Source organism: Desmodus rotundus, chromosome 4, assembly GCF_022682495.2.
Source record: "Desmodus rotundus isolate HL8 chromosome 4, HLdesRot8A.1, whole genome shotgun sequence".
In the NCBI taxonomy this organism is placed as follows: Eukaryota; Metazoa; Chordata; class Mammalia; order Chiroptera; family Phyllostomidae; genus Desmodus; species Desmodus rotundus.
The window spans coordinates 126,297,672-126,360,926 of record NC_071390.1 but is presented as its reverse complement, the minus strand read 5'-3'; the positions used below and the strand labels follow the sequence as shown (position 1 = coordinate 126,360,926).

Below are 63,255 nucleotides of genomic sequence, written 5' to 3'. Positions count from 1 at the left end.
ATGCTAGTGCTCAATGGTTAGCTATATAACAAGAAATAAGTATTATTTATCTGTTGCTACAAAACGATGTGCCTCATCACTTGTTCTACACAATATATTGGAGGTCCTAGCAAGGAAAGTAAATAAAAGACTGGAATGAAAGAAAGAAAGGAAATTCTCATGGTTTCCAGACATGTGTTACATGTAAAAAATTTAGACAAATATACAGGAAAATGATCACAATTACTAAGAGAATATAGCAATATCATTATATAAACAGTTAATAAAACCAATTGTATTTCTATATATTAGCAACAAAGAATATAAAATTTTAAAATAATTGTCATTTACAATAACATAAAATACTTATTAAATTTAATGATATGTTCAAGCTCTGCATGGAAAACTATAAAAGCTTATTGTATTAGTTATTCTGCCATAACAAATTTCCATAAATTTAGTGACTTAAAAACACAAATTTATTTTATTACAGTTCTTAAAGTCAGAAATCTGATATGAGTCTCACAAAACATAAGCCAAGGTGTAAGTAGACTTTCTTTCTTTCTTGAAGTCTCTGGGGGAACCTCTGTTTCTTGATCATTTGGGTTGTTGGCAAAATTTAGTTCCTTGTGATTGTAGGACTGATAGGCCCATTTTCTTTTGGCTTATAAGCTTAGAACTATTGCTAACTTTTTCAGGCTGCTACATTTATTATTTTTTTTAATTCTCACCAGAGGACATGTTTATTGATTTTAGAGAGGAAGGGAGAGAGAGAGACAGAGAGAGGGGGAGACAGGGAGGCAGAGGCAGGGGGAAGAGAGAGGAAGAGACGTATGTGAGACAGAAACATTGATCGGTTAGTTGCCTTGTGAACACATTGTAACTGGGGATCAGACCTGCAGCCTAGGTATATGTCCTGACTGGAATCCAATGTGCAAACTTTTGGTGTATGGAATGATGCTTCAGCCAACTAAGCTATCCAGCTAGGGCAATTTTTTTTTTTTTTTTAATTATTTGAGGAATGTAGGGGAAAGGGCAAGCAAAGGAACAGAACAGAGGACTCAGGAGCACAGACAATGGGTGGGACTGACTGTGGGAGTCGGGGGAATGGGAAAGGGGTGAAAAATAGGGAAAAAGTGGGACAACTGTAACTGAACACCAATAAAAAATAATAATTTAAATTCGATCTCTTTCACATTTTTAAATTGTTTTTCATGAAATTAATGGTCATAGCACTTGAAACTTAGTTGTCATATTCCTGACCATGCCTCTCTTCCAGACTCTAGCATTTGAGTGAAGGAGAAAATAAAAGCTTGTAAATCACTCCTAATAATATTACATCTATTGAGGATTTCAGCAAAAGATTTTATGGGTGACCACTAAGCACTTTGTAAGGGTTGAGTGATTTATACTTTTCCTGGCACGGTGTGTTACATATGGAGTAAGCACACAAATGACCCATTCATTTTCCTTGCAATATTTGACTAAGGGAAAAATTGTCATATTTTTGTACTTTGAATATTCAACTTTTGTAAACTGGAGAACCTCAATCCCTGAGGCTTTGTCATTGTGTGTATGTGTGTTTGAACAGATGTGAGACTGTAGCTTTGATTCTGGAGGAAACTGGCCACGCATGTCAAGAGCCTCAATCAACTCCTTGATTGTTGCTGTGAGTCTTTTAGTAGTTGTGGTTCTCTGTAGCCTGTCTGTGCCCAGAATTTGCCCAACAGGGATGATCTTAAGTTAGCAATACATTTGGGCACATAAATTTAATGCTAACTCTATGGGCCCTATGATTCCAAAGAGTCACTTTGGGGTCATCTGGATTGAAACACCGTGGCTTAGTTATTCTCTGGGCCCAATGACTAGGCCACAAATTTGGATGTTCCAGTGTTATCCTGAAGAAGACATTCTTGATCAGTGTTAGACTATGGAGCATTTGGAGAATCAGATGAAATTATGAACTTTGCCTGCAGTTAAGCTTGGGTACTCAAACTCACATTAAATTTGCCTTGGAATTTTAAGGTTTTAAAGATCCCTAAGGCATATCCACAGACTCTTCTTAAGTTAGGAGACACAGTTGCATTCAATTGGCTTTATTGTATAAAAGTGAAAAAATTAAATGTTGCATGAAAGTACAATATAAGGGAAGGAGACAGAACTGAATCTGTGAAAATCACATTTCTCTCTTGACTGAAGGCAGACAAGTGGCCAAAGGGGAGCTTGATTTGGTTTCAGCAAGATCCATAAAAAATGAGGACAGTTCATTATCTGTTAATAGCTTTCATGACTTGTCTCTTTATATACAAGGAGTTTATCAAATTAAATATTTAAACTTAAATATTTAAATGAAACATAGTGAACCAAAAATAATTTTCACCTAATATTTACATAAAGATACTGTCTTTAACATGTTTATTTATAAGTGATATTTTAGAATGGTTTTAACTTAGAAATCTAGATTTGTGGGTTTTGAACAAATATAACTATAGAAATCATGGTTATACCATTAAAATCATAATCATAAAATAATATATTTTATATTAATAAAATATATTACATACTAAATTACTTGCTTTCATATTGTCTCTGTTAATTTTCTAATTTTGTTTTCTAAATTTTACAACATTGAAAATTTATCATTACATTCTTTTTCTCTACTAGATGTTCTATTAAATATCAATTAAATAATACAATTTATACATCTGCTGATCTAAGTAAATAAGTGTTTTTGTTGTTGTTTTCTTCAAATTAGTGGATATGGAAATAGATGCATAGTAATTAAGCCTTACTATCTAAAATCAATAAGGATGTGAGGTATTGGCTATAAGTAAATCTTAATATTTATTACTTTTACTTTTTCTTTTCTAATGCATTACATTTTACAGGTTGATCAATTTTTACAATTCTTTTATAATATGCAGTCTCGCTTATATCTCATAGTAACCAAAATTCTGAGAAAATGAAATTTTAGAGAGACTAATGACTTGCCTAAGGTCACACAAGTGGAAGAAACATTCTTCTCTATCTAACTCTATTATCATTATGTCACATAACAGTGTTGTATTTTAGATCATAAAGCACGTAGACATAGTATAATGCACTGAAAATATTTGTCACAAAGATTCAGAATTTGTAACTTTCTCCCCACATTATTTTACTCTCTTTGGTCTTTTTCTACTTTATTAATCTTTCTTTTTATTTTAACTACTTCCCATAAATTTCCACTTATTTTAGACTCTGCCATTATTCATGGTCTCAAGTAATAAATAGAGACATTTTGCATCACATTTAAGGTTCTGAAAGTATCCTTATGTGTATATGCTTTTCAAGCTAAGAATTAGATTTTTTCCATGGGTTTATCTTAAAATAAAAGAAATTTGTGGTGCTTAATGACATGGATTCTTTCACAAATGATGTCTGAAATAAAGGAATGTATGGAAAACATATTTACTTTCACTTTATTCACACAAAAATTAGAGTGCAAGAATAACTGTTGAATGATTAATATGTATTTAAACTCATATTCTGTATAAATCTAAGAAAATTTATTTCTGAAATAAGAAAAATCATGAGTTCAACATTATATTTTACTCTATTATGTGTGAATAGTAATAAAATGAAATGCATAGATCTGGTAGTGTTCCAACTGTCAAAAAAAATTGATAATAAAATCTCCAAGTTTTCTTCATTTTGTAAAAAATTATTTTTCATTTTTTGTCGGAACAGAATCTAGTGTATCAATGTCATGACACCATCAAATTGAAATTGTAATCAAGTAATTTTTCCTGTTTTCATAACAGATTTAATTTATCCATTTATATTATTTATTTTTTATTCTTTTTTAATTTAATTTTTTTAATTAAACATTTTTTTATTGTTGTTCAATTACAGTTGTCTGCATTTTCTCCCCACCCCTCCACCCCACCCCAGCCAAACCCACCTCCCTCCCCTGCCTGTACCCCTCCCCCTTGGTTTTGTCCCTGTGTCCTTTATATTAGTTCCTGAAAACCCCTCTCCCCACTATCCCCTCCCCACTCCATTTATACTATTTAAAGTTTATAATTGTATTGATAAAACCATAAATCTTGTTTTCATTTTTTTCTTTTGCTCATTTACCTTTGTTGTCTTCTTTGATGCCTCCATAGAGCTTTTAGAACGCAGGTGAAGTAAATGTGACTGTGGTAGCCTCAGGTGTGCTTGTGATGAATTCTGAGGAAGCTTCTGGAATAACTACAATTGTTGGTTGAATGTTAGGAGTAGGTGTAGGTTCAACAGCAGCAATGGTGTTGACAGTAGGGATGACTGTTTTGTCCTGAATTTTCTTTGGGGGAATGGCAATAAATCATGGATGCGGGTATGGGTGCCCTACCCCAATGGGAGGGTAGATAATTGGCAGGACTTGCCATTGAGGAATTTGGGAACGTGATCTGACACTTGTTTTGCATAGTATGGGTGAGGCACATATTGGTTATTAATTGGTACAGCTGGTCTATTCTGGTAGTAATTGAGTTCAAAGTGAGGATAGCTCTTCAGAACATAATGAATTGGAATATATTTGACTGTCTTTTGATTGAACAGTCTTCTCATTTTCATGACACTGCAAAGAATAAATCACATGGAGTTGTATTACTATATGGTAGAATGTAGTGATATCTTAAATCAGATTTTTTCGAAATAACATTGTATTATTTAACATTGAATAAGTACAATATTAAAAGTAGTAAACCCAACAACCATATTATTTTACAAGGTATGATTTGTACACATTCCTTCCACTTAATTTTCAACAAATTTTACAAATAATATTAGTTTCAGACAAATTAGATGAGTTAATTCATAATATAAACCACATTGGCAAGAGCTTGGCATATAAGAAGAGTGCTCAGTAAATGTCAAGCATTATGATAAGTACAGCAGCTACAAAAATCTCCTAGAGAGCTGTGACAAACTATACACAAACATCCACACACAGAGAAAAATACACGTTTTTATGTAGGTATATGTATGTGTATATATGTAGTCTCACCACATATTCATAGTTGTTTAAAATTTTATTTAATCTAGAGATTAGGCTGAGGGGACCTTTGTTCTTTTCTAAACTAATTGTAGCAGAATAATAAAATATGTTGTGGGAGAATTCCTGGATTTATACTTTACATTTTTTCAGTTTACTTTTATCCATTAAACATCATTTAGGGAGTTTTCTATTTGTATTGGTCTCTGTTCTACTAATTATGTGTAGTTATCAAATACGTCTTAGGTTTTTCCATATAAATGGAAACAAATCATCAAAATTACACTGCAAGCAGGCATTTCTCATAAAGAGAAACATTTACATATATTCATTTAAACATATTTGGGAAACAAAAGGAAGAAGTAGATAAAAGTGCCGGAAAATATTCAAGTGTTCTCAGAGCATAATATTTACCAAAGTCTTAAAAAAAAATAGGCTGGGGAGACATTATATTCTGCTTTTGTTTTCATTTTTCCCTCAATATTGAATTCTGAGACAGTTTTCTTATGTTGCTCAGTATACCTGAAAATGAAAACCGTATGAGTTAGGCTATAAAATAGAATTAAGATTTACAGGTGAACATTGAGGTTGATTCATATGATGGTTTGCTGGAGTTTTAACAATAATTACTAGATTACTTATGGAGTTTAAATATTTATTTAGTTTTTAGACAGAGGCATTTTAATATTATTGAACTTTGCAGAATATTATACTTGGAAGTTCATGTCTCTACCAAAAATAATTAAAGTAAACTTACTGTTAGTTGTTCCTGGTTTTGCACTCTGCATTCTGGTGAGGTTCAAAGAAATAATAAGAAATAAGTTTTTTGAAAAGTAGGACAGGGTCTAGATTTTTTTTGTGCTTTTAAAAACTTTAATAATAAAGGCAAAATATGTTTCCTTTTTATTATGACATTATGAAATATTATAAAACATTTTTTATGGTTATTTAGTCTATAAGGTCTGTGAACCACTCAAAAAGTAACAGTAATTTACTAATTAAAATAGTAATAATGTACCTCATGGTTAAATTGTCTTAAAAAATCATTGCCTAGGGAGAAATATTCAAGGTTGAAAATAATATGATGATCTGACTTTTGTGCCAACAAACTTACTTGATATTTGTTTAAGTTAAAAATATGGAAAACATACAAGGAGAAACCTCATAAAACCAGGAATTTATTTATAAAAATTATGTATTTGTTCTTACATGTTTAAACTTCAGTCACCTTCGAAGCACTCTTCATTTGATGCAATATCTATGGAGACATGTTTTCAATTCCCCAGTTTTTGAACTTGTCAATTTTGATGCTTTTTAGTGTTTCTGCCATTTTTTTGTTTCACCAATTTCACATTGGCAAAACATTTCCCTTTGAGGACTTTTTTTATTCAGAAAAACATTGGGTGCAAGATTGGGTGAAGAGAAAGGATGGGGCACGGTGGTCATGCCATTTTGGGTCAGAACCACTGAACACTCAGCACGGTGTCAGCAGGTACGCTCATAAATTACCTATCACGAAATGGGCAAATGTGTTGAAAGAGTCTTAAAAAAAAAATTCACTGAAGCTGAATGCAGCCTCTCATAACACCACCAGCTGGTGCACTGATACAGATGGTTTTCTAGAACACTCACCTAGTGGTGGAAGCCTGTACTACAAGGGGCCCAACCTCCTGAAGATAATTCCAGTATTTTGGGTCTCCTTTTGTATTCAGTTTGTATTAAATGTATATTTTTATAAATAAGAGGAACATTGAATATCTTTCCTTTTTCTGTTCTAGGATGATTTATAAGATTTATGTAGATTTAAAACAATTGCCTCTAGCATAACATCAGTGTGTAAATGTTATACACATACTAGTATTTTTTTTAAAATCAAATTTTATTTGTTTTTATGGTACTTTTCTTAATGTGGTTTGCAATATGCATGGAAAATGAAGAGTGAGAAAATGATTTCCATAGATGCTTACACGAGTACATATATAGCTTTAAAAACTCGCAAAAGTTTTATAAACTTTTGAGATGAGGTCATAATATAATTTTTTTTAAATAACAGTTTTAGTTCAGGATTTGCCACACATATCCCTTGGATTAAAAAAAGATTCCATAAACCTTTTGAAAGTTGTAGGTATAGAAAATTAGAAATTTGATAAAAATAACAAAATTCAGGTTGTATTGAGACAGAGACTTGTTTTCCTCTAAATACATAAAATTGCTAGTTTAAAGTTTAAATAGTAATACAAATATTATAGAATCTTCTATACTTTGAAGTTATGATCATCTGAACATCTTAATAAACTATCAATGTATATCTCATACTTCCTGTATATGTTTATTTAGTATCCTGTATCTTTTTTGGAAGTATAATCTCATAATATTTTTCAATATTTCTCCTACTTCTCATACTTATATGTTTATGGTTGAAAAATAAATGATCAATGATTATGTCATGAAATGTTTTTAACTCTTACCAGTAGTCTTCTTTCAATAAAGTTTTATTATAAATAAGGAGGTAACATTTGTGTACTAGTGGTTTTTTAAAATACTTTTTATTAATTCCTTAAGATAGTTTTAAAAAAATATAACTTTTGGGTGGGGGGTTGGAAACAAAAATTCTTTGATAGGAATTATCAAATTGTTGAACAGAAATGTGACAACTTATAATGCCACCAATAGGATATGAAATTGTGCAGTTCATGTCATAATTGTTAGTATAAATATTATTTGAACTATTTTTATTTTGGAGAGAAGGAATACATGAGCACATAAAAGATGCTATCAAATTGCTCTTTTAATTTGTATAATCTTGACTACTCATAAGACTGAATGATAAAATCTATCCATTTTTCATTTTTCTTTTGAATTATTTGTTAAAGTCCATAGGACTTGAAACTTTTGTGAAAATGGGAGTGTCCGGGGTTAGAGCAGCCTCTAGTAGCTCAGCAAGAAGTTGCTACTGGGCAGGCAGTTGTAGATCATTTCCTAATTTAACTTTAATTTCTGTCACTTAAAAATAAAAGCAAAGGTCCAAATGTGCAGGTATCCACAATAAAATGAAATTTCAAGGAATAAGTGAATGAAAATAAATGAGTCATAATAATTCAAATATTTAAAAAGTTTGGCTCCAAGAATTTATCTAATAGAATAGTTTGAGATGTGAACTTAATGGCAAGTGTAAGTTTAATAACGAATGATGAAACAAGGAGTAGTGCCCTCCCAAATTCTATGATCCCAGAGGCGACCATATTACATCTTTTATGTTTGCCCATCTATTCTTGCTGTTGGCAAATAACTGCCTGGAATGCCCAAATGAACATGAAAGCAAAGCAGAACAATAGTCAAAACAACAATAAAAGTTAGTTAAAAAATTAAAACTTTCTCTTGGTCTTTTAGTTTTAATACACAGCACTTAATCAAGAAAATGAAAACCATGAAGTTCTCATGATTTCTGATACATGATACAGGGATTATGATCCCTGGGAAGAAATCAGTCAGTTGCCATGAAGGGAAGAGTATAATAAAAGATCCCATAATGTCTGAATGTTAAAGGTAAATGTGTCAAGGTCTTTGAAACTGGTGGGGAAGCTTGAATTAGCTTTTAATCTTTAAGGATTTAATGCCTGAAGAGATTGGAGTCTGTGTGAGATAGGAATTTAATTTTAAAATTTGTGATCTTGGACTGTGATTTCTGTATTCTTCTTAATAAATTATTTTTAGAGCATTTTATAATTAAAAATTTTTCAGTGTAGTTTTTCCCCTTAGAATGTATTTTCTCTATAACATCAGGATTTTAAAGATTTTCTGTACATGATAAAGAATGGTTTCTTAATTCCTGGGAACTAAAAGGATATTCAGAAATACATGACTTTAATTTTATAATAGAAATAAATATAAATTACTTTAAAGAAATATATCTTGTATGCAGATATTTAATTCTATACAGTATAAGTGTATTGAGAAATTTACATAATTAGAGCCATTAAATAAATTCATTTGATGAAAATAACTCACCAAAAATGGCAGGGTTAATGCCAGGATATTCACAACTAGAAAAAAATTCTTCATCATTGCACCTAAGAATAGAAATGAAAAGTATTAAATTAAAAGGATCTGCTATTAATAATTTAGGAGTGATATGGAACATGCTTTCTTTTTTAAGGAAATAAAAACAGATTGATGGGTAGATTTAGCCAATATGGAAATGTATTTTATCAAAAACTTTAGAATAACAAAACTTGGAGTATAAAATTTATAATTTTAATTTTTGACTATATTACTGAAAATGTCATTACAAGGTTAATCATCTATTTATTTACTTACCACCCACCAAGAACCTACTAGGAAAAAGGCAGTGTGTCAAGAGTTGAGTTTATCAGGCTGATTTGGTCTTGTCGACTTGTCAGGTAGCATCAATTTTAGGAGGAGAACTGTACTATACACAAATTACTGTGAGAGGTGAGAAAGTAAAAATGCCTCAAAAGTGTTTTTCTGCAGATAAGTTTTCCACTGAGAAATCCACAAATTCTTTGTGTAGGAGATAGTATACGTGTAGGGCTTGCCCATGCTGATATTAATATAATAGGGAGAGAAATTTTTCAAGCAGAACTAAAAATCTTGGGAATATCCATGCACATTGTGAGTAAAGTGTTTTATGAGAAGAGCAAGATAAAGTTGGGAAGAAAGTTTAGGGCAGAAAAGGGATAGGCCTTATTTGCCAGGTTAAAGAGTTAGGCATGGCTTTATAAACAACAAAAACCAGTTGAATGGTTTTGAATTCCAGAATGATGTGACTATACATTCTTTTAGAGGACTGAGTCCTATCTGAATCTCTATCTCTAGTTGTATAGCTTTGGCAAGTAAGTAATTTTTTTTATCTGAGCCTCATCTTTCTTGTTTATAAAATGAAGGTTTAAACTAAGTGATTTCTAAAATTCTGTAATTTCATGATTGATAAACCAGGAATATTTAAGGTAAAGGGGAGGGTATTGTGAAAAAGTTTTTTTAAATAATTTGCTTTTCCAGTATTCATAAATAATATGATTAACTTTATTGTTTTAATGAGAAATATAGATTTGACAATTGTGTATTTGACTGAAATATTGAAAGAAATAAGTTAGTCTTACCTTTCTAATCAAGTATTGGGTTGTCACAACTGCCTATATGATCCTTTTTTAATAAATTGTCTTCATAGAGATACGTGAAACACCTCAAACTTTTAATATTTAAGTGCATATTGTATTTGTGAAGTAAACACTAACCATATTTAACTATATTTTTTGCAGCCATCAATATGCCATACTTGTACAGACTTGAGTCCTATGAAGTGAGTTTTACAAAGAAGGGGCACAGAGGAACACAGCAGTCTACTCTTGTCTCAGATTCTCAGGTAATGATGACTAGGAAGGCTGTCTACTCAACTGACTTCAGAACCACTGATAGGATATCATTGAATGGAAAAGAACTCATGTGAAATTAAATTTGAAAAACCTATATCACACTCAAGTTTCACTGACAGGGATGGAGTTCCTTATTAATTCCTCACTTGCCAGTTAACTTTTTTTTCAATGAAAATATATTTGACATATAACACTGTATAAATTTAAGATGTACAATATGTTGATTTGATATATGATTGTCATAGTGGTAATTAGCACCTTTATCACATCACATAATTATAATTTTTGTGGTTGGAATAATTAAGATCTAATATTTTAGCAAGTTTGATGATTTTAATATAGTAAAATAGACAGCAATATTGTATTATAATCGCTAGTTAACTTTTTTATGTTTGTTCTTATTTATTTGTTACTTTTGTAAAATCTAATTATTTTTTCAAAGTTAAATTTGTCATTTATTCTGTGAGGCAACACTACAGTAAAGTGTAAAGACTTTTCATCTTTCAAGAAACATAGAACTTGAACTTTAAAAAAGTCAATGTATTGCAAAAAAGCAAGTAAAAAACAACTATTTAAGATTATAGACTAAGTTATAACATTTTCCATGATGAATCACAGACTTCTTTTCAATTCACACAAACATTCTGTAAAATGATAGTAATTCCTTCCTTTTTAGCATAAACAGAAATCATAGAGATAGAATGATATTTAAGTTATTACCCAGTTAAACCTATGAGTATTTAAGTTTGCCTTATTGTGAAACAGTAGAATTATTCAGCTTTGTGATCATGGTATCTCCCCTGCCAGGTAAGTATGGATTATTCAGCTTTAATGAGGATATGAAAGGCATGTTTTAAAACAACAGTTATAGCAAATGAAATTATGACACTTGGATTGAAATAAAATTTGAAATTAATTAAGGGATTCATGTGGATTGTTATAACACACCCATCTTTGTGGCAAGTTAGTTCTTATCTTTATCTGTAGAGATAGGTTCATTATCTTGAACACCTTTTTCTTTAAAATTTTCATTGTCTTCAGTAGTTTAGCCAGTATCAAACCTTGACTTTGACCCAAAGTGGAATTAAAAATAAATTAGATCATAATATCATACAAAATCTAAGGTTTAGGCTAGAAACTAATCTCAAAATGATGTCAATATGTATTCAAGCTTAACAATTTAAAGTTCAAAAAAATAAAATGTGACTTTTATTTTTGGTGCTGTTATCACTAACTAGTGTGAAAAGGAATCATTCTATCTCTTGATATTTCAATATAATTACCTTTCCTTGTGTCTGTGGGTCTTGCTCGGCAGTAGGTTGGTTTGGCCTCCTAACTGCAGAGAAGACTCAAGGTAAAGAACTGAAGACTAAGGGGTATTACTGTCCTGTGTCATGTAATTTATTTTCCTCCTATGTTTACCCAATAGGAAAATGACAAAAAGGAAAGATTTGATGACAGCAGAGTTATCTTTGGGTCAATCTTAATTAATGAAATGGAGAGGGGGGAAATAGAGTTGCTATTCATGAAGGTTGAAAAGAGACTATTGACACTTTTTAAAGAATTTTTATTTTTATAAAGAGATATAAAGGCATTTTAAAAATATTAATTGTATTCTTAATCAACTAATCCCACCTATTTGAATAGCTATTGTTAAAATGAAAAGCAACTAGCCAAAACAGTTTCATATTTTAAATGCCCCCTTTTTAAAAAAACCATATATCAGGCAACCCTACATATATTATGAGCTGTGGTTGGACTTTTTCCTTCCAGAATTATAACTATTGTATTTAAAAATTAGAAAAGTTGCCATCTCTTACACACACAAGTGCAATTTCTTATAAGGTAAATCCAAATAAATTTTATATAAACTTATTTGGATTTGAGCTGTGACATGGTATATGCATTCAATAAATAAACAATCAACTTGTTGATTATTAATCTGTTACAAATCAAAGTTCTTTTCAGATTTTTAAGTTTCAATAACATGTGAATCATTTTGGATGTCTAAAATTAATTATTGGAATGGGAATAGTTTTTCCATTTTAAGGACAGCTATTTCTGTCTTACATCATATATATCATAAAACCACCAATATGGGGGATATTTTTGTAAAATGCAACTTACCAAGCAATTTGCCTAGATAACTTAGAAATGAATATTTTCTTTTGCTTGCATTTCTTTGGGAAAAGTGTTAACTGTGACTTAACTTTAGCTGTGAAGACCTCGCTAATGCGTGTGTTTACAGGACCAGTGTAGGACTGCCAGAATACAAACAAGAGATAATATCAGCATTGTGGTTATTTTTACATTCCTGTGTTTTTCTTAGAAATATTTCTTGTCTTAGAAAGTTAGGAACAATGTTCAGAACCCTAGAATGTTTACCCACTTTGTATAGATTTTCTATTTCTCAGAATAGTTTGCTTCTGCAGTTCTGAGAAAGATGGCAGAGTTTCAAAACTGCTCAAACAAGCTGTTAAAGTAATCAGATGGGCCATTCTATTTGGACTGTTCAGTCACACTGTTTTCCTTTGGTTGTGATGATCAGGTGACAGTTGGAAGAATATGGTCTGGTCAGTTTCCAAATTATGGAGGTGTTCTATTCCATGTGGTAATTTCTCAGTCATTGATGTGAAGCCATAGAATGATACTGATGTCAGTTGAGTCTTCACTTAATTCACAGATACCAGAGACTCAGAACAACTTTAAAACATTGTTTTATCAGCAAAGCATATTTTACCTGGGAATGCTAGGAAACTTTCCCCCTACCAAAAGAAAACCATTTCTATAGCAGGGTCACCCATTTACTTCAAACAAGAATCTGCTTTCTTAGGAGCTTTGCAGGGCTGGGTATTCTTTGTGCACTTAAATTATTTCAGGTACTGTTCCAGGCATTAGGGATAAATTAATAACCATAGCAGGCAAAGATCCTGGCTCTGTGGAACTGAAGTCTAATTTACTTGATTACTAGTGATATATCTATATCTATATCTATATCTAATCTATATCTATATCATCTATATCTATATATATATATAAATACAATATAAGAGAGCAAAAGCATTTTCAGTGACAGTTGTAGATGAACTGGGTGAATTCTATACTGGAGCTATTCAGATACCCTGCTGTTTTCCAAAGAAAAACAACAGTGAAATCACAAGTCCCATGATAGGACATCGCAGGATGTTGGGATGGTGCTGAACAGTCTCAAAACTTAGAGTGTTTGTAGCCTGGAACTGATGCACCAACCTTGATCTAGTCACGTATTTGTCTTAAGTGTCATAGCCTACTCCTGAAGCATCCCTGGGGTCTGGGAAGAAGGCCAGCAGGGATTCTCGGTCAAGGTACAGCTTGTTTTTGTTTAGGTCCTGATAATCAGTGTCTATTTACATAACTACTCATGTAGTGAAGCTGGGTAAGAGGCTGTTGTGGGTTCATACATTCACATTTCAAACACTATGAAGTAAACATTGTGTAATATGTGAAATGATTGAATCAATATACATTCTTTTATCTGTAGCAACTTTTTATTATTCTGTCAGCATTTCTTACATCTGATATGTACTTTGTGTCTGCTTTCTCATCTTTTGGTGGTATTCGTGTGCATGTGTGTTTATTTTTTTCCATCTTCTTTCATTTCCCAGCTACTTCTTTAGTGCCAGGCTGGTCTCAATACTCTATCGTGGGCTTGAGGCACAACAATGCTCATGACAGTAGTTCTGAGGTAAGTGGCTAACATGCATTTCTGTATAATTAATTCTTCAGGCATCATAAAATTCATATTTTGGTGCAGAAATTTGTATAATTTGGAAACCATGGCTATATGTAAAAATCATAGAAAAATAGCGTAAGATGCTCTTCCACTTTTTAACCCTAGAAAAATGGAGTATCATGTTTTTGCTCTCCTGTAAATAATTCGGTTAAATAAACAATGTACACACTTATAAAATACGTAGAACTTTGAAAAATGGTAGACAGTCACAGTCTCTGCTTGCAGGGAACTTGTAAAGAGGTAATGCTTTCTGTTGGACTTTGATAGGGAGACCCATTTGAGGTTGTGAGGAGACATTTCATGTCATCTGGAGCCCAGAATAAGTGTCACTGTGAATTTAGCATTACTCAACATGTAAATTCATACTTCAGTAACTTTTAGGATCCTAGAGTATCTAGGTTCATCATAAGAACACAGATCTAAAAGTACAAGTAATCAAGAAAACTTTTGATTTGTGCAAAGCATTATTTATCTGTTATGATTCTAAGGCCATTAGAAGCTGTCTTATAGTCACCCTAACAGGTGTTTAGTTCATCTCACATCATTTGAAATAGATAGTCAGGGCAACTGTGACATTCATGTGCCCAATCCAATGCTGCCATTTACTTCTTTAGTCAATCTCAGCAGCCTTTGACATGGCGATTAGGCTTTCTCACTTGTAATGATTTCTTCTTGTTTTTTCCTCTCAGATTGTTGGCTGCTCTTAATTTTTCTTTGGTTCCTCTTATATTCCTCAAACTCTCAGTTTGGGAAAACTTCAAGGAGTCTTTCTGAGTTTATTGCCCTTCTACCGTTTTTCCCTCTCTATTTTGAGTATCATTATAATTGACCTACTCCATTTGTATATCCTTAAATATCATCTACATTCTGTTAACTTCACTGGAGATTCAGGTATCAAATAGTTCTTTTAACTCAATTTGTATGGAAATAGACACAACAAATGTGTCATGAACAAGGTAGAATATTTGATTTACAAACATATTCCTTTTTTAAACCATGTTCTCCTCTAGTCTTTTCCTCTGTAGTAAATGACACCGTGATACTCCCAGGGACTTAAGAAAATATCCTATGGGTTTTCTTTTATCATCTTTTGTCTCCTCCTTCCCAATAATCTATTAGAAAAATGATACACACTATCTTAACAAAATACCCTAAATCTGCCATCACTTTCTAGTCTTATCTTTATTGCCTTGATCAGTCCCATCTAGTGACATCTCACACCTCATCATCCTAATAGGTCCCTTCCTTGTATCATTAATTTCACTCTGTTACCTTATAATTACTCCTCACACAGTTGTAGAAATGTTATTTTTGGGATATATTACTCATATGATTATTCTCTTACTTAAAACCTTCCGAAGCACTTAGAGTAAATTCCAAATATTTTATCAGGGCCTATTGGTGTGTATATAACTTAGTCTCCTCCATCCCTCTTACCTGTTTTCTATGCATTTTCTCTCACTATGTGCAGGTTTGATAGCCTTTCTTTTCCTTTCCCAGATTAAGAACTTTTCACTTCTGTTCATAGTCTGTGAAATGTTCTTACCCCGATTATTCTCAGTAGTGTCTCATTGGTATTATTCAGGTTTCAGCTTGAATGTTTTCTTCTTAGAGGCACTTTCTCTGGCACCTTTTCAAAACAGTAATTTTTTTCCTTCATCATTTTTAATTTTTCATAACATATTATAATAGGCAATGATTTTTAAAATTTGCATATGTTCATTTACTATTCTTTTTCTTCTTCCACTAGAAGATAAGTTTCTCAGTGCATACATCTAAGTCTGACACATTAGAAATACATTTTTTGCACAAATGTTTAATTATCTGAACTATTTGTTTAAGTTGAAAATTCTTGCCTCACCCTACATTATTAAGTCCAAATCTTCAGGGAAGGGATATTCCTAGAAATCTTCATTGTTAATAAGCACCTAATAAATAATTGTTTACATGGAAGAAAGTTTGGAAATCATTACTTTCTTCTGGATGCAGTCAGAACCCAGTCATGAAGAACTAAGGTGGATGGCATATTATCTCTTTCTCCTAAAATTCTAATTTATTTCACTGAAAGCTGATATTATAGATAAGAGATGGGTTGTCTGGAATTGATTTTCCTGTGGGAGCATTAGAACTAACTTCCCCTCAACTGTTGAGGAAGCTGTGCTCTAGCTGACTGAAGCTAGAGTTCAGTGTGGTGCTCTGGTTTTACTTTATTCCCTTCTGAAAGTCTTGGGTAGTTGAAATTAGAAGCTTTTTTTAGCTACTGGGAGGAGGAACACATCAACTGTCAATGCCTCACATTGTTCTGTTGCTGTTAACTACCTTCAGCTACCTTGGATTGACCCAACTTTTCCCAGAAGTTTCAATTCTGCCTGGATATTATTGAACTGACAAGGAATTTTGGGAAACTACTCTCTCCCATATCTTACCCATTTACAAATAAATATCAGCTCATCAGATGGTATTTGTTCTCTGAATCTCTGTAAAAAGTGAACAGAAATGTATGTACTGAACAAAGGTGTTACTAAGATGTTTATGACTTTCCCTTTGTTTCTAATGTCAGAAGTTACTCCTAAGGTTAAAAGACCTTCTTATATTCATTAGAAATAGATTTTAAATAATTTAATTCCCATAGTTTGCTCAATTAACTTTGCCCATTGAAGCTAAATGTCATTAAAAAGGGGGAAGGGTTGTCAGGAACATGTATAAAGGACACATGGACAAAGCCAAAGGTGGGTAGGATCAAGGGTGGGAGGTGGGGATGGCTGGGTTGAGGGGGAGTGGTGGGGGGAAAACGGAGACAACTGTGCTTGAACAACAATACAACATGTGAAGAAAAAAATTTCTATTTGAGTACGGAGCTTCCTACCAGTAAACACTAGTTGAACCACTAGTCTGTGCTTATCTAATTGTCAGTAGCATATTTGCCCATTAAGATTCAGCTCAAAGTCACCTGTGGGGCCTTTTCTAATTTGTGTAGGCAGAGATTGTTTCCCCTCTGGTTTAAAAACAAACAACCCTGTAACTGCTTTATTGGAGCACTTATTTATTTAAATCATATGCATGTTTATCTCCCCTCACTAGATTGTAAGATTTTTAAAGGCAAAAAAAAAAAAAATCCTTTCTCCAAATCCTTAGGTTTTAGCACAATGCTTGGCCCAAAATAAGTATTTATTTTTTTAGAGAATGAATAAAATCTGAAAGATTATATGGAAGACATGTGAATCTTCTCCCTAAGGAACTAACGGAATAGTAGAGATGAATTTAGCTTTCTGTTTACTTTTCCATAAAAACCTTTGTCAATAATTGGTGGTGCTTAGTGTCTTTATAACTGATTATATTTTAAAATAGCATAGAGTGTTCCAGTACACACTGATTTTATCAGCTGTTTTATATGGGGATCATTCTACTGTCAGTCTAGTTTGGGAAGTGTAGTTAAGCAAAATGATCTGTTAAACTGGTATTCTCAAGATGTTTTCATATGTATGTATACCGGAAATTTCCAATGGCTATTTTGAGGATGAATATTTATTTTGGGGATTATCTGGTAAAAATAATGCTTCAAGAAGCACACTTTGGGAAGCAGTGCTTTTGTGTGGATCTTATCCTCATAAACCATTAGATTACAAAAGAAAATGGAGCTTTGGTTGGAAAATGGCTTGTTGAGAAACTGTCCCACCAATCACAATAACCAAAGGAATGATGTTGCCCAAATCCAGTGGGAGAATAACAGATTCATTTTAATAGAATATATTTGCTCCACAAATCTAGTAGTTAAAAAGTTATTGACAGTGTATTTTTTTTCTCATAAAGGTACAACGACATAATTTGAGGTGAATAAAAGTTCTAATATGTGAGTTAAAGACATATATCAAAGACTTACACACACACACACACACAAAGAGGAAAGATAGTAAATTACAGAGCTGGTCCTCCCAGAGTTCTGAGCTGCCAAGGTTTGCCTTTGGCCACCCTTCACGTTCTGATTTCCTACCTTCTTGTTACCCCTTCGTCTAGGTTTCCCATTACTGCCTTTCCTCAGTCATGCAATGGCCTCTAATCTGTCAGCTGTAAGGTTGGGAAATGTTCCCTGTAAAATCAGTTTACCAAATTATATTGAGGACAGTTTGATCCTCTCACTGTCCCTCCCCTAGTTCTAACTGGGATCACTGACTTTAATACCAAAGAATGGATACTGATTGTGTGAGGAACATTCAATCCCTGGAAATGGCCAAGGGAGATGGCAGTTTCCCTGCTCAAACTGGGCCAAAGGCTCATTAGGCTGGTCTTGGTTCACAGCCATCTTATGCGTCAGGGCAGAAGTTCCCTCACTGACACTAAGGGTTTCAGCTCTCAACAATTTAAACTTGGGCGGAGAAATGTAATCTTTGTTCAAAGAGAATTTTTATAACTTCCTGATCGTTTATCTGTAGGGACAAAGGTTGCCATTGTGACACAAAGGCAGGCTCATCCCGAGATCTCGCTGGGTGGCTTTTGTCATGTACCACAAGAGAGTTTATTTTCATCACTGCCTGCCACCTTTTCCTCCTCCAGAGTTTGTCTCTAGAGTGTTTATCATGGGATTTATGGGAACTAAGGAGCAGAACAAATTGTCCCTCGATAAAATTCACAAAGCTTCTGCTATGTGCACTTCCTTTATATGAAAGAGAAAATATAGTTGTTAAAGTAAAAGCCTATAAACTTTTCTCTTTTCTCAAAGCTGGCACAAATGTTAAATCCTTAAAACATAGACATGTATATATCTTGTGATGCTTACATTGTCTTTGAAAAAATAATTTTATTTATTCACAACTTGACATTTATGGGCCCTACAATTTCAATAGCAGAGTATGGATGTTAATATTGTAACTGAGTAAGAAAGAACTGTTACCATTTAAATATTGGCTTTAAGAAGTTTTTGTTTTTTCTCACAAAAAATCTTTTGATAACATATGTTGATATATGTCAATGATATGAAACTATATTTTTTAACATTTTATTATATATTTTATTTATCAAACATTCACTGGATACTTTCTGCTCTGCTAAGTACTGGGGAATAGTTACATTATTGTGATATTCCAGGAACTTATAATCTCCTCAGGAAGGATATAGAAATATAAGTGAATTATTTATTGGAAGGTAAAACTAAGATTCAGACGTAAGTGAAAGCAAACTGCTGCGGGATAGGGTGAAAGGGTGAAAGTGATTCATTGTGTTTGGAGAGAGAGGAGAAAGTTTCTCATGGAAGTCATAATATTGGATGTGGGCTTTGAAAGATAAATTGGATTTACACACTAGAACACAGGAATGGACATTCAGGGAAGAGAGCATAGCATAAGCAAAGGCACAGTGTGTGGGAGTGAAGGCCAAGTGTGGGGAATGGCAATAGCCTGGTGTGACAGCAGGGGTGTTAGGGAGGCTGGTCTGGTGGCAGGGGAATTTGAAGAGTACTTCAAGATTAGTATGTAGAAGGCCTTGAATGCCATGCAGAGGAAAACAGATTTTATATTGCAAGCAGTAAGAAGCCTTCCAAGGCATTGGAGCAAGTCAGAGTATAAGTCAATACATGTTTTGAAAAATCACACAGGTGGCAGTGTGGTGGATCGACAGAGGAGGCAATGGGTGGCTGTTTCCTATCTTAGCGTGGTTTTGATTTTTCCTCCTGAAATAAAATGAAAACATCAACTTAACTGGTTTTTGGCACAGCCATCACGCAGGCCTGGACTCAGAGTCTGTTTGCTAGATCAGCAGCTGAAACAGAGGCATAGGAGTTGGAATATCCCAGTGGTGTGTTTCTTTTCTGCCACATACTAGACTTATGACTGGGCAGGTCCACAGGACTTTCATGATCTTCAGTTTCCCCATGTTGAAATGTAACTACTATACAGACATTAAGTAAAGGTTTAATGATATAATGACTTAAAGAAAGGACTCTGGCTCTCTCCTCCTGCTAACTAAGATAATGAAGGGAAGGAAGTCTAAGGCAGAAGAAGGTGGCACTGGCCCTTGCTGTCATAAAGAGGCAGGAGGCCAAGAAGGTGTTATATTCCCTGTTTGAGAAAAAGCCCAAGAGTTTTGGCATTGGACAGGATGTTCAGCCCAAAAGGGACCTCACCCACTTTGTCAAATGGCCCCACTATATTATGGCTGCAGTGGCCAAGGGCTATGTCTATAAGTGTCTGAAAGTGCCTCTTGCCACTAACCAGTTCACTCAGGCCTTGGACACCAAAGAGCTACACAGCTCCTCAAGCTGGCCCACAAGTGCTAACCAGAGACAAAGCAAGAGAAGAAGTGGAGATGGCTGGCCAGTCTGAGAAAAAAGATGCTGGTGAAGGGGATGTCCCCACCAAGATGCCACCTGTCCTTCTAGCAGGGGTTCACACTGTCACCACCCTGGTGGAGAACAAGAAGGCCCAGCTAGTAGTGATTGCACATGATGTGGAGCTCATCGAGGTGGTTGTCTTCCTGCCTGCCCTGTGCCAGAAGATGGGTTTCCCTCCTGCATCTCTAAGGGGAAGGCCAGGCTGCAGCGTTCAGTCCACAGGAACACTGCACCATTGCCTTCACACAGGTTAACTCAGAAGACAAGGGAGTGCTGGCTAAGCTGGTGGAAGTTATCCGGGCCAATTACAGTGAGAGAGATGATGAGATTCACTGCCACTGGGAGGAAACGTCTTGGGCCCAAAGTTGTGGCTCACAGTGCCAAGCTGGAAAAGGCCAAGGCTAAGGAAATGGCCACCAAACTGGGCTAAGTGTACACTGTTGAGTTTTCTGTATGTAAAAGTAATAAACACTATCCTTTGAAAACAAAGCAAAACAAACAAACAAAAAAATAAAAAGAGAAAGGACTTTGTAACCTACCAAGATGATAAACATGCTGTTTTAGTATCTCACCCATTATCAGTTTTTCGAAGTTAGAGGTAGTACTTGAGTGGTTTTGAGATTCTTTACCAATGCATCAAGCTTAATAGCCTACTGTGAATAAACTACAGATTTAATTGAACAATTGAGACTCCATTACTCATACTTTTTTGAATTAAATTAAATCAACCTCTGGCTCTATTGATGCATTCAGTGCAAATACAGAGCATAAGCTGCTGAATAGATTTTCATTCAAGGTATTTCCAAGGCTGATTGACTTTGGTTACCTCCACTCCCTATACTTTCTCTAGACTGTTTATTTATCAAGAAGAGTATATTAAAACTTGTTAAAATATATTTTGTATTACTACTGGTAACACACATTTAGAAAATAGAAAATCATAATCTTTATGTTAACAAAAGATGACCACTAAAGAAATTGATAAGAGAATACTGTATGTAACTTTAATTAGATTTATTTTTCGTTTATTAACAGGATTATTAATTCTTCAAAGAAGTGGCTTGCATTCCATTTTAGTGACCTGAAAAAAATAACAGGCATACAGTTATCAATCTTAATGGGTCATTTGCTTGTGAACTTGCAAGGTTTTTGCTTTTTAATTACTAGATGATCTCAAAAGTACATCTAGTTTAAGAATTGGGAAACTTTCTGCTCAAGGAGACAGTAAATGCAAGAAAGAAGACAGAGGTCTTCTTTCAGTGGTAGGTGTTAGCTGAATTTTTTCTTGAAACTAGGAAACAAAATAGTCCTCTGGGTCTTAATGTAATCTTTAATATACTTTTAATATAGTCTACTTTCCCTCAATTCATCTTGTAATTAACATGTAATGATGGTAATTAACAGACCATCAACTTTGTTTCTGGCATGGAAAGATGACAGGGACCTCTACTATAAGTGGAACATTCAGCCTTTAGGATTTTTCTAATAATGTGACAATCATAGGTTGGTTTGGGTTTTTAATATTAAGTAGAAAAGTACATGATTTTCTAAGGAGTAGGCCGAAATCAAGTTTAGATCCTACATCCACAAGTTCATCTATGATGATCTCCACTTTGGTTAAAGTTTTGCCTTCTTTAGCCTTCTGATTGAGCCCCAAAATACACATATGGTGATCATAGTAGAAAAATGTTAAAAACTTTTTGTAAGAAAGTATTTGTTTCTATTATATCGCAGAAAAGGAGGGTTTCAAACTGCGATGTTGATAAGATCATGGAGGGCACATGCATGTATCTCTGAGTAGAGACCCCGACAATCTTTATTGGAGAAAAAGGTTGATACAAATTGTAAATGAGTGTGGCTAAGTGAAAATATTGTGACATCTTTTTTTCATGGAATGACGCATTGCAATCCGCAGACAACAAACGTAAAAAGTGCATGCCTTGTCCTCTGTATACTTACCACCCGTTGCATCTGACATTGCACCAGGACTCTTGTTTACTGTCCACTGACAGATGTGGGGTCAGGCGCAGATATTGGAAGAGGAAAGAAACAATATCTAAACCATGGGTATCGTTGATTGGGGAATGGCGGATATGGGCCGAATGGTGGATATTGGTAAGGAGGCACATAAAACTGCGAAGGTGATTCATAGCTTCCACTGAGCTGTTGGGGAAAAAAAAGAAATTAAAAAGGCTGTTTTACCCTTTTAAAGGAAAGATATAAAATAATCTTTTAACATGTGTGTCTTCATTTTTAAGTAAAAGGCTTTAGAAACTCTAAAATCATTTACCTTTTCTATGTGTACCAAGAACAGGGATTTGATTAATTTACATCATTTTAGGAAATTACTAAGATAACTATGTTCTTGTACCTTTCTACTCATAGCCAAATTTTTCAGATAATTACTTCTACAATTATAAGGCCAAAGGGGAGGGTGTGGGTGAGGGGATGTTAAGTGTCTCCCTTTGCATTTATACAAGGTCTTTACCCAAATCATATGTTAGACACAGTCTCCTCTTCATCTCTTCTCTCTCCCCTCTTTCCCTCTCCATCTATTCATATCCTTATCAAGTTCTGTATCCTTAACACTATGGTTTTAGCCTCCAAGCCGTGCTTCCTTTCAGATAAAAAGATTTTTGAGCCCAGACTGGTGTGGCTCAGTTGGTCAGGCGTCATGGTCTGATTCTCAGTCAGGGCAGATAGATACCTGGGTTCCAGGGTGGGGCATGCATGGGAGGCAGCCAATGGCTGCTTCTCTCTTCCATTGATATTTGCCTCTCTTTCTTCACCCTTCCCCCTCTCTCTAATAAATACATATTTTTAAAAAGATTTTTATGAGTATAAAGAAATTCCCAAACAAAACTCCTTCTTTTCAAATTGTCTTTCCTTTTCTAAAAACATTTTTTTGATTAACTGTTTAGCCTTAAATGTTCCATTACTGAATTTACCTCTGGTGGGATTATCAACGCTTGCACACATTTCCTAATTCTCAAGTTTTAATTATCATTATTTTTACTTTCTCTGGAATGGACTTTGTAGAGTTAAAACAGAGTGGAGGCATTAGAAATTGTGAACCTTTATTAAATAAGGCTTGATAATTTTAGAAAAAGATATCATAACTCAATTTATCACAGGATAAATGCAAAGGGTTTTCAATTTGTATACATTTCAATTTGGGTCCCATTGTTACATGAGATGCTCACATTATTCCCTTTATGTGAGCAGAGATCAAATCCCTAAAGTCTACACTGTTGAGTGCTAATAAATAAACTCTAAAGATTTCTCTAGAGTTTGAGAAGTTTGGATAAAGGAGTATCTTTAACCACATATATCCACAGATATTTCTCATGGAAATCTTATATGTTAAGAGGAAATGTAACTTACACTTCGTGGTTCTCTTTCCTGGTCTTGAGTGACCTGAAACTCAAACAGTGAAGTTAATTCAAGTCATGCTGGTGAAGCACACAAACTGAGAGACTTGTACACATTGTATGAAGGAAAGAATTTGACTACTCACTACCTGATATTTTCTCATAGCATTCATTTCTTTAAATATCTAGCATTTGAGTGTCCATAATATATTGTAGGAACCATTTTCTGACAAGTCTTAACATGTATTTTAAATGACACTAATTCCCCTATACCAAGGCTATGTGGAATTGAACTATGCAGTGAACAATACATCATTTACAATGTTTTCTAGAATATAATATTAAAAGAGCAGGTGTTAGACATGTTTATAAAGTAGAATACAGTGTGTGTGAAGGGAAAACATTTGGATTCCTGATTAGAATAAAATAATACTAATTACTCTGGAGTGTAGAACTGGATACTTACCGGGAAACCAACTGTTGTTGCCAAGATGGCTGCGATCAGAAGAAGCAGCTTCATCTTATGCTGAAATAGCCTAGAAGTCAGCAGAAAGACTAAACGTTAACATAAATTTAAAAAAATCCAGGTATAGTGTATATTAAGTTACCAATAGCTCTTTGATGTTGGGCAAGTCACTTAACAAATTCAGGAGACACTTTTAGAGAAGACAGAATTCAAGCTGAGCATTTGCAATAGGAAGATATTAAAGAGTTCAAGGGCTATTCAAAACCACACTCAGTAAAGAGTAAATAACACCATCGCAGACTTCCAGATTATGTCTTGTAGTCAGGACATACCTAATTACAATTTCCACATTTTATTTGTTTAAGCTGCACCACCCACAGCAGTATATGGATGTATGTCTCTGAAAGATGCATTGTTCTGGAGCATCAATTTTATTCAAGAATTCATAAGAAAACACAAGCAATTCTATATTAAAACCAGCATGACATAGAGTATAACATAACCAGCAAAATTTAAAGGTCAAACAGGCTACAAATGAAGTGGCAATTGTTCGTACTTTAGAGAGTATTGGGTATTGCATGTTCCCTTTGTTTCCTGACTCAAGACCCATAAAAATCAAAATGATGAGCCTCACCTTGTAACCGTCTCAGTGTGCCACCCAGCCTGCCCTCCACCCCCACCAAGATTTATTTATGGCCATTCTAAAATACGCACTCACTATGTATGGCTGGGTGGAGATTTTAAGAAAAGTTTACCCCAAATGATTGTTTAATTACTTAGCTTACAAATTACCAAGGAACCATTACATGAAATTCTCAATGATTTTACTTTTGACAGTTTACAGGATATGTGTGTGTATATATATATACACACATATATATAATTTATAATTTACACACATATATAAATTATATGTGTATACATATGTTTTAGTTTGCAATAATATTTAATATTTTCTTACCTGAAACTTTCCAGTCAGTTTCTTTTCTGGGATGCTGCTGTAGGAGATGGGGAATGACTGGCCCTGGATTTTACAGATGTTTTATACACTCCGAAGTAAATGGAGTGAAGGCGGTGGCTTGAAGGCCTCTCCCCTGGGATCAGTTATGACTCAGTTGAATCATCAGCCATCACATTGTGTTGAAATCGGGGAATAACAGACATTTACAGTTTCATTGAAACTTTGGTTGAGTGACTACCAACTATATCTATTTGTGGTTTCTTGTGAAATTTTGTGTATCTTGGATATTCAAAGCTTATCATTTCACCTAATATTGTTCCTGCTCTTATTTAAATTGTTTCCTTTAATTTCCCTAATTAAATTTTCTCAGTATCCTGTTTTTATTGATCATAATTTATTAGAAAACTTTTTTTGGTAGTGTAATTTTAAGAAGACAAAGAGTCCTTAAAAATGTTAAAGATGGGGTGAAAACCCTTTAGATGATTCTGCTTTCAGCTCTTAGGTTTTAGCAAGCAGGGTTAGAGCTTCTCACAGCAACGGACCACAGTTTTGGAGCATGAAAGCATTGTGATTACCTTATGAAATATTGTACACATTTTCAATTAAAGCTTTAGTTAACAGAAAGGGTATAACCATCAACTGTAGGACTAAAACCTAGAGACCTCTAAAAATTCAAGAATCACCTTAAATATGTGTGCATACTGTTTATGCTATAGTCAAGTCACAAAACTTGGGATTTTTCCTATTTACTTGAGAGCCCTCAAGAATATTGAATCCTTGAGGTCAATTTCTATTTCAGCAGAGTTCATATGATTCACATAATAATAGTAATGCATCAATGTCCCTTCTTTTCCTTTTTCCTTGCTCAAGAGATCTCAGAAAAATAGTAACAACTTACATTTCTTGAGGACTTTAATTGCTTAAGAGCAAACCTAAGCACTTTATTTGTATTGCATTATTTAACCCTTAAAACAACCAACCCTAAGAGTAAAGTGCTATTATCAACATCACCCCATTTTACAGATTAAGAGACTGAGAAGTAGAGAATGCTAGCAACAAGCCTAAGGCATCATAGCTAGTACTCTGGCAGATATGGTATCGAGCACCTACAATTTCATTCTAAAACCCACATTATCCATTAGTCCTTTATATTGTCACTGTAGCAGTTTAGAAAAATCAGTGCAAACCAGGAGAAACATTAAATTTTCTTTATCTGTAACTTCAATCTTTATTGATTTAAAGAAAACTGCTTCAATCAGAAACCTAGTATCATGTTGTATCAGTTTTCTTTTTTAAAAAATATATTTTATTGGTTATGCTATTAGATTTGCCCCATTTTCCACCCTTTATCCCCCTCCACCCTGCACACCCCCTCTCACCCACATTCCCCCGCCCTTTAGTTCATGTCTATGGGTCGTACATATAAGTTCTTTGGCTTCTACATTTCCTATACTATTCTTCACCTCCCCCTGTCTATTTTCTACCTACCATTTATGCCACTTATTCTCTGTACATTTTCCCCCTCTCTCCCTACCCACTCCCCACTGATAACCTTCCATGTGTTCTCCATTTCTGTGATTCTGTCTAGTTGTTTGCTTAGTTTGTTTTGGGTTTTTTGTTTTAGGTTCAGTTGTTAATAGCTGTGAGTTTATTGTCATTTTACTGTTCATATTTTTGATCTTCTTTTTCTTAGATAAGTCCCTTTAACACTTCATATAATAAGGGCTGGGTGATGATGAACTCCTTTAACTTGACCTTATCTAGGAAGCACTTTATCTGCCCTTGCATTCTAAATGATAGCTTTGCTGGATAGAGTAATCTTGGATGTAGGTCCCTTGCCTTTCATGACTTGGAATACTTCTTTCCAGCTCCTTCTTGCCTGCAAGGTTTCTTTAGAGAAATCAGCTGATAGCCTTATGGGAACTCCTGTGTAGCTAACTGTCTCCTTTTCTCTTGCTGTTTTTAAGATTCTCTCCTTATTTTTGATCTTGGGTAATGTAATTATGATGTGCCCTGGTGTGTGCCTCCTTGGGTCCAACTTCTTTGGGACTCTCTGAGCTTCTTGGACTTCCTGAAGGTCTATTTCCTTCACCAGATTGGGGAAATTTTCCTTCATTATTTTTTCAAATAAGTTTTCAATTTCTTGGTCTTCTTCTTCTCCTTCTGGCACCCTTATGATTCAGATGTTGGAATATTTAAAGATGTCTAGGAGGTTTCTAAGACTCTCCTCACTTTTTTGAATTCTTGTTTCTTCATTCTGTTCTGGTTGAATGTTTTTTTCTTCCTTCTGCTCCAAACCATTGATTTGAGTCCTGGTTTCCTTCCCTTTACTGTTGGTTCCCTGTAGATTTTTCTTTATTTCACATAATGCAACCTTCATTGCTGCCTGGGTCTTTTTCATCCTGTTGAAGTACCCAGTGAGTTCCTGCAGCATCTTGATTACCAGTGTTTTGAACTGTGCATGGGATAGGTTGGCTATTTCTTTGTTGCTTAGTTGTATTTTTTCTGGAGCTTTGATCTGTTCTTTCATTTGGGTCCCCTCCACCCCCCGCCTTTTTTTTTTTTTTTTTTGTCTCAGCACCTGTTACGTAGTAAGGGGTGGAGCCTCAGGTGTTCTCCAGGGTGGCGCAACCTACATTGCTGCACTGTGGTGATGCTGTATGTGAGGGAGGGGTCAGAGAGGGAACAGTGTGGCTTGCTCTACTCTCTGCCGGTTTTCGGTCACTTCCCCCACTACCCACAATCAAATTGGGCCCTTCTGGTGCTGATTCCCAGGTGGGTGGGCTTGTGTACATTGTAGGCCCTGTGGGTCTCTCCAACGAACCCTCCTGTGAGACTGGGAGTTTCTCCTGCTGCTGCCTCAACCCCCACAGGTGTTTTCAGTCAGAGGCTTTGAGGCTTTATTTCCCCAAGCTGGAGCCCTGGGTTGTGTGGTCTGTCTCGTTCCCCAGTTGTTCCTCCCAGTTTATCTGCACACGAATGTGGGACCACCCACTCTACCAGCCACTGCCTTTCTGTGAGGCCTCTCCACCCAGCTGCATGTCTCCGCCCCTCCTACAGGTCTGGATGAATGTTTCTTCTTTAACTCCTTGGTTGTCAGACTTCCATATAGTTCGATTTTCTGGCAGTTCTGGTTGTTTTTTGTTTTTAAATTTGTTGTCCTTCTTTTGGTTGTTTGAGGAGGCACAGTGTGTCTGCCTACACCTCCATCTTGGCTGGAAGTCATCAGTTTTCATTTTGACCAATCTAAGAGTAGATTTCCTCAGAACTAGGGAAAATAAGTGTGTGTGAATGTGTATTTGTATGTGTGCATAACATACTATTCACTTCCTAATCTGACAACCTGTGTTTCAATTTCTTTTACTTATCTCAAATTATATTAAAAACTACCACCCAGGCAGTCTTCCACTCCTACCATTATTCTAAAAGCTGTCAATTACCTCTTAATAGGAAAAACCATAAGTGGTTTTCTGTCTTCATGTTATTGATATTTCTTGGCATTTAGTAGTGGTGCCTTCTCCCATCTGGAAGCTTATTTTTCTTTTAGCTTTTGGCTTCTTAAAAGGCTTCTTAAAAGCACTGTCTCTTGTTCTTTTTCAACTTTTCTGATAGCTATCTTAAGTCTTTGCTGATTCTTTTTTCTCAATTCATTCTACATAACCCCGTATCTTTTTAGTTTATGCTTGACCCGAATAATAACATCTACATCGAGCTTCCTAACCTATGTCTTCAGCTTGAAGTTTTTAGCTTGACATTTTTATCCAACTGCATATTCCATTTAGATCTCTGATAGGTATGACTGAAAATTGAACTTGTTATTTTTCACTCCAAAGCTACTCCTCACTTTTATTTAACCCTTCAGAGGATGGTCATCAATCACTTATTCATCCTACTTAGAAATCTGAGGCTCACCCTATACTTTCTTTGTCTCTTCCCTTTGGCATCTAATGCTTATAAAGAGCATTTTCCCTTCCTGCATATTCCTAGAATCAGTCTCTTGCATGCTTATTGCTATTTCCTTTATTTAGTTCCTCATTCTCTTTTGGACTATAAGAATAGCCTCGTAATTAGGCTTCCGATCTTCAATATTTTCTCTCCAATTCATTTTTCTCATTATCTTCTAAAGTAACTTTCAAGCTTTTTAAAGTGCAGCTCTTAGTAAAAAGTACATTATATGTCATAACTGAGTATACATACACATACAACAGAAAGAGGGTTTTAAAAAATCATAATAGTTTTGTATATTACACTTTTTAAGTGCATAAGGCTTTTCTCACTTTACTGAGATTTATTTGACGTATACCATTGGGTAGTTTAAGTGTACAGTGCAATGGTTTGTTACAAGTATATGTTGTGAAATGATTAGCCTCGTGAGGGTGGTTGACACGTCCATCACCTCACATAGTTACCTTTTTGTGCATGTGTGATGAGAACACAAGACCTAACTTTCAGCAACTTTCCAGTATACAATACAGTATTGTTAACCCTAGTCACAGGGCTGTATAGTAGGTGCCCTGAACTTACTCATGTTATCACTGACGGTTTGTACCCTTCGATCACCACCACCCATTTCACCCACTCTCCAGCCCCTGGCAACAACCAATCTACTTTCCATTTCTATGAGTTTGATTTTTTGATTTTTGATTTTTTAATTCTCACTGATTTTTTGATTTTTGATTTTTTAATTCTTACCTGAGGATATGCTGATTGATTTTAGAGAGAGAGGGAACAGAGGGGGAGAGAAGGGGAGAGAAACAGTGATAAGTTGCCTCTGGCACACCCCAGCCGGGGACCAAACCCACAACCCAGGCATCTTCCCTGACTGGGAATTGAATCCTGTAGTTATGGGATAATACTCAAACCAACTGAGTCACACAGGCAAGGACAATGAGTTTGTTTTAGTTTTTTTAGATTTAATATATAAGCAAGATCATGTAGTATTTGTCTTTTGGAAAAGAATATTTTCCTTTCCTATTCTTAGGTTTCCATTTGTATTGGCCCAGAGATAGTCCTGATTGAGTTAGCAGGTTGCATAAGGGTTATCCTGTTATTGAAAGTCTACCTATTATGAGGCAACCATAATAATGAAGATATCAGCCATGTGGACACCCCCAAGCTAAATGAAAGGAAGAGCTCTAGATCTGACAGGTCTGTATTTACATTTGTAGATCTTCTTTATTAGCTGTAAGAAGGCAAGCCAGACTCTCTGAGTCTCAGTTTTCTTATCTTTAAAGAGAAGATCATTATCTCTGGAATTGGGAATGAAATGAAATGTATAAAAGCACTCATTATGGTGTCTGACTTCATAAATGATGGTTTTATCAGCATCAAAGCTGAAGTTTTGAGTAAATCAGATCTCTTTTTGCCATATATCCTCAGGGTTCCTCAGATAATTAGGTTCCTTAGCTAATATAAAGGTATATGAAAGTACCCTATATAGTAATTGGAACTGAATAGGAGTTTACTGAATATGTTAGTTCAATCTGAATATATGTGGAAGATTTTTGAAATCAAGAAGTATCAGAAAAGAGGAAATCATTCTTTCAGGTTAGTGATTTAACTTTACCCTCCATATAAAGAGCGAAGCACTGGCTCATAGGTGTAATTTTGGCTGAATTCAGTTGTTGTTACTTTCCTGTGTTGATCTTAATTAATGCAGCTAGATTCTAATAAACAGAAATCACCTCTGTGAAGTTTTGAGCACATCGTTATCTTTCAAAGTGCAAAGGTCAGGCAAGGAAGAGCAACCAGGATGTTTGGCTGACAAAGAGGTTGTGAGTGGCCTTCAGAAGCTGGACTGGCTATCATATGCTAGAGGCCTTGAGTTTATATTTGGGGATGCAGATAGCAGTAGTGAAAATTAGTATATCAAGACATTAAAACTAATATGTAAGGAAAAACTTTTTAAAAGTTAGAACACCTATTTCTGCAGATATTCCAGGAAGGTTGAGTAGCCCAAGGGTGAGGTACAGCCGAGGGGATTTTTGTGTAGTCAATGGATTTTGTTAGATGACCTCTCTGTGCCCTTTCAGTTATGACTCTCACTCAGACAGAGTTGTAAGCGGGGATTAGACTACCTACCGAAACAAGTTTAGCAATTAGTGGGGTGGGGGTGGGGTGGAAAAAGACCTATTCTCACAAAAGGATTAGAATTAGTGGTAGGGAAATGCAGATTTTAAGCCACATATGGGAAGTCTTAGCAGTGGATTAACTGATTCTAGCTTCAATAAGAAAGCCGAAATATCTTATTCCATAATTTGTGGCTGACGAAGTTTATAGAAAAACAACCACATTCTTCAATACAACCACCTTCAATACAACCACATTCTTTAGGCATTCTCACTTTTTTGTGTGTGAATTGAAAAACGGGAGATAAAATCTAAAGTGTAATAGAGTTGCAGACATGTTAATACTAAACAGGAATTTTGACTTAAAAAAATTTTTATGTCTTCCCTCTAAGAGAATGGATACAGACAAATACCTACATTCCCTTCAAAGCCTGTGTAAATATTACATCTAACCAGAAGTGACTGTGGTAACTGTGGATTCCTGCAAAGAACTGGGTGCCAGAGTCAAGGGCAGACAGCCCCACGCCCACTGTAGTGTTCCCTGGCACGGGCCTGGCTCACACTGGTGCCCAGCATGTGATTAATAAATACTTCTTGGGTTAAAAAAAATATGGTCTTCAAAAATTTCTTTGGATATTTCCTGGTACCCTTTACCAGTTATACCATATCTTGAAGCTCTAAGGCCAAAAGCCGAGAAGCCCTGTTTATTAACTGTTTTCATACTCATGGTACATAATAGTTTTTTATAATTTAAATTTTATTCCAAATTCTATTAATGATTTGATATTTTTTCACATGGCCCAACTGATGGAAATTGCCATATTTGATATATATTACAAATAGCTTATGTGGCCCATTCCAAAACTCCCCTCTCCCTCTGCAAAAAACAGGGTCTGGCAGAGTAATGTCTGCTTGAGTGTGGTTGGTAGGGTAACAATATGGGTGTAATAATTTATAATTTTCAGTTGAACTTTTCATCTAAAATGTCATATGATGTGTTTGAGTGTTATGTTACAGAATTATAAGCCTATGATTTTGTCATTAATGATTTTGTAATAAAAAGGGGTGTTATTTGTGCTGGACCCCATATATCCAGCCCAAATAACCCCATATATTCTTTTCTCAACTTCAAACTGAAGATACTAAATACAAAACCTTAAAATTTTAGTGACGTCCTCCTAGGCACTTTGCATTTTCCCTAAAATACTTGAATAGAACCTACCATTCTGATGGAAAACACGATTGACAGAACTCCTACCTAGTCTGTGTTACACAGACCTCTGTAGACCGCCCCCTGCCCCGGGGGTTCCTCCTGAGCAGACGTTTTCCCCTGACGTCTGCTCCTCAGGCAGAGGTTAAGAAGGTGGCCTGCAGAGTCATGAACCCAGGATCTGAATCACACTCCTCTCCTTACATTGGATGAATCTCTAAACCTTTTATAACAACGCAGTTGAGCATTAAGATAACAATAACCAACGTTTTTCCCTGTTTGCCTCATAGCTTTAACAAGTTAAATAAAAATCATGTTTTCTCTATGGCAGTGTGTGAAAATCAAAGGCCTTGAACTATGGGTCTCCTTCATGTCCGCATCTGATCTTCTCCAAGTTCACGGATCACTTTGAATTATCAAAATATAAGAAACTTTATGTATTTAATAGGTTCTAATTACATTAAATCCTAAAGGATCTACATAAATAGAAAATGTCCTTTTACCTTTACATTATTGAAGGTAACCCTGTCAAAATGCTTATGTACTAGACGCTGACAAATACTTTACGTGACATACATGGTATGTCTTATGATCTGGGGAGAACTAGCAAACAGAGCTGCTCAGCTGTTGGCCATTGCTGTTTAAGTTATGAAATTATTGATGGATAAAATTAGGTAGTATTCAAAGTAGGTTTTGCTCATTAATGTTATGTATCATTTTATTATAGTAAGCAAGTCACTGTGTTGCACTGATTGGAGAAGACGCTGTTCATGCTTTCCTCGAGCTTACAGCTTATTAGGTAAACAGAAGTGACAATAGCATTTGTAAATAAAATGATTAAAGGAGTACAGTTACCATAGGAACGCAGGACAGGTACTCCCGCTTAAAATGGCCTATGAGAAAGTAAAGACCTAAGAAATGATATGGCATTAGTCAAATGAAGAGGAGGAGGAACAATTTTACGGGCATAGGAAACAGTGTGAAATCTCAGGTATCTGGAGCTCATGTCATATATTGTGAAATGTGAATGAGTTTACTTTGGGATGTAACGATCAAGAGGTTTATGGCAAATGTATCTGCAGGAGCAAGTAACATAAACTTTTAAAGCCAATTAAAGGAGTTTGGAGATTAAGTATAAACCATTTGGAAGGTGTTACATGGTTTTAAGCAGGGAAGTAACACTTTTTCAAGGGGAACAAATGTGGAAGCGGTTATATATTAGTCCTCATAGGAGATGAGCACGCTCTTCAGGAGAGGTAGTGCAGATAAAAATAAAAAGATTCAAAAGATACTTATGAGGAAAAATCTCCAGAATATAGACCTCTAGTTTCTGTTAGTGGTAGAAAAGTTTGTATTGAACTAAACCTCCTTGCTAATTACAATGATAAGCTCTGGCATATATGGAAGCAAACAAACAAACAAACCACATTTGGAAGGCATTGGAGAGTGACCAAAAGCAGGTAGAAACTTAAAAGGAAATTAATTCTTGTAATAAAGGTGAAATCTACATTCGTATCACCTTTTTTATAGGGACTCCCCAGGTGCAGGGTGTAGGGCCAACTCAACCTCAGTAAAAGAATAACAGTTTCTGAGACATCAGATGAGAGACTCTGGGTAATTAATGTAGGGAATCTCTAAGCTGGGAGCCTCAAAATCTATGTATAAACTCTGTCCAAATCCTTTGCTGAGCACAGAAATATGCATATGCAAAGCAAAATATCAAGGATCCAGAGGGAAACAATAGCTGGAAAATGGAAATAGCAGACTAGAGATTTTAACAACTTCCTATTGTTGTGGAGACTGAATAGGAATTAGAGTTCCACCAATTCAGGGGAGCTTGATACACACTACAGGACAGAAGGCAACCTCATAGGTGTAAAGACCATGTTGATATGACTTAATTTTGCCATAGCACCAATGACAAAAGTGAAATAAATATATGAATATATGAGTAAATAAAAACACAAGCTTCCACAAGATCAGTGTGATCCTCCGGCTTATTAACTACACACACATGTCATCATCGTCACACTGCACACAAAGTCTACACATTTAAAAGTGCCCCCAGACTAGGATAGTAGAATGTATATGGTTGTAATGTTGGAGAAGAGATACATGGATTTTCTATTTCAGGCTTGAACTGAGGCTGTTATAATCCATTTAGATAAGAAGCACCCCATGGAAAAGACTGGTAGGGAAAATTTTGATGTTATACAGGGATAGGCAAAAGGAGGTTAATAATAATAAAAATACAATAATTAATAATTAAATAATAATACAAGAAAAAAATTCTGTTTTCTGTACTCACAACTGTAAACCTATATTTGCCCACCCTGTATTGTGAATTATCAAATCTAAGCAAAGCTGATTGCAGAGAAATTATTCTACATTCTACATAGTATTTTTCTGGTTACATCTGTTCAAAATTAAACTTTTTAAAAAATAATTTTTATTGTTAATCTATTAGAGTTGTCCCAATTTTTCCCCTTTGCCCTACTCCACCCATCCCACTCCCCACTCCCACTGTCAGTCCCCACGCTGTTGTCCACGTCCGTGGGTCATTCATACATGTTCTTCGTCTAGTCCCTTCCCTTCTTTGCACCATTATCCCCCTGCCTCCAGGTCACTTTCAGTCTGTTCCATGTTTCCATGCCCGTTCTATTTTGTTCATTAGTTTATTTTGTTCATTAGATTCCTTTTATAGGTGAAATAAGATGGTATTTGCCTTTCAATGACTAGCTTATTTCAGTTAGCATAATATTCTCTAGTTCCACCCATGCTGTCACAAAAGGTAGGAGCTCCTTCTTTCTTTCTGCTGTGTAATATTCCATTGTGTAAATATACGACAGGTTTTTGATCCACTCATTTACCAATGGGCATTTAGGCTGTTCCTAGCACTTGGCTATTGTAACTAGCACTGCTATAAACTTCTTTTAAAGCTTCACCTTTCTTTTACTGGCCTGGGATATGGAGATTGGGATGCCAGAGTTAAAACTGACAAACAAACTTAGCTCTTTGCATGTATTCTTGGATTTTCCAAACCGTACACTGTTGTCTTCTTAACTTTGGTTAAAAAGATTTTAAAGCTGTTTTATTACATATTTTTGAAAATATAGAATAGTTCATTGATAGCAATTATAGTATTCAGGTTTTCAAACACAGTTGTTGCTCAAGAATACCTTAACACTTAACATCTTCCTGAAATAGATTGAATCTTGAACAGAGATTAGGGAATTATTTTTAAGTTGTCATTGAATTGGATCTGTTAAAACTATAGAGAATCATGAGGTCTTGTTACTATTGGCTGGAATAAATAAATTTACCATGCTGAGTTAAATCTTAATGTTTTAACCAAATATGTATTCTTGAAGTAACTTCTCAATATTTATCATTGCATTTTTGTGTTCTTATCCACTTTATGGTTTTATAGGTTAATATTGTACTTATATAATTCCCCTATTTTTGAAAGTATTTCTTATAACCCCTTATATTGCCAAATTCTCTTGACCTGATTAGAGCTTGATGCTTAGAGTTTTGCAGTTTTCCCTGAGTTCTGTTTCTATTCACTGTACCCTAGAATAGAATAGCTAGCTGTGTCGTCTCATCTCTCATCTTTAATCCCTGCCCACCCACTTTCATCTCCTCAGAGAGAAAAGTTGAATACTTGCTGTGTTCCAGAGTGTATTCTAAATACTTAACATGAATTACCTTGTGTAATTTTTTTTCAATGTCCTTGTGAACTCTTGGCATTTTGCAACATAATGCTCCTAAGTCAGCACTATGTTTTGTCAGATATGTTGGTGTTTGAGTCGCCGTGTCATGTCCAGTATTATCAGTTAATTATCCAGAATTATACCCATTCAACTCACCAAATTAGGGTAAAAAGATCAGGTATATGATCAAGGTAGAACAAGTGATTAATAGATTACTTTTTCTCCAGTAAGTAGCAAATTACAGAATTATAACATTACTAATGTTGAAAAAGGTATGATTCTATGAATTGTGACCAACTTTAAAGCCTAGAGCCCTACCCAGATTTGTTTGAAACCATCTAATGCATATTCATTCATTTTTCTTTTCTTATACATACACTCACACACATCAATGAACATCTATATAGAAATGTGTAGAGAATATTGAAAATCATTTTTTCTGTTTTCTCAGAATTTCAGGTAAAGGTCCAAAGCTGAGAAAATAAGCAAAAAGTACTTCCATAGTTATAAGTAAAAGAGGAAAACTTAACATTTTTCTGTGTATTTTGTATGAGTCAGATTTCTTACAGGTGTTATTTCGTGTAGTCCTTTTAGAATTTCTAAATAGTAGGTATGATTATTTCTGTTTTACACCTGAGAAAACTGAGACTCAGGCAGTATAAGTGACTTGCTGAAGGTTCAAAACCAGACTGAAATCTAAAATCTGTGCCCTATCATGTACCAGGTACTGCCTCTCCAAAGCAGCATACATCCCCCTGGGGACTTATCCTTTTGGGTGAGGACGGTCATCTCTCTCTGTAGCTGTGGCATACTGGGACTCTGCACTTCATGACATCTACCACCAAATAATGTTGATTTTAATGGAGACTCCATGCAAGGTGTCTAGCTGAATGGGCCTGGGAGAAATAATGAGATATGCTAAAATTAGGTACATCCTTTAGCTTGTCAGTCCCAACCACCACACTCAGAAATTGGATGTCAGTATATCTTTATTTCATCAATTACACCATTTTCCAGAGCCACCTCTTATTAATACCATTATATAGTTTACTTAGTGATATTAGCTTTACTCTCATTGTTACTTTACATATTATGCAATGATAGAATATTTGAAAAGAAATATAATTGTATAAAGACATGACTTATTAAATAATTGTATTATTTTTCTATGACATCTATGACTTATCTAAAGTGTAAAACTTAAGTAAAAAGAAATTCAGAGAAGAGCAAAGATATTTTGCATATATCAGAGAGCTTATATTAGCAGCAAGGAAGCAAATAGCCTAAAGTGATATTTGAGGCATTGCCGTGTCTTCTTTCCTGAAAAATAAGAGAGAAGAATGTTTTAGTATCATTAGACTGTTCTGTATAAAATTTCCTAGATATTTTCTGAATTGTTTAATAAAAGAAGGGTATGGGACTAGACAGAACATGTACAAATGACCCATGGAGATGGACAACAGTGTGGGAATTGACTGTGGGAGCAGGTGGTGGGATGGGCAGAGGAGGGCAAAGGGGGGAAATTGGGACAACTGTAATAGAATAACAACAAAAACGATTTAAAAATAAATGGAAAACTTTATGTTTTCTGGCATTACGGCCATGTAGAGTTAAGGTCACACTATACTGAAATCCCTTTAATATTTCCGATTAAATAACTTTAACTTGTATTATATAAAACATTATATAACAAAAGAAACTTTTCTAAAAAAGTACTAATACTATTCATTTCTGGTTGTATTATTATAGACTTTTTTATCCAAAGAATGCTCAATATTCATTTTCATAGAAGGAAGAATCAGAAGAAACTTATAGGCAGCAGGGAAGAGATTAAAAAAAAGCAAGCTTGCCTCTTAGTTTTCCCTCCAGTCCAAATTGTTTGCTTTTTAGGGTGTATTTTTTACTTCTTGGTGCCACGCCAGCCTGTCCTATCAAATACTCACTATCCTCACAGCCAGCCAAGTGTATTAGAACAAGTAATTAAGGTTATATTTTATATGAAAACCATGATATTTTAATTATCTCTGAAACTATTTCATCTAATCTAATACAGATTGGCTGATATCATTACAACTTGTAGCTTGCAAAGCAAAGTCTTGATTTGGGAAAATTGACTCTGTCAATAGTGTCTATAGAATGACTTGTATTTGGACCCAGTATATTTACTATTTGTGTTTTCAGAGTATATACCAAGTTTATAGCAAAGGCATAGATGATGCTCAAAAATTTATTGAGATTTAAAAATTGTTAAATTCCTATAACTGTTATTAACTTTGTAGGGATATATAACTTTTTTTTGTAAGACCTCTTCATTTGTTTCTCTGACAGATTTGTTCCCCTCTTTAATCTAGGATATGTCATGGTACTTAGTGCAGGCCTCTTGGCAAATACCTACCAAAAACTCTGAATAATTAGGACACCATCTTATGGTTCCTTTAGGTTACCAGTCTTGGCCTAGTGAGAAAGAAAGACATTCATAAGAAGTTCTTATAAATCAAAATTAAATTATATTCTGATTAATTATTAATAAGCAATTATAGGCCTCCTCATTCAAGGTCAAGACCATATATTTTACTGTATCAATCCATTTTCATAACTAGGTCTTATAAAAATTAAACACTAATCTTATCTTTATATTTTCTATTAGACAACAATGTCTTATTAAAATGAATATTTGATTACTCTACCTTCTCTTCCATGAGCTCTGGAGTACTAGTTGGGTCTATAGCAGAAGCAAAAATATTTGTTGTGCTGGGTTTTTGGGAAGTTGAAGGAATGAAAATTCCTCCACTGGCATGCCTAAAATTTATTATTTCTTTTTGTAAATATGGCATCACTCCTCCTTCTGGCTATAGAGAATGAGAAAGAAAACAAAGTGGTTTCAGGTTCAAGAATAAGGTCAAAATCAGGAAGAATATAAAGAAACAGGATTGAGATGCAGGGCAAAGAATTAATTTAAGAAGTAAATGTCTTGAATATTTTCTAGATACAATATATCTGTTAGAAATACTATGCTAATGTGGATGTCTTCTAATACCTAATTTTAAATGAGTGTATGTAGGAGAGTATCTGACACATGGTAGTCCCTCAATAAATATTTGAGGAACTGAGTAAATTGAATCTTGAGTGGCATAAGATGTAACAATGGGGTTTTCTTTTGACTTTATTTATTTGTTTTTAAAGAGGGGAAGGGAGGGAGAAAGAATGGGAGAGAAACATCAATGTGGGGTGGCCTCTTAAGCGCCCCCTACTGGGGACCTGACCCATAACCCAAGTATGTGCCCTGACTGAGAATCGAACTGGTGACCCTTTGGTTCTCAGGCGGGGACTCAATCCACTGAACGACACCAGCCAGGGCCAAGATGCAGTCATTGTTGATAGAATGCTAATAATGATTTTCATTAACATGAACAACAGCACAGGAACCTGTAGGTTGTCAGTTGCTGCTAGTGAAGTATGGTAGGGACCTTACCATCACTGCAGTTTCAGGAGCTGTGTCTAGGAAGGTTTCAAAGGCTAGTTGCTGCTGTCCTCCTGGTATAACCTCAAAAATTGGAAAGTTTACAAAAGTCTGAATTATTAACCTCTACAATATGTTGTTTTGCATTCAAGGCAGTTAAACACTTCCCAACTTCTTAAATTAGTTTCTTAAAAACAAAAATAATCATTTAGGTTTGAGAAAGAGAAAAGCAGCTTCGGACACTGGGAAACTGGACTGACACAATAGCTCTGCTTATGTTCTCAGGAGCTCCTTGGCTGCCACTCTCTGCTGGGCCTGGGTGTTCTCTTGAACATTAAAAACCCTACAGAGAATCCACATTAGACAGGTTTGCCTCTGAACACAAGGAAGTACAATAACAACAACAACAACAACAACATCACTTTGTAATCTGTCTAAAGCAAGATCACAGTGTGAGACATGAAAATATCATCCTCATATTCTGGCTAATCTGAGTAACTCTTGCTTTTTTACCGATCACAACCTTGCGTTGCTCCATTACTACCTTTGAAGTAAGAATCATTGTTACTCAATTATAGAACCAGGGTGAACTATCACTCTTTGAACTCTCCCCCAAATCACCTGACACAACCCTAGGTGCTGTAATGCCTTTCTATTAAGACACCCCACAGTTCCCCATGGTGTGTGTCCTCCCTCGTTTCAATAATAAATAAATCCAACTTTGTTCAACTAGGGAACAAATATGTTCCTGGTGGTTTTTGGCTGAAGGGCACTGATATATTTAATAAGTTCTGAAGTAAGTAGTTTCAAAAATACCATATCATCTCATCTATAAGTGGAACCTAATCAACAAAACAAACAAGCAAGCAAAATACAACCAGAGGCACTGAAATAAAGAACAAACTGACAGTTACCAGAGAGGAGGGGGGAGGGATAATAGGGGATGACAGGAGAAGGGCCATCAAGAAACATGTATGAAGGACACATGGACAAATCCAAAGGGGGTAGGATTGAGTGTGGGAGGTGGGGATGGGTGGGGCAGAGGGGTGTGATGGGGTGAAAATGGAGACAATTGTACTTGAACAACAATAAAAAAGTAAATAAGTAAAAATAAAATAAAGTAGAACTGGAAAAAAGTTAGTTTTGTTTTTACATGGAAAGGTATGCATTTACTTACAGGTTCTGCTTGTTGGGGAATATTTCCAAATTCAGTATAGAATGGCATCTGTCAGATTTTTGAAAAAATGCATTAGATTTTCCCTGGTGATTTTTGTCATAATTTTGTGATAAATGCTTAAATAAAATTATATTTTTTATATTATACTAAATGTTTTTTGAAAGTTCATATGTTTTAGGCAGTAAAATTTTTTGTTAAATTACTAAGCATCCTTTTAACATCATATAATTTCTAGGTTAAAACTCTTCCTTTCTCTTTAAGATGGCAATTGGCATTACTACTACTAGTCATTTAAAGCATAAATTTCAGTGTTCTTTGATTTGGATGGCAAATTTTATAGTGGTGATAAACTATTACCTTTTTTTCCATTTTAAGTAAAATAAATCTACTTATTATGACCCACCTGAATTTACATTAGAATTCTAAAAAAATATTACAGGTTCACAAAGTTTAACGCAAGGTTATCTAATTGTATCTCAAGATCTGGTGATCATAGGTAACTTTCATCAATGTACTATTTGTATTTTAAATAATAATCACACATATATACATATATACACATACATATACATACATACATATACATATATACATACATACATAAACATCAATGTGTATATATATATATGTATATATATATGACAAGAAGGATGCTGGTAGATTTTTTTCCCATCCATTTTTTTTAAAGTTAGAAAACTTCAATTTTTAAGACAATTTAGCTTTAGACCTCTGATTTTACTAAGTCCACTCACTGATTCATTCTTTTAAAATCCAGCCTTAGAACATTTCCAAATTAGTCATATGTTAGGAGAAAGCACTATAATCTTTTATGACCATCTGTTCAAGCTGTTGAGTTTTTGCACTAAATAAACTCAGATATTTTTTTCTCTGAAAATTTATCTTATCCTCTCTTTTCTCAGGTGGATCTAGCCAGATTAAAATCAAACACTTGCAGTACCTGCTCCTCAAATTTCTGCTGTCCTGTTTGTGGAGGTGGCTGTGTGACAGTTTGCTGAGGTGGTTCCTGGGGCAGGAGCATGTAAACCGGATAGTACTGAAGCATCTATTTGTAAACAGAAATGCAGATAAGAGCTTCCTTTGAATCAGCATAGGCATTTAAAAAAAATCTAATGTCAATATTAGCTTAAATCTGATATATATATATATCAGATTTAATAAATCTGATATATGATATAAATATCAGATTTATTAAATCTGAATATCAGATCTATATATCAGATATCTGATTATATATATATATATATATATATATATATAAACTTTGTGAGCAACGACAACAAAACACATAAACATTCCTTCGCAAACTTTATAAAGAATGTGTATTGCACATGTTACTGGAATGGACTTTGTTTCAAGGCTGGTTGGTCAAATACATTTAGGAAATAGTGTGGTCAACTGAATAACAGGTTTTTAAAAGGGATGTCTTGGACTTCATACACAAAATTTAGACTTTATATACAAATTACCTTGCAAATATCTAAGAAGAGAATAGCCTATATAGCATTTCCATTATATTTTTTGAGAATCATCATTCTTCAGAACATGGTATGAGCACTTCTACCATAATGAGTACAGTATCTAGAATATATTGCCTTTGGTAACTGACATTTTATTAAAACAATCTATATGCATTTTAGAATATTCTGAGAATCTAAAGACAAGGAGGACATAAAGTCATCTGCAACTTTACCATCTACATCATCATGTATTGCTTCCACTTAACTCTATACATGCATATGTTCTATAAAAATCGGGCTCATAGTACATACATAGAGTTTTATTTGCTGTTTTCTTTCCTTACATAATTAAATTAGACTAGATTAGATATAAGAGTTAAAAAAAACAGCTGTGGTTTGAGAAGTATATTTTGTGCAATGATTCTTTATCCTGGCTAAGAATCAAAATCACCTACTGAGCATTTTAGCAGATAATCATACTTGGGAACTACTCACGGGGTTTTGATTCATAAGATATGGGCAGGGTCCAGGCATTTGTAATTTTCAAAATAACCACCAGAGAATTTAATGCAAAGCCAGGGTGGAGAACCACTGGTTTAGTGGTTAAAAGAAGGGTGAAAAATTTTATTTTAACTCAGCTATTTACTTCCATTACAATTAAAAATTTAATCTCATTATGACTTATTTTTGTGATCTTTAAAATGAAGTAATTCCACATGCCATGTATTTAACTCTCTAAATGCTATGATATGCAATGAGATAATGTCTAGAAGTAACTTTTGTTTTGTTTTGGGGTGGGACAAAATTACATAATTATGATTACAGTAGAGTCAATCAGTGTAATAGAGTAGTGAATGCTCAGTCCTCTACTGGTGAATAATGTAATTTATTTATATCTGAATTTCTTTGAACCCAGGGTATTATAAAATTAATTAGCCTAATCTTGAGAGGATTTTCCATATTACTCTAATGATTCTTCTAATTTATATTCATATTTTTAAGAAATATCAATCATTTGACTGTAATATGGACTTAAATTTAAAATATACCGGAACCTGAAAATGTTTAGACCAGAACTTGATAACCATCAAATGTGGCCAAGTGTTTCTTATCTCAAAGCATATCATATATTTTATCAATTTAATGCATCTCACTCTGTGTTGGGAACTGCCCTGCCTGGTTTCAGAAGCTATAACCCCCCATGGTTAAGGCTGAGTCAGAGTTGGGACCATAAGCCACTAAGGAGACAAAGCTTCTCTCCCTGGCAGGTATGCTACCTCTGCCCACTTCACCCTGCTTGGCCCTGAGCTTGACCAGTTAGCCAAGGATGGGTAAGAATCCTCAAGGGAGGATCAACCTAAGACAGGCTCTGGTCGCCAGGGATAAGCTTGCAGGGAAGGACTTGGGGGGCTGTGGAAAAAGGGGGTGATGGACCCTCGCCCCTCGGCTTTGAAATAACCTGAGTCCTCATTCTGTCTGCAAGAAGTCTCCTAATCTCTTGGCTGCTTTACTTCCCTTGCCTGACTTAAGCCTGAAGCAGTAATAGAGGGCAGTGCAGTCCTGTGCTGGGAGGGGCGGATTCCCTGGGGAATCAGGACTAACAAAAATACATACATTCCTGTGAAACCTACTTAATTTGTACCCTAAGCTTAAAAGATAAGGGTCCAGACCTGAGATGAGTCTGGCACCTAAAGTTTTATAGCCCTCTAACTAATTGGCTGTAACTCAGAATAAGCCCTCAGAGTTCTCTGTAAATCCTGTATTGTTTAACCCTTACTGGCTGACAATGATTGATGAGCTTTATCTGCATTCCTGTGCGAATGAACCTAATAAAAGCCCATGGAGGGAAAGGCTCGGGGCCCTTCTCCGTTGAGAGATCGGCCACCTCTCCTCCCCAAGCAGGTCATGTCTTGGTAGACTTATTCTTCATCCATGGCGGATGGGGGGGGGGCTGCGTTAAAGCCCCCCGACAGCTCTGGAAAAAAAATTTAGAGTTGGGCAAAATCTGCCCATGGTATTTCTTTTGAATTATTCCCAAATGCCAGCACTTTAGATGCAGAGAGGACATAACCTAAGGCTTAGCGAGCTCCTTTATTCCCAGCATGGTAATGCCCTGGGAACTCAGGAGTCCTGCGGACTCTCCCTAGTTGGTCTTTTTTCAGGAGTTATTAAGTGAACCTGCCTTTAACAAACTGATGCGAGCCTAGCAATAGCAGTATCCAAACAGTAATGCCAATGGATTTTTATAGCCCTGCTACAGGAGTCAGAGCTACAAATATAAAAGAAAGCATTCATTCAATGGCAAGTGTTAGTAGCCCTCTCTCTATAGGAATGATGATATCCTATTTATTTACCTGTGCTTGCTCTTGAGGCATTTTAAAGGAGAACACATAAGGTATTGCCTGCCAAAAAAAGAATCATAAAAAAGTTTTACTTGACTTTTTTTTTTCTTCTTTGCAAGACGACTCCCAACCAACTGAGCCACACTGGTCAGGGCTTGACTTTTCAATTTAAAATTCCAGAGCTGTTTTTCTTAAAGCTAGTCATATAAAGTTATATATTAGCAGACTTCTGTGGCAACAAAAGGTCATCTATTGTATGCACTATCATTAATGCAAATTATATTTCCCTAAAGATGTTTTAATATTTTTATTTTGTGGCTATGATCCTACAATAGCTGGATTAAGTGGTATTTTTAATGTTAGAAATCAGAAAATATAAGGAACTTCCAGCGATGGTAGAAACATATTATGAGGAAGAATTCTTGCTTAATAACTCCTGTCTTATTTTGAAGCTGATTTATATTCATTTTCACATTCAACACATATCATCTCTCCTCAGAATCAGATGGAAGAGGCCCAACTTACGTGGTAAGGGCCCTGCTGGGTCCGCACTGGTGTTTGAGGCTGTGAGGGGTCCAGTTGTCCCACTTGGTTTCCCTGGGGAAAACTGACCTGTCCTGGGAAAGTTATCTGATTTGGGAGCAGTCTAACAAACTGGTCTAGAGTTGATACAGAGAATGGGGCAAGCCCTGGAATTTGAGCCTGCTGTTGTAGAATCCCAGAGAAAGGAGGAATCCATGAATTAAATGGGCTCTGGAAGAACACAAATGAAAGAAAGATTCCTGTTAAAGGTGAGATCACAAGGTGAAAGTGACCAGAGGGGAGAGGGGAGGGGATTATAGGGGAAAAGGGTGAAATGAAGGGTTTGCAGGAACCATTATAAAGGACACGTGGACAATAACAAGGGGGAGGGGTAGAAACAGGGGAGGGAGGTGGGGAGGGCTGGGGGGAAAAGGCAGAACACTGTACTTGAACAATAAAAAATGTTAAAAAAATAATAAAATAAAATTGAACAATAAAAAAAGAAAGAAAGAAAGCTTTCCTCTTTCATTTCAGAAACCATTGAAATCAGTCCTGAGCAAGTAAACAGTTTCTATATTTTCACTGCTGCATTCATTATGAAAAAAAGATAGCATCTTAGCACATTATGAGCCATGCAAATGGCATGAACAATGCTAAATTCCCAAAGACCATGAGAAATATGGGGCAGAATGAGGTCAACAAAGAGTATAGTTTCTGCAGTTGCCAAACTGGATTCAAATCTTTTTTGTTTTTTAGCCAGTTAGCTGAGTATGATTTTATGTAAAATAGTTAACTATCTTGCAGTTGTGAGAATCTCTGTCTGGATTGCACCAGACAGAGATTCCTAATGAATAAATGCTAATTAATTCTTAATAAGTAAATGCTAATAAGATTACAGTTTTTACTTTAGTGTTCAAACATATGGTCACTAAAATAATGGGACAAATTCATAACTTTAAAAATTGAGATTTCAGAAATGTAATAAGAAAACATTTTGTTCTTATAAAAGTGGCATAATAAGAAATGAGCAGTAGAAAAATATTCTTAAAATAATTATTAAGGTAGAGGTACCTGAAGCTGTAGTGCCTGAAGCTGAGGATTATTAAGATTCAGAAGTAACTAGAAAAGGAAAGATAATATAAAAACAAGGTTACTGTATGGTACAATTATTAAGAACCATGTTTATTACAAAGATAGCACAAGTCAGAGCTGACTAATCTTAGTTTCCTGTTAGGAGTGAGATGTTTTCTCACTAAGTTTATACTAAATTGCAGTGATTAGAGGTTGGGATTTAACTACCTCTCCCCTGCTGTGAATGAGCGTGTACAACTCAAGCCCATTCCTGGTTTAGTTAGTCATTTTATGCTCTTAAATACCTGTATACACCTGTATTAGGTGCTATTAAAACAAAATGATACACAAGATGTTTTCATTGCTTTTAAAAAATTTACAAGCAAACAAGGTAAAATACTATTCTAGAAATAATCTGGTATACAGAAGAAACATGAACATTGGAAATGAATTTAGATGCAAGAGCACTGAAGACACAAAGAATCTATTGCTCCTAACTACGTTTTGAAATTTTTGCTTTTATCTCTACCTCACTATGTTTTAAAAAAACAATGAACAAAAAGGAGGAGATTTTTCTGAGTACTGACCTCATTGCTGTTGCTTGCAGACAAAATTCGCTGTGGGATAAGCTAAAAAAATGGGTAAAAAAAAGATTTGTTAAAAGTTTTACACACTGCTATCGGTTGTACTATGAAATCACTTACCGGAGCTGACATTGTGGCTCCCAGTAGCCCAAAAAGAATTATCATTTTCATTTTCAGATAAAATATCTAGGAAAAATAATTGTGAAATTTAGCTTTAAAAAGACTATATAAAAATCATGAAAATAATTTGTTGGTATTATTCAATCAGGAGAGAAGCTAGGTAAATTTTACAATATTTTTTTATATATTACAGTTTAAAATACAATACGAATTATTCTTTTCTCTGAGTAGAGAGACAAACCAAAATTGTTTGCCTTTTAACTTGACCAATGACTCCATCAGTGGCTCATGATGTAGCTGATTGAGTTACAAACATGACGGCATCACGTTTTGTGCTGCTCTGCACTGAAAGGAGTGAGTCCTTCTGACCCTGGGAGTCCCCGTGCCTGGGTCCTTATGATGAAAACAATGTTAATGTCTACAATGTTAATGTCTACAATGTTACTACTACAATATTTAATGTAGTAGTAAGAGCACTACAGTAAAGATCTGACAATAGCCGTTTAATTCCAAATAATTTTCATTGAAAAGTCTAATAACATTAAGTATAGATTAAAATTAAGAAACTGAGTCAATATTTTTCTAACTCGGAATAAGTTTATGAAATTAAACTGCAATATTGATTTATAGTGCAACCTGTGGAAGTGTATTATGTCTTGTCCTCTAGATGTGAAAACTTTACCCTACCTGAAATCACTGTCCTACACAGGCGATTGGGGTGACCTTGGTGGGCTATCCTGTAGGGTTGGCTGATTTTGGTTTTAATATTATGAAAGCAAAGATTTGATATCTTACCTCCCTCCTTTGCCTATGAAGAGATATCTAGGCCCATGCAAGGTCTGTGTTCTTTTTATCTTTCAGCTCTGCTGCTTGGAACATCTCTTATATTTTAGAACCCATCTTTAGAAAAAAAGAACCAATAATTTGTCAAAAGGACCTGTGATTCAGTGGGTTTCAGACAATGGCTTAGCTAATAACCCCTTTCCTAATCATCTAGGTGGTATCTGGATTCCCACACTTTTAGTAATGTCATTAAATTATCCTCCGAGAAATGTTTCCCTGTGATCATTACTGGGTTCTGCTTTGGTTATGACTAAATCTTCTAGAATAATTTCATTCTGCCCCTGCTTTTTTTAAACCATCATAAAATGGATAACCTAATAGAATGACTTTCAAAGCCTCTATTAAGGTAAAAAAAAATGGATGATTATTTTTATTTTAAGAGTAAAATATAAAATTATTAGACATAAGGCATAGGTATAAAATAAAAAATTCAAAACCTGATTAGGGGCAGTCAAGATTCTTTGGTTCTTCAATGCTGGACTAAGTAAATATGAACTAATTTCATTTAGGTTCAACCTTAAAAAATTAATAAATCTCTGTGGAATAAATCCTCAAAAAATTCCTAAATCTCTGTGTCTATGACATTTATGTCCCTATATGGTGTATTGCTTGGGATAAATAATTTTATAAATAGAAACATGATGGACTATGTATTTTTAAAAATAGTGGTGTTTTAAAGTTTGAAAAATCTTTTTTGTTAAATATGATATTAATATTCAAAATATAGTTAAGTGTTATTATCTGTATATCATTGATATTTAAATTTTCTATATAAATTGATCTTTGTGACTATTTGTCTTGTTTTTCTTTGCATTAATATTGGCTCCATTCTGATAGTCCAAGATAGCGAGTGTTGTGATAATGTATTATCAGTTAATTTCTATTGTGGAAGAGTTCTTTGGCTAATATAATCTTAAACAACTAATGTCAGCTTTATCATGCAGGAAAACAAGTTATTGCCTTTAAATAGATGTGTTTTTCTCGGTAGGATGACACACTTTTTAAAACTTGCACAGCTCTTTAGTACTAAAATGATGACATTTGTTATTTAGCCTAAAAAACTGGAAGGACAACTATTAATTAAAATAACAAAATCCTTGTCTTTACTAAAGATGAAAAGCTTCTACTAGGATTGTATGTTGTTAGAAAGGAACTTTCCCAAGATTAATGAATGTTATCTTTCTAAATTGTTATTGAGGGCAGATTGAACTCGAGCTGGGTGGTTAACGTAACCCATTGTTGTCTGGAAAATCCAGCATACTGGCTGAGTTGGGTGGACGGGGTAGATGGTGCTGCATTGCCTAATGATACATATTTACAATTGATGACCTTGGTCTATTCTGAATATCATCAAATTAAATTTAGTACACCATAAACTCTCAGTCTTCTGAGATTTTCTATTGCATTGTGCAGGGTCTTAGGCAGCTAACCTCACTCTGAGCCAGAAAGTTGTCAAGGGTAAGCACAGAAAAATTTGGGAATTATATTACAGAACCAAAATATAATCAATGTAGAAATTATCCTGATGATGAATAGTTTCAGCTAGATATATATTCCTGAAATCTGAAGGTAGTTGGAAGAAGATTTCCGTCATTTCTCCCAATTATTTGAATATTCTAAAGAAAAACAGTTGAAACTGCTTTTTACAAGTTAAAGTGGTAAAGATCAGGCTATGCTTTCCTACCAGGCAGGTAGCTTCTAACTCTCTGTGTCATTGGAGACAAAGTTATCTCTGGGCAGGAGAAGTAGTAATGTCACATTGTAGTGTGGATACTGTCTATGTATTTCTCCCATTCAGCTATGTCCAACTAATTGATTTTGCCATCCTATGTCAGTCATCCAGTAGGTGTTCTCCCTGGGAAATGAGGGAAATGAATTCCATCATTCAGGGGATAAAAAGGTGATACAGACCCAAAGCAGTGTCGGTCTGTATGGATTAATGTGTGGAAACCTTAAACTGAAGAACCTGAAGAGGAGGAAATCCTGAACCAGATATTGTCACTGTACCTTCATTATTTTGTTTTAGTTCAATTATCAGACCATCAGACACCCTTCATTCAACTAAAAGTACAAAAACATACGTCAGTGCCAAGTACATATGACTGTTGGATTATGTACTACTGAAATTTTCCGGATCTTTGCTGTGTTCCAATAACATAAATGATGAAGAAACAACAATGGCTTATAAGTTAGTCCTTTCAAAATGTTATCTCTGTGTTTTTTTCCCCCTTCAGTTAGCCTGAAAAATCAAATAAGAGGCTTACAGAGAACCATTGTGAAGTAGACCAACATTCTGTGAGTCAAAAATCAAATTTGAATTTTAGTATTGCTTATAATAAAATAATTTTCTTACATATGAGTTTTAATTTTTTGGGAACTTTTAATTACATATTAAGGTAGGCATGAGAATATATATATAATCTCCTCTACTTTTCAGTGAGAAAGCTGAGGTGCAGAAGGCTCTCAGGGACTTCATTCATTCATTCATTCATTCATTCATATAACAAGTAGTTATTGTGCAGCTTCTGCAGTCCACAACTTTGCTAAGCATAGAGAACTTAATGTTAACAAGACAGACGTAATCTCTGGGTTCATGGAATTCCTGTTTTCCCCCACTATTAAAAAGGTACCAGAATTGTGATAGTATTCAGGTCTTTTAAATCTTAATCAAGTAATTTTTCTAAAGCACCAAGCTGCCGAACCACAGAGGACAGAGACATAGTACAACTTCAAAGATAATTAACAGATAAAATAATAAATGCTAAAAATGAGTGTTTTCATAAGTTGCCAGAGTTGAAAAATGAATCTGAACTCAATGAAGGTAATAGGTTTTGTAACTTTAACAATTACTTTATTAGTAACTTGCGCAGTAAATAAAGAGAATAAGCAAGCTCTCGGTAAAATATCCTTTGACATAGGGTGTTTACTTTTAACTTCTACGAAACTCTGCTAAAGTGCCCCTTTCTGTTAAGTAGTGTACATTACTTAATATTAATCATTAGATGTCCACTATGACAATATGTTCTAACCTAATGGCTCTAGCTTGATTATATGAGTCTAACTTTATTATATTTAAGACTTGTATGTGAATGTGAATTATGACTATAAAATATTTCCAAGAGCAGTTTTTCATGAGTAGAGGTATTAAGAAAAATAAAATAGTGAATACCTATTCTTTTTACAAAAGGGTCCAGGAGTTTCAGAGTAGATGAGAGAGGCCAGCCCACAGAACTAAGCTTGGGCTACAAACCAGCAACTGCCTGTGATTCCCTTAGTGTGGTCTCCCGAGCACGCGATAAGAGGCACATCCTCTCAAATGCGACCCATCCTGGCCTGGGAATAATCACCCCTTGCCTTCTCTGAAAGTCACTTTCTTTGTCCCCTGGCCTGAAATGTTTTTATTTTTTCTATTGAAACTTTATAGTGTTTATTTCTGCCCTTTGCTCTTGTCAGTTTGAGACCCCACCACTTTCATGATCATCGTTTCTGTCTCTTCTTTCCAAGCCTGTAATCAGAGTTTGGCCCCACCCAGGTTTCTGTACTATAACCTTCCAGAAACAACTCCATTTTAATCAAAATCTTATAGGAACTTGATTTAAGATTAGTGTTTTTGGCTGATTTCTGGCTTTCTCTTTGTCAGACATCTAGCCAAGCCCACGCTGTGGTCCTGCCACTCGCTTGAGAATGCCCCAGTCAAGAGGACTAGTACCCCAGGTGAGCCCACCTTAGTTCCCCCTCAGAATTTTGTTGATTGTCTTTTGTTTTTCATTCTGTTACATTAAAGGTTTATTTCTTTAACAAGATTTTATCTTTTCTAACAGCAATGGCATTTTATTGTTCAAAATTTTTTTCTATCTTTTTTTCCTTTCTCCATCCCCTCTTCCTTTCTCCTTGCCTTCTTCCATCTACAAGTACTTATTTACTCTTTTATTCTCTTTCACCTGCTACACTATTATTTTTTCCTTTTCTTCTACCTAACCTGGTTTACAAAGCCCTTAATGATCTGCCTCTTGCTTTGTTTTCCCACTTCATTGCTTTTCAATCAGGTCCCTATTCATGAAGCTCTATGACTGGAATGCTCTCTGATCACTAAGGGGCTGATGCCTCCTTGACATTCAATTTAGGAATCATCCCACAAAAGGGCATTCCCAGATCACCCAAACTAAAACAGCAACTTCTATGCATATAATCCTGTTTCGATTGTCTTCGAACTTGTGTAACTTTCTCATGATTGATGTAATTGTTTACTTATTTGGTTAGTATTAATCATCTGTTTTTATTTTTTACATGATAACACTAGAATATAAGAGTATAACTTCATTAGTACAAAATCTTTGTTTTGTTTACTTCTTTGTCCCCAGTGCCTGGCCCATAATCAGCATTCAAATATTTGTTGAATAATTATATGATACCTGTTCTTACTTGGTAATTCCAAAAACACTTTTACATATGAGATTAAATGTTACCTGCAACATGGACAAATACTGAAAATCATTGAAGTGCTTGAGATATTACATTGTTTAATATAAGTACTCTTATTTCTAGAAATGTACTCTATTATACAGATATATTGTTAATGCTATATTTTTATATTACAAAAATTATATATCTAGCTTGATTTAATGTCTATGATAGAATCTGTGACCTTGTTACTGGTAGGAGGGTGTGGTCATTTGTAATTATGTGTTTCTCTATTTGTAATGTCTTAATCTACAGCTTAGCAGTTTTAGAAACTGCTTTTTTTTTTTTTTCTGATGCTATTTGAAAAGTGAAGGGGGAACTGATATTTGTTGCTTGGAAAATAAGGCCAAATGTCCAAGCTGATCATTGTGTCAAGGACAGAAATGGAAGCTAGATGGGCAGACAGAAAAACCAGAAGAAGGAAAAAATCGGTTTTAAGTTTATGAAAGATGATGTTATAAAAGGGAACCGCATGCTGAAGATCATTCAATATAATACGCTCAGCTTATGGAAACAAATATAGGTAAAGGGCTGTTAGACCTCACTCTGTCATCCTGCTCCACTCGGGGAATAATTGTCTCCATTACTAGTGTTGGTCAGTTGGTCATCCACCTTCCCCTCACCCTGACCTCTGGAGTTAGTGAAGAAAAAAAAGTCATCTTTTGTTTCTAGCTCTCCTTTTTCAGAACTCCATCTGAGTCTCTGTAGTGGAGGCTGTGATTCTCCAACCAGATCCCACTCAGGAATGGACTTAGTACCCCAGCTGCTGGGAGTGCTGCCATCAGACAGCCTCAACAGGATTTGCCTCCCTTGTCTTGCCTAAGGCCATTCCTCCTTTGCAGGACAAGGAACACCCTCCCTTAATTCACTAAAGGTCAGGCCTCTCACCATCCCAACTCCAGAAACTCCCAGGAGCTTGAATGAAGCCTTTGTTAACTGCACAGCACCTGGAGTTCTCCCTTTGCCTGTTCCTGCTTCCTTTCCCTCCATTCCATGGTGTTAATTCCAAAGTCTCTTAACAAACTTTCTGCATGTTAATCCTCACCTCAGTTGACTTTGTGGAGATCTTAACCTGAGATAGTCACCGAGCCTTCAGTCAAGAAAATATTATCTCTGGGTGATGTTATAAAGATTTCATCATGGACCATCAAGTGTTAATTATTCCTCATCAGTTAGGTAGCTCTGAATCAGTATGGAGAATGAGTTATTTCTGAGAAATAATGTCTTAACTTGCTAGTCTCATTTATAAAATTAATGCTGTCTTAGTGTTTTGGGCCATAGTCTAACATCCAAACTTAAGCTTCTCATTAGACTTGTTATTATATATTCTAGCAATTTGATGTATATTGAATAAGATCCTACATAATTTAATATGATGGGCAGAACATGCTTAGACAGAAAACCATAAAGCCCTACCTCCAGAGTCCATGGTAGGAGATTTTTGTAGGTTATTCTTTCTATAGAATGGTTTATAAAGTTTGTCCTCTACCATGTCATTTGAGAGCATTTTTAAGAGAGAGGGAAGAGAGAGAGAGAGACAGACAGACAGACAGACAGACAGACAGAGAGAAAGAGAGAGAGAAGAGAAGAGAAGAGAAGAGAAGAGAAGAGAAGAGAAGAGAAGAGAAGAGAAGACCATACCAGTGTAGGAAGCACCTGGCATTTTTGCAGAGCATGTGCCAGGAGGGTTAGGTCTGCAGGCATTTGTGGAATACCAGAAGACCCAGTTAGGAGCAGGGTAAACCAGGCCTATGGAAATTTAATTTTCAAAAACATCATAAAAACTCCCAGTGTATTGCATTCATTTGTTACCTAGTCTTTTTAAACTCATCTTTATCTCAAAGAAGAGCTGTATAGGGTCAACATCAAGAACATGAACTCTGCAGTCATTTTGCCTGGCTCTAACCCTATTTGCCAGCTGTAAGCTCTTGAACTGTGGGCAAATTTTAAATTTCTCTGAGGCTCAGTTTACCTTTCTGCAATGGAAATACCTCAAGGGTTGTTGATTTAATTAATGGTCTGAACATATAGAAAGCACCCAATGTTAGTTACATTAAGTGTTAGACTATAGGTACCTTGTGCATCTCAGGGTCTGACACGAGATTGGTATTGAATATTTGTGAAATGAATGAAAGAATAAAGCATAATGCACAGAAATACCTATTCTTACAAAGGCCAACATGGTGAATTGAATGGCGGTTTGTGTTAAAGAAAAGTGAAAAGCAAAGAGCCAGTATAGTATTAGAAATAGAAGATCCGTAGAGCCCTAGGGTAGAGGTAGGTCCCTGAACCAAAACTAAATAAAGATATAAATTATCAATCAATTCATCCTTTAATTAAAAATACCCTTCAAAATTTCCAAAAATCAATTTCAGTATTTTATTAGGAAGAATTCATTGGATTCCACCAACCCCGCTTTTCCTCAGATTTTATCCTTTCCTTTTCAGTTAGTTGTGTGCTAGTAAACAAGATCTCTGACAAAAAGCAAACAAACAAAAATGTTTATTTGTACTATCTCCCAATTTCCATACTGTAAATATTACCACCAAGGCCCACGTCCAATTACCAACTTTTTAACAACTAGCTTTTAAAATTTCTAAATATTTAAAGGTGGAATCTTAAGATACAGCTCCAAAATTAACACCTTTATATAATGGATAATGGTTGAATCGTATAATTTGGTTGCCCTGGTCAAAAGTATTTTATATGATGTATTTCAACTAATGTAATAAATCAACTGTCAGTTTATTCTGAGATTGTAGGTATTTTGAGATAAGTAAAACTAACATTTGTTTAGTGCCATGTATCGTGTTCTTGGTTATGTTCTCTAAATACATTTTTTTCAATAGATTCTCATAAGAATCTTCAAAGAATCAGTATCATCATTATACTTGTAAAGAAACTAAGACTCAAATAGGTGAAGTAATTTGCCCAAGGTGGCATAGTTTTTTAGTGATGGAGCTCAGATTGGAACACAGGTCTTTCTCCAAAGTAAATGCTTATTTCAGCACCATTCTCTATGTTTGCATGGGACCAATAATTGGATAATTTCTTCCGATGTACTTTTGAGATATATTAAATCAGTGTCATAATTTCTTGATAAAAACTTGTTTCTTATCATTTGTTTCCAAATCTCAGAGGTCTTGAGTTATATAATCTCTGACATATATTCTGATATAATCAGCATCTCCCTAATTCTGAATTTTGAAAAGCTTGCCTTAGATTGCTTGGGAATTTTCAAAGACAGAGATGCCAAGCCAGACAATTTATTTCCGCTTTTTTTAGTAGCCTTAAAGAAACTCATTTTGATATGGGGAAATGTGTCCAAGATTGTTCCAGCTACAGCTTAAGTGTCCTCAGCTGAGATTACCAACCAAGAAGGTCACCTAATAACTGCTTATTGTTCAGTCACATTTGAATAAGAGATGTTTTTTTCCCTCTGTTCCTTTTCCAAGAAGGTCTTCCACCTGCAGAAACAATCACAGCATCAGAAGCCAAGAACTAATAAGCCAATGTCACAGCCAACTTCTGTTAGGGCTGCTTTCAGAAATGTACAAACTGTGGAAACACCAATATTGTGTCTTCATTAAAGTGTCTACTTCATTGGATATTTTAGACTCAATAGCCAAAAACATTTATAAATTAACAGTCAATTTCCGTTTTGTCAAGTAAGAATCCCATGTAATTTTTGACAAATGGTAATGTTATAAAAGATTCTTCTTTCCTTCTGAAATTGTTCATGACTACATGAGATGCCTCATCACATTTCTACATGTATGTATGTGTTATTATCTTCCAAAGCATATTCTTGCCTTTGCATTCTCTTTTTCCATGTATGCATATATATACCAAACATGTAAAAGTTTATTTGCAAACTTCTGTAACATCACATTCAACACCAATTTATGAATGATGATGCTAATTAGAAAAATAATGTTTACTAACATGTACCATGTACAAGATATCATATTAAGTTCTTTATTTATATAAATCAATTCAATTGTTTTAATCCTTTCACAAACTTGACATTGTAGATACTGATATTCTCATTTTATAGGTCAATAACATATGGATCACTGGTTCAGGAATCTCTGCATAGGTATGTGATTAAAGAGTGCCAGAGCCAGCATCTGAACCAAGGTCTGTACAACTCCAAAATCTATTGCAGACCTATTACATAACCATAATATTTGCTTTTTCATGTACATGCACATTAAAAAAAATTCTACTTAGCAAAATGAATGGTGTTTTGCCATGGGTCTAATGGGCATGAACCTACATTTCTACAAGTGTGTTCTTTTGTGTGTCCTGTTGTAACATCCATATATAGCAGTTGAAAAAATTTAATGTTTATTGATAATTTACTATTAAAATATTCCTTTCTGATGTCATACCTGCTTCACATTATTGAGAAAAATATCAATTTCTTATGCTGTCATTTATTGGGCAAAGATTTTTTTTAAATAGTAACTTGAGGTAAATTTATTGAAAATGCCACAAAGTAAGTGCTAACCCTGAAGGTATGAATGGATGAAAAAGTATTATTGAGAACGAGAGACGAAATTGGCAGTTAGTCTCTGTGAAGGAGATGAAAGTAGTCCATGAGTAAACACTGTGCAATGTTTGCAAAATGTCTGAGGACGGGTTACCCCGTCTAAGCCCAGACTTTGAGTAAGTGTCAGGTTGGGTGGAAATGACTCTCTTAAAAACCAACGGGAATAAAACAATTTGTGGGAAATCATTTGAAGCAGCATGACCTGTCTGAGTGCAAAGCCCACAGAACCAACCACAGGGGCCCTCTTTCTTAACTAATTAGCCATCCTGATTTCTCAGGAAGATAAAATTCACTGAGCAGTCATGTTAATTATTTGCTCCAGTGAAGCGTGCTCATAGGGTTTTCTTGTTGAAAAAGCAATTTGCATGCTTGGGCTCTTCACAGAAATTCTAGGCCAAGGTTGTCACTGAAAGCTGAAATAAATACAATCTCTATTCTAAGTAGATTTTTCAGAGACACTTTTAATACTTCTGTATAAAAATATGTCTGTAAAATAATGCAGAATCATTTTATGTTGAATGATAGAATGAAGTTCCTAGTTCTGTATTTCATGGGTACTTCAGAGAACTAACTTAGATTTAATAGGCAGATGAGCCTTCAGATAAAAATTCTGTTGGCACAAATGGATACAATTTGAGTCCAGAAAGGAATCATTGTGAAAACCTATCCTGGGGCTAAATGTGGGCATTTAACAAAAATGTCTTTTAGAAATTTCTGGCGGTTCAATTGTGATATTAGGAAATTCTTGGTATAAGTTGCTAGAAAACAAATGCATTGCTCTTTCCCTTTAATTGTTAAAAACATCGAAGAATTCAAGGACGTGATGTACCCAGTGACAGTGTTGGTTAGGGCAAGGGAGATGGTAACATGATTTCTGAATATGTACCCACCGCAAAGTACCAGGCCCAAAGTAGATCCTAAACTTTGGTAAAAACAACAGCTGTTTGTAAAGTACAATTTCAGCAAAATTTATGAGTCCCAAGCTATCATCTATATAAGTGAGAAAACCTGAAGTTTATAACTTATCGATGCTCTTTGGATAAAAACTTTGTGAAGAGAATTCCTAACAAAACACAGGGTAAGGTGATTTATTAGGGTATCGACTTCCATAATTGCAGGAGTGTGACAAATTTATTCACCATTACATTTATTGCATAAATGGTATTGTTGACAGCATGGCTTCATCATCAAAAAGTTTGGAGTTTGAATCCCCTTTCAGGCACTTACCAGTCATATAACTTTTTTGAATCTCTTTCTGTCTCTGTAAAATGGGAAAAAATGCATGCTTATCTCCAGGGTAGCTACAGAAAGTAAATGCTTCTACAGGAGAAAATGCATTGCTCACCCCAGTAATGATTCTTAATAACCCACTTTAAGAGAAACTTGACACATCAGGTTTTCTAGGGAGAAGTCTCTAAGAGATAAATGTAGTTTTAAAAAGCTTTCCAAACTGATTTCCATATATGTGACCCTCCACTTTAATTTAAAATAACTGGGTTGCATTAAAGAAGAGTTACTTAGAAAAAATGTTAGATTTATCAGTAAAGAATAAAAAGCTAATGCCCATATGCCTATCCCTTGCTGTCCTACATTTTTTTTCAAACATTTTCTGGCTTATTGATGAGTTTAATATTCATGATGTATTCTTTTTGCTAATCTTGGTATCCCCTATTAAAATGCAGATAAGTTGTTCCTTCAACCTCAATTGCTAGTACTTCAATGAGTACTAGCAATGGTCCAGAGTAATGGCACTCAGAGCACTAACATTCTAATAAATGAGGATGACATATAAACAAATGAGTCTGATACTCTTCGATGAGGACAGAATAATGGTAGGGCCCTGTACATGTGGATCAGGGCTGGGGCAGGCTGATAAAACTTTATAGGGCAGAGAACCCCTAGGCTGGGCCCTGAAAGAAGAGTAAGAATTCACCAGGCAGACATAGTTGGAGTGAAAATTCCAAGCAAAATGTACATCATGTACAAATGCCTAGGGCATGACATAGCTTGATACTTTGGGGGTATAATTACTGATTTAAGTTAATTGGAATATAGGATTCCTGTGGGAGGTGATGAGAGATGAGGTATGACAGGTTCTCAGAGGCTACATCATAGAGGATTTTTCTAAGACAAATAAATGTGCTTGGATTTTATCCTGTTGGCAACTGGCATCTATCAATTAAGCAAGGGATACACATACAGTCATCAGTAATGTCTAGCATATATTTCCATTCCTCCTCCTGGTCACGTATAAAGTTCTGCTTTCCAGCCCTTGAACTTAGTGACTTGCTTTGGGCAATTAAATATGAGTAAGAAATGGTGTGTGTCACCTGTGGCTGGAAGCTTTCAGAGAATTCACCCACCACTGTCTCTTTCTGTTGTGGCCACTGGCAATGCTCCAGATGTTACCTTTTCCATCGATACGGATTCCTTGATTTTGGACCCCTCAGAGAGGACAATATGGAACAGAACTTCAAAATGACCCACAGTGAATATGTAATGTAAAGAGAAGTAAATCTTGTAGTTTCAAGCCACTGAGGTTTGGTGGTTGTTACTGCAGAATAATTTAGCTTGCCCTGATTATGGCCCTGTCATATTATTACCTTGCCAAACACTTTCATATTAAAATGTAGATTACTCAAATGTATTTTCCCCATAATCCTAAGGGTTTTTTTCCTAGGATTTTCCCATTCCTCTAATTTTCCAGTGGGGGCAATAAGCTGCACTGGCATTAGGCCATTCTAGCTCTGTGATAATGTTACCTAAGTGACTTCGAGTGAGCTACAGAAACTGTACACCCTGGTGAGATGAGACTAATAACATCTGCTTTGTGGGACTACTGCGAGAATTAAAATACATTCTTGGAACTACTTTATCATTGTCTGACATATAATGGATACTCAAGGCAGTTTGATTGTGATGTAACAATCACATTAATAATAAAGCTGTGACCATCATTATTATTAACATTGCTAATATTTTCACTTTATTTATCTCAATCTCTCAACTTCTGGTGCTTAAGTTCCATAACAGGTAATCAACACAGTGACCAGTCACAGTCTTCCTTTGAATTTCAAGTTCTGTAACTCTGTAATTGATGTCTCAGCACTTTGTTGAACTCCGCTGATCTAATGATAGTCTTAATGCTACCAGTTCTTTATGATTTCTAATTACAAATTCACTTTTCCAACACTGTCAGCTATTTGATGGTTCATATGCATGAATACATACTTACACGTATTTTGTCAAATTTTACTTTAGGATTCAAAATCCTCAGTATCCGTAAACTATGCAGAGAGCCCGTCAACACTACACATTGGATGAGTCTATTTGTATGTAGATGGAGTGATGATAGAATAAATATCATTGGATTGTCTGGATAAGAATGAGCTACAAGTAACAAGCCAAAAGATCCCTAAATGAAATGATGCTCAAGCACGATGTGTGTGTACATATGTGTGTGTGTGACAGAGAGGGGAGAGAGAGAATATGGTTAGTGATGTGGTACTGTTGCAGAATTAAGTTTTTCTTCCTCTCTTTGTTTTTGGACAAATTGTTAACATAGAATTAGTAAAATTAAAGAAAATTAATATAATATAAAATCAGAGACTTGAACACGTGAGTCTGAATCTCATTACCTTAGGGTTTTTCACTTAAACGATTCTGTGGCTAACTAAACAAACTAAAATTTTATCTTTAGTGCCAGAGACAACTGATTATATGTAGCTTCTTAGAATGTTGTTCTAAGATAGATCTGTAAGGCTAAATCAATTAGTAATGTCTTCAATGGGCACAGGATGGGCCCCCTGAGGTGATAAAACTCAGCCAGGAAGCAGGTTAGGTGGCTACCTGTGCACGCAGCATCTGCTTGTGCATCACCACATGGGAGCACTCTCTCCACAAGACAAACAAATGTAGTGTTTTGTTTTTTTCTTCAGTGTAATTCTTGTTTTCTAATAGGAAATATAAATTGCGAATTATCATGGTACATTCTAAATTTTCCAGAAATGCTGGACCCATGACATATAAAATACATTCCATACAACTATAAGTAACTCAAACTTAATTTCAGCCATCTGGATATGTTGAAGGATCTTCAAGGCTACAGATACTAACTGGGGCTTAAGGACAAATTATGCTGGAAGGGTTTATGGTTAAGGTGCTCTTTGGAATCATGAATGCGGATGCATATCTGTTACTCTTTGTAAATAAAATATGGAAGTGTAAAAATTAACAAACATCAAGTTGCCTCTGTTAGAAGAGCTCTCTAAGTGTTGGAAGTCTAAGTATGAAATCTAGTTTGTGATGCATAGGTGCTATTTGTTTGGTTCTTCTGTTTATTAAATAATGCCAGTATACAAGGGTGTGCAAAAGTAGGCCTACCGTTGTTCATATGGAAAATAATGTAATAATTAAAAAAGAATAATACAAGAATAAACTGTGTTTCACATATGCACAACTGTAAACCTACTTCCCCCCACCCCTGTGTATGACCATTTGAAAGTAAGGCAACATAGTGGTATCCCTTGTGGGATCAGTTAAAATCTGGAGATGATTTTTTTTTTAATGGGGCAGGCTTTCAGAATATTAAATGCTAGAAGAAACTCAGTGCCAACTCATAAGCTTTCAGAATGATCCCTTAAGCCCTGTGACAATATTAAGAAGTATATCCTGCTTCCGTAAGAATTCCACTTAGAAGGGCATAGGTTAAGGTCATTTATGGCAATAAAGAACAAACTCACCCAAAGTGTATACCAGGAACAGAAGTTTATTTAGTACAAGGAAAATAAACTGATGGCAGAAATCAATGAAGACATTCACAAGCAAGAACAGAGACATGCTGTTTGCCAACCAGAGAAAACACAAAAGAAACAAAGACAAATGGAAATGTCAATAGAACTCAATTCATCCCAAATGAAGGCTGCGGCTTATTCAAAGTGTCTTATGGACAATGCTGATATTTGGTGCACTGAAGTTTAAATGGAAAGACGAGAGGCCAGTCACCTGTGTGCATACCTAAAAGCATGATTAAACATTATTTTTATCAGCTGTTTATGTGGCTCAGCCATTTCAAGGGGCAGATTTTTTTTTTTTATCCATGAGTTCTGCTTATCACCTGCTCATTGAGGTCAGATTTTCCTCCCAAAGAAGGCAATTCTATTTTTAATTCTAGATTTTGAACTCCATTCTGTTGGTGTTAAAAAAAACTAATATTTTTCCTCCAACCTTCTAAGCTCTTCTAATAACCAAATTAACAGAAACAGATTAATGGGAGAAAATTAAAGATTAATACAAGCTCATGGGTTATTCACATAGTCATGAAAATTCCATAAAGATTCTAAAGACAGTGAGGTAATCTTAGGTATATAAGACATTTTTGGACAAAGGGGAAAAAGAGGAGGATGGGATATTAGATTTCAGGAGTGAGAATGGCTGATTAGCCTGCAGTTGAGGGGGAGCAGAGCACATGTGGCAGGAGAATTATTAGCAGGCAACTCAGAAACACTTGGATGCAGGGATTATCTCGCTAACAGGCTTGGAATCTTTCTGATAGAGTGAAGATACTGTGGTTAAGCCAAGGCTCCCTTCCTAAAGCAGGCTTTCTGTTGGAATCTTTCAGGAAAGAAGCGGGGAGGGAGGATCAAAGGTTCTGTCTGAGTCTTATTTTTTAAACAGCTTAAAATCAATATCCCACAAAAGCAGATTTAGAGTGGCAAAACTTTGGTTTCCTTCGGTTCAAATGCAGTCTCTTTTAGTGTTTTGAGCTCTGTTTAAATGCCGCCTCTTGTAAGCAGTGCTTGACCACTTACCTGAATGCATAAGTACTAAGGACTTAGAATCTTTCTCAGAAGGTCAGAAATGGAAGTGCAGGGTAGCCCCATGAAGGGGAAGTAGTTGGAAAATGTCACTTACACTGTTAAGCTATCTTTTCAAGATCAGGTTTAGATAGGAATAGAACAGGAAGTGAGTGAACATATTGTGGGGTAGAAGGAACAGGTTTATGAGCCTGGGGGCACTACAGATATTTGCTAATTTTACATTAATTCCTGCAGGTGGTACTAATAAAAACTGTCCTTTGTGTATTGCCACTTTCTTGACCCTTCAGATTGCTAGAGCTAAAGAACAACTCTCCTGAGATAAGCAAAATCTCATGCTATATTAAACGAATAAATGTCAAGTATGTGTCTAGATTTGTAATTTTACATTATAGAAGCATCTATAGAGAAGCTTATGGAAATAATTAAGATAATTAAGTGGGAAATTTATTTCTGCATGTAGGTTATAGAAGATTTTTACAAGACATACATACACTACACATATATACACATGTACATGCACAGATGCACATATTAATATATTTTATTGAGTA

At 35.1% G+C, this 63,255-nt stretch overlaps 3 protein-coding genes and 1 pseudogene across 3 annotated transcripts; 1 reads left to right on the top strand and 3 right to left on the bottom strand.

The window, feature by feature from the left end:
- Window positions 1-4,132: 4,132 nt before the first annotated feature.
- CSN3 (casein kappa) lies at window positions 4,133-9,058 on the bottom strand. Its single transcript, XM_024578113.2, is given in 4 exon segments — window positions 4,133-4,416; window positions 4,419-4,564; window positions 4,566-4,579; window positions 9,005-9,058. Coding segments are annotated over 4 exon segments (498 nt in total).
- A 5,032-nt stretch (window positions 9,059-14,090) lies between these two features.
- On the top strand, window positions 14,091-20,913 carry LOC112320618 (large ribosomal subunit protein eL8 pseudogene; annotated as a pseudogene).
- A 593-nt stretch (window positions 20,914-21,506) lies between these two features.
- On the bottom strand, window positions 21,507-25,321 carry FDCSP (follicular dendritic cell secreted protein). Its single transcript, XM_071221124.1, has 5 exons — window positions 25,282-25,321; window positions 24,321-24,390; window positions 23,868-23,900; window positions 22,443-22,646; window positions 21,507-21,564 (listed from the first exon to the last, which is right to left on the bottom strand). The coding sequence occupies exons 2-4, from the start codon at window positions 24,372-24,374 to the stop codon at window positions 22,479-22,481; spliced, it is 255 nt and encodes an 84-aa protein (XP_071077225.1). The 5' UTR covers window positions 24,375-24,390; window positions 25,282-25,321; the 3' UTR covers window positions 21,507-21,564; window positions 22,443-22,478.
- A 13,375-nt stretch (window positions 25,322-38,696) lies between these two features.
- Window positions 38,697-47,088, bottom strand: ODAM (odontogenic, ameloblast associated). The gene is made up of 10 exons (XM_045184569.2): window positions 47,027-47,088; window positions 46,910-46,951; window positions 46,323-46,370; window positions 45,255-45,482; window positions 44,742-44,789; window positions 41,868-41,972; window positions 40,910-40,957; window positions 39,745-39,816; window positions 38,960-39,121; window positions 38,697-38,726 (listed from the first exon to the last, which is right to left on the bottom strand). The coding sequence occupies exons 1-10, from the start codon at window positions 47,075-47,077 to the stop codon at window positions 38,697-38,699; spliced, it is 834 nt and encodes a 277-aa protein (XP_045040504.2). The 5' UTR covers window positions 47,078-47,088.
- Between the last annotated feature and the right edge of the window lie 16,167 nt (window positions 47,089-63,255).

Coding starts and splice junctions, on each gene's coding strand:
- ODAM (XM_045184569.2), bottom strand. CDS start 47,077: ATGAAAATGATAATTCTTTTTGGGCTACTGGGAGCCACAATGTCAGCT. Junction 39,122..39,744: donor CTCCTGAAACTGCAGTGATG/GTAAGGTCCCTA, acceptor CATTCTCTATAG/CCAGAAGGAGGAGTGATGCC. Junction 38,727..38,959: donor CAGAGCTCATGGAAGAGAAG/GTAGAGTAATCA, acceptor CTTTCTCACTAG/GCCAAGACTGGTAACCTAAA.
- FDCSP (XM_071221124.1), bottom strand. CDS start 24,374: ATGAAGCTGCTTCTTCTGATCGCAGCCATCTTGGCAACAACAGTTGGT. Junction 23,901..24,320: donor CAACAACAGTTGGTTTCCCG/GTAAGTATCCAG, acceptor TTTGAGTTTCAG/GTCACTCAAGACCAGGAAAG. Junction 22,647..23,867: donor AGGAAAGAGAACCACGAAGT/GTAAGTTACATT, acceptor TTTCCCCAACAG/CTCAGTGGAAGCTATGAATC.